Source organism: Pyrgilauda ruficollis, unplaced genomic scaffold (genome assembly GCF_017590135.1).
Source record: "Pyrgilauda ruficollis isolate IOZ18807 unplaced genomic scaffold, ASM1759013v1 scaffold2, whole genome shotgun sequence".
Classification (NCBI taxonomy): Eukaryota; Metazoa; Chordata; class Aves; order Passeriformes; family Passeridae; genus Pyrgilauda; species Pyrgilauda ruficollis.
Window position 1 is genome coordinate 1 of NW_024519206.1, and position 52,698 is coordinate 52,698.

Consider the following 52,698-nt stretch of genomic DNA (forward strand, 5'->3'; position numbering starts at 1 on the left):
GGGGAGGGAATGGGTGTTGTGGTCAGTTCATCACTCGTAGTTTCTCCTGCTGCTCAAGGAGAGTCATTCCCTGCTGCACCGTGGGGTGGCACAGGAGACAGTTCTCTGTGAACCTCTCCAACGTGAGCTCATCTCACGAGCAACAGCTCCCTGTGACCTGCTGCAATGTGAGTCCATCCCCTGGGGAACAGTCCTCCCCAGACTGCTGTGCTGTGGGTCACTCCTCCATGGGGTGCAGTCCTTCAAGGACAGGCTGCTCCAGCCTGGGAGCAGGGCCCCTCTCCACGGGTCTCCCACAGGATCACGGCCTCCTCCCAGGCATCCACGTGCTCCGGCCTGGGGCTCCTCCACGGGCTGTGGTGGATCCCTGCATCCCCATGGCCTCCATGGGCGGGAGGGAATGGGTGTTGTGGTCAGTCCATCACCCATGGCTTCTCCTGCTGCTCAAGGAGAGGAGTCATTCCCCTGCTGCACCGTGGGGTGGCACAGGAGACAGTTCTCTGTGAACCTCTCCAACGTGAGCTCATCTCACGAGCAACAGCTCCCTGTGACCTGCTGCAATGTGAGTCCATCCCCTGGGGAACAGTCCTCCCCAGACTGCTGTGCTGTGGGTCGCTCCTCCATGGGGTGCAGTCCTTCAAGGACAGGCTGCTCCAGCCTGGGAGCAGGGCCCCTCTCCACGGGTCTCCCACAGGATCACGGCCTCCTCCCAGGCATCCACGTGCTCCGGCCTGGGGCTCCTCCACGGGCTGTGGTGGATCCCTGCATCCCCATGGCCTCCATGGGCTGCAGGGGCACAGCTGCACCACGGCCTGAGGGGAATCTCGGCCCCAGCGCCTGGAGCACCTCCTGCCCCTCCTGCGCTGCCCGTGGTGTCTGCAGGGCTGTTCCTCTCACGTTCTCACTCTGCTCTTCTCTGGCCGTAGTTACAACTGTGCAACCACTTCTTGTTTATTTTCCTTCTTAAATCTGTTACCACAGAGGTGTTACCACCATTTCTAATTGGCCTGGCCTTGCCTAATGGCCATCTCACACCCATCTCTGGAGCCACCAGGGATTGGCTCTGCCAGACATGGTGAAAGATTCTGCCAGCTTCTCACAAAAGCCAACCCTGTAGCACACCCTGCTACAAAAAAACAGGCCATGCAAACCCAATACAGATGCATTTTAAGTATGTTTACAGGGAGACATCTCTCCATATGTAGAGAGCTATATCCTTTTCAAAGTAATTTTTTGGCTTTGATTAAGACTAAAATAATGAAATTATTAAGCTTTAATAATGAAGTATTTCCTTCACTTTTTTTTTTTTTTTTTTTTTTTTCTAAAAAAGGAAATTATGTTTTTACAGGCTGCTCATAAGCATGTTGCGTAAGCAGGCAAATCCTAAGCAACAGTCTGTGCAGAATGATTGGCTAGAGGGGGATAAAGAACAAAGTTTTAGTATTTAGATTTCATTTCTGCACCTTTCTTGCTCTGTAAGATATGCCTTTGCAAATCTTTAAACTATATTATGGTAGTTGCCTATAGATGCAAATAGAATAAAATTATCGGAAAATAAGGTTATTAACTTAATGGTTTCCTTATTTTTTTATCTTTTGTCTCGTACAATTGACCAGGGCTTCTGGTTCATTCTTACTGTGAAGTTGTCATGGTTTAACACTACCCGGCAAATAAGTGCCATGCAGTTCACTTGCTCACCCGCTTCGCCTACAGTGGGATGGGGAGGAGAATCGGCACTGGGGAGAAGGGAGAGGAAGCAAAAACTCATGGGCTGAGATAAGAATAGCTTAATAATTTCTTAAAGAAGTAAAATACAGCACTGTGAGAGTAGTAATGAGAGAGAGAGAGAGAAGGAAAGAGAGTGCATGTTCAGTTAAACCCAGGAGAAGCAAGTGATGCGCAGATTGATCACGACCAAGGGTAGTGCCCATCCCTGAACAGCAGTCAGTCCATTTTGGCCAGCTTCTCCCAGTTTCTACACTGGGCATGGATGTTCTGTGTTGTGGAATGTCCCTTTGGCCAGTTTGGTCAGCTGTCCCAGAGGTGTTCCCCCCCACTTCCCCAGATTCTTGTGTAGCTCCTCACATTCAGAGTGTGAGACACTGAAAAGTCCTTGGCTCAGTGCAAGCACTACTCAGCAACAAGCAAAACATCAGTTTTAAATAAATAAATAGCAATAAATAACAAATCAACATTATTCTCTTCTTGCATCCAAAACACTGTCCTGTACCAGGTACTAGGGAGAAAATCAATTATTACTTCAGACAAAACCGGGACAGAAGTTTAGATCAGAAAACAATTCCAGACTTGTGAAAGATTTTCACAGATTTGAATGGTCCTTGTACATCAGTGCTGGCAGAAGCTCACATGCAGTAGTAACTTATTTAAACTTTAAACAATATGGCAACCTAGTTGTGGTTTATTATTGATACAAATTTTAAATCTTACAGTTAACAGAGTCCTGCTTTTGTTTGCACATGTGTGGATAATACTAAGAGATGTCTGGGATGGAGGAGGCAGTCATAGTTATAGTTAAGAATGTCACATTTCTGATATTTGGATTAATAATGAAATATTTATTTTAATAAAATTGTACCTATTGAAAAAACCCTTGAGCAGTAGGTCATCACATTTATTTTCATAAGTGAATTCCCATCCCTTTTATACATCTGTACCAATAGTGTGACTTTAAATGCTTTGCTTTGAAGAGCATCAAATATGTACAGTTCCAGTTTCTTTGAACTACTATTTTTAATTGCTTGGTAAGGTAGTTTGCTGATTTTGTTTCCCCTCATTAAATGCTTCTCCATTATAAATGCTGTACATCTCCTAAAAACACTGTTAGTGCGTAAGAGATTTTGTGTAATTAGACTTGCCTTGCTACCTTAGTACAAAACTCCCTAATATCCTAATGCTGCAGTGCCTGGAACACTGCAGCGTGGCACGGCTGGAGTGACTCAGGGGAAGGCTGGGCTGTAAATTCAGAGCATGTGAGTTCCTCTGCAATCCCCATGTCCTTGCCTCTTCCCCGAGGTGAGCACAAGTGGAACGGGCCTGTTTTCATGGAAGGATAAGGCACCAGACTGTCAAAAAAAGCCCTATGAGCAGTCTCACAGGGACTGTGAGCTCAGACTCCTGCTTGTGGCAGTGTGTCTGTCCTCTAGCTTCAGCTCCTAGGCTGAAGGCACTCATGCTGTGCCTAAGACACAGGGCAAGGTGCTTCTGCCCCAAACCCCAAATTCTCTGCCTGTGCTGGTCTGACTTCCTGGCCCCAAACACGTGGGTTCACCATTTTGGGTTTGCTGCTGAAAGGAGCAATAGTGTTATTTACTTACTTATTATGGGTCTCAGCAATTTTTGGTGAAAAATTAAAACTGAGCATAACATCTGAACTTGTTGAAGCATTTCAGGTGGTTGTAGCAAATCCAGGTACAGTTGCTGTGCAGAAGGAGACCAAGAGACAATACAGCATAAGAAGAAAAAATAGGATTGCAAGATTTTCACAAAAGCAAATATTAATATTACCAAAAAAAAACCCCAAAAAGCTGAGAAGGGATGCTGTAAGGCTATTTAGTTTTGGTTTATCTAAATTACATATAACGTATATACATAGCATATGAACGTATTCTGAACCATTTAGTTTTTTATTCTAGAAAAATCCTGTACTTGTTGTGCAGCACTCTCAAATACTTGATTGGGGAAAAGAAATCTACAGTGTTCTTAAAAGAAATCAGACACAAAAAGTTGGACTTAAAGCTTCATGTTTTTCTATGGTTTTATGGTATAGTTGTATCTTACTAACATTGAAAATTATTTTTATTAAAACAGGAACAAACTACATAAGTAATTACGTGTTTTAGAATGTAAAGTTTTAGATTTAAAAATATAATTTGGAAGTAATTTAATCTAGAATTTAGTGCACAAACTGCCAAATCATATACTTTATTGAATGACCAAGTGTCAGATCTTTAAGAAGACAAATGGCACTTGGAATCTGTCTAATCTGTCTAATCTGTCTCAGAAGAATTGTTATATTCAAAATAAACAGGAGCACTTCTCAAACTAAAGCAGTCATTATTAATTTCAGCACACCAATTCTTCTCTGTACTCCTCCATCCACTACTGGGCATTTGGTTCAGGGAGGCCTTGGGAATCTCCCAGATACTTCTGCTTGTCATTTATGCAAGCACTGAGGTTCTCACTGAGTTGGAAGATTATTTGTTAAAAAGCATCTGCATTGCTGCAGGATTTAGGTCTTTTCCTTTCATTTCACTTCAAGGGTGCTATGAACTGACAGACCTAGAGATGCATATTGTCATAATGAATCCTTTCCATCTATTGTTTTGTGAATTTACAGGTGCAGTTTAAAGAATATTCAAGATTTAATTGCTGTTTTGCAGGGAGTTAGAATGCCTTTTTAATCACACATCATGATTTTTTTTAAAACATTCCTTTTAAATGCACATTTCTGCCTGCTGTTCCTTGTTGCAACACTTCTATTACAGATGCACATCCTCCTGTGGCGAGCACTTCTGTTCTTAGAAGGCTTGTGCTTTCCCTTTGTGGGTTTCAGACAGCAATTAAAAATTTGCAAAAAATTAGAAATTCCTCAGAAGTTTGTATCTGGCCAATCTCATTAGCCAAACCAAATTTCCAGACCAAAATAAAAAGTGAATTCCATCTCAGGAGGCAGAGATGACTCACTTGGTGGTAGAGTGGCCAAGTTTCTGTGCGGGAAACTGCAGTGCACTCAGCTACCTGTCCTTACCCTGTTTTGCCAGCTGCTCCTGCCTTAATGCAGCCACCAGCTGGTATGTCCTTAAGTCAATGAATATGGAGTTTCATGATTCCAGGGAGGGGCCTTTCTGTGAGGAAAGGTGCTTGAACATCACTCTCTAATTAAATTACTACTCATTTTTCCTTCTTAAATTTAAAAAAAGAAATAACCTTTCTCTTGTACTTTGTTTAAATACAGAATGCTGTAGTGAACCTAGCTCTCATTCATATTTGCTTATTTCCATCACCTGGTCCATCCAGCACAGTCACTTGCCAAGGAGAAAGGCATCAATTAAGGAGACAAACATGCATTAGGTTTTCTTAAAAAAAAAAAAATAAAATCTTTCCTGTATAAAGAAGCACAGTGCAGACTTCAGTGATTTAAACAGAGCCACAATACTCATGCTGAAATCACTGCTGACTTTTACACAAACTTTTAAGCTGAAATAGTGTGTTCATGCTGGCCAGATGCCAGGCACCCACCAAAGCCACTCACTCACTCTCTTCTGCAGCTGGACAGAGGAGAGAAAATTTAACAAATGGTTCATGAGTTGAGATAAGGACCAGGAGAGAGATGGCTCATCAAATACCATTGAGGGCAAAACCGGGCTCAACTTAGAGACATAAAGTGAATTTATTTCTAACAAAATCAGAGCAGGACAATGAGAAATAAAACAAGCCCTTATAAACACCTTCCTCCCTTCTCAGCTCTACCCCCTACCCCAGCAGTGCAAGGGGACAGGGAATGGGGAGGGAATGGGGGTTGTGGTCAGTCCATCACCCGTGGCTTCTCCTGCTGCTCAAGGGGAGTCATTCCCTGCTGCACCGTGGGGTGGCACAGGAGACAGTTCTCTGTGAACCTCTCCAACGTGAGCTCATCTCACGAGCAACAGCTCCCTGTGACCTGCTGCAATGTGAGTCCATCCCCTGGGGAACAGTCCTCCCCAGACTGCTGTGCTGTGGGTCACTCCTCCATGGGGTGCAGTCCTTCTAGGAAAGGCTGCTCCAGCCTGGGAGCAGGGCCCCTCTCCACGGGTCTCCCACAGGATCACGGCCTCCTCCCAGGCATCCACGTGCTCCGGCCTGGGGCTCCTCCACGGGCTGTGGTGGATCCCTGCATCCCCATGGCCTCCATGGGCTGCAGGGGCACAGCTGCACCACGGCCTGAGGGGAATCTCGGCCCCAGCGCCTGGAGCACCTCCTGTCCCTCCTGCGCTGCCCGTGGTGTCTGCAGGGCTGTTCCTCTCACGTTCTCACTCTGCTCTTCTCTGGCCATAGTTACAACTGTGCAACCACTTCTTGTTTATTGTCCTTCGTTAATCTGTTACCACAGAGGTGTTACCACCATTTCTAATCCGCCTGGCCTTGCCCAGCAGCACATCCATCTCTGGAGTCGCCTGGAATTGGCTCTGCTGGACATGTTGGAAGCTTCTGGCAGCTTCCCATGGCAGCCACCCTTTTAGCCAGCCCCCCACCCCAACAACCAAAAACCAGGCAATGCAAAACCAATACACCTGGTTTTGTACATTTTAAATATTTGTGCAGGATATACTGTACCTCTGTAAATGCAGATCCAACTAAAAGGCTAAAATAATTGTTGAAACCAGCATATAGCATGTTAAAACGCTTGTATTATTCTGCATTAGAGTAGTGCGGTGACCTGATGGGTCTGTAGTACTCTAAAAAATTTGTCTCTCTCTGAAATGTTCTGGGCATGAAACAGAGTCTCTTAGCCTGAGACGTGCTTTATAGTGAGAATAGCTACAGCCTCAGGTTGATGTGAGTGTGTGATTCACAGTGATGAAAGGAGTAAATTTACACTTTACTCTGGTGCTCTCCTGTGTTTTAGAGATGGCTGTGGAAGATGGTCCTGGCAGTAGCTCATCTCCATGAGGTACCTCTGTGCCAGCTGTTGGTACCTACTTCCCTGTCAGCAGAGCAGAGGAAATGGAGGGTGATTTGGGCAGTACCACTCAGAGGGGATTTGAGCTCCACCACTTGAGCCAACACAGTGTAGGCAGGGTCAAAACCATTCAGAGATTACTGTGGGATGTAAAGTTCAGTGAATGGCTTCATACCTCCAGTATGACTGTAAAAGACATATACACATAAATTGCGGAGGCTGCCCCTATCAGCCATACAAGCCTATATCCCTTTCTAACAATGTACATATTTATGAAGCTTCTTTCATGGGAAAAAGCTTTGTCTGATTGCTAAACTCAAGTGATTCATTGAGAATATCTAATGATACTACTGTGTGTCTTGTAACTCATGTTTTAAAAACACCCCTTGAGAGAAGAACCCTTTCTGTTCTTTCATCAGGCTGACTTTGATGGTGCTGCAGAAGATGTAAAAAAATTAAAAACAAGACCAACTGATGAAGAACTGAAGGAACTATATGGATTCTACAAACAGGCTACTGTTGGAGATATTAATATTGGTATTAATACATATACCTCACAATTACTCTCATATCTTGATAAAATCAATCTAATGTTATGTAAATCTGTATGATAACCAAAGCTATGCATTTATTTTGGCAGAATGTCCAGGAATGCTAGATTTGAAAGGCAAAGCCAAATGGGAGGCATGGAACCTGAAAAAAGGTGTTACACCAATTAAATTTACATCCTGTAGTCAAGTTTATAGGATGACAAATGAGGAAAGGTAATGACTCCTACTTTCCTTTGCAGGTTTATCAAAGGAGGATGCCATGAATGCCTATATCTCTAAAGCAAGAGCAATGGTAGAAAAATATGGGATCTAGACTATTCAAAATAATTTCCACTAATACTTAACTCTTCAGTAGCTAATGAACTAACTCTGTTGAGAAAAATGCAATACTAACTCCTTATTGTGAGGTCTGACACTAATATCTTTTAAGAATAAGCTGTTTGACTGTAAAGGGTATTTACATATATAACCTATTTTTAGCTTGTATATTAATCTAAATAAATTTGAATTGAATAAATGAAGCTTTCTGTGAGAATTATGGATTTTTCTTGGTATTAAATTATATTTAGCATTTTGACAGGAGCAGACAAACAGAGAAGCTCTAACAGTAAAATAACATAGACATAATTTTTTTGCAAACAAGGTTATGGAATAAAGTGAAGAGTTTGTACATGTGCAAGAGAAGGAAAAGATGAAACCTTTTTTAAGACCAAAGCCAATGTTTGTTTTCAAAACATCAGGAAAATTCCCCCTTATAAAGGATTACAGACGAGGAACAGAACAACTTTGAATGCAATGTAGAGAAAGAAGTGACTTATTACAAATTGCTGTGGACTAACCTTACACATTCTGCTAATTAAATCGAGGGAAATACTCATAGACCATTTTCTATGCTTCTTGTGATGTGTTTTATCAAGAAGCTTTCATTAGATGGTTTCAGCAGGTAAAGGTGATCTCCAGGAAGCTCATAAAAGGAAGTATCACCACTCGTTAATTCTTGCCAACCTAAAAAAGATATTCAAAGTGTCAGAGAAATGTCAACTATTGTGATCATTTTTTATAACTATTTAAAAGCTATAATTTAATAATTATTTTAAATCCCATATCAACTTTTTCGTTCATATATTGAAACTGCTCTGTTGATTTGTTTCCTTTAAGAAGGAGGTAGACTCCAGAAAATTCTAATTAATGGGTGCAATACAACAAGAAAATGTGTAAGTAAGAGGAAAGTAATAAGAGGAAAACCATTTAAACAAAATACCTTTTGCATCATATATTTTATCATCAGACCCACAAAAGTAGGTAATATCACAAGAGAAGGGGGTATTCATTTCTGTCTTCTCAAATCTGTGAACATAAAAGTAGTCATAGAACATTCCATAAGATATGTATATTTGAAATTTGCTTCCACATACAAAAAAGGTTTTTTGTTCTTCTCCAAAACTTAACAAATTTCAGGAGTTAGATTGTACAGAACATCAGGAAAAGAAAATGCTCTGGAAGTTTCTTAGCTCCTTACCCTACTGCAATTAGATATAACATTGTAAAGAAAGAATGACCCAATAGTTTGGGAAAAGAAAGAGCTTCATCCTGCAATAAAAATTCTTACCTACAATAAATAATGATGTTACCTACTTATATACAAGTTCTAACATTTCAGCATCTTTCAGTGTCAGATTCCTAAGACCAAAATGGGTCCCACATCCAAGAATGTCCTTGTTTTTGCCAAGGTAAGAAGCCTTAACCACTCAGCTACATGAACTGTCATGTAATGTCCAGTGGGGACCACAGTTCAGACACAGGAAGCTGGTTGCTGCCTGGGTGCCCAGAACACAGGGATTCTTTTTCTGGTTAGGCTAGAGGACCTTGTATCTGGAGGCTGAATGCACTGTTCCTGAAGCATGATGAGCAGAGGTTGTTAATCTCAGAAAACAATAAAAGACACGAGAATATTCTTTTAGTAGCTGCTGACTTTAGATCGTAGGTAGAACTGTAATTCTGCCATGACAGGTTCACTACTGCAGTAACAGTTGTGGTTGCTGCAGTACGCAGTGTTTCATCTAGGGCTTAAATACCAGAAAACAAATAGAAAAGCACACAAAGGAAAAAAACTATGTTTACTGTTTCTTATTCTTTTTATAACAGAAATGAGAACAAGTTACTAAGAAAGAAAAAAGAAAACTTAACATGGTCAGACAGAAATAAAAATATAAAATACAAATATAGAAGTAATACAAAGTTGTAAAACTTACGAAAATGTCTGAAAAAGTCTAGCGTCTTCTTTGAAAGTAAGCGCCGTATCTCTCCAAACGTCTTCATCATGTGGGAGCTCAAAATTTCCTCCTAGAATCTCCATAATTGCAAGAAGGTCATTGCTTCCATCAGGTAGGATTATGCTTTTGACGGCAAGATATGCTGCAGACTGTCAGTATCAAAGCAGATCAGATGTTGTATATAATATACTTTAAATAACTTTTTCATTAAAATTATTTTAGTAAAAACTACAATAATTTTCCGGCTCCAGAATACAATAGCTGATTCGTTTAACATTCACAGAGAACGCTTCACGGAAAGGATTAGTAGACTGTGCTTAGTGAAATTACAAACTATGAGTGAGCCAAGTACTCTGTACTTCTGAAACTTATACAAATAACTGTTAATATTATTTTGTTCAAGCTTGACTCTTACTATTGAAATACAACTAGTAAAATAATCTAAGAGAAAGAAAAACCTAGCACTGGACATAAACATGGCTAATGTAGGACTGAAGAAACCAACTGATTATGGAAATTTGTGGGAATAACAATTGCTTCCATTAATCACTAGCTGATAGTCAGGGCTGTTAAGAAGCCTTAGAAACTGAAGAACAGAAATAGCAAATGCTGACTGAGGACAGGACTGGAAAAATGCCACTTCACTACTGTTTTTCTGAGAAAGACTAGCAGAACCTCAGAAAAAAACTGATTAAAAATCGTACAAAGAATGAGGAGAGAGAAAAAAATGGGACAAATGTACTGAGGGCTGATGCAGCAGGTTTATGAAAGACTGGGTAAAGACAGTTACTTCACACATTACACAGTAAGGAGGACCGCTCAGAATGTTGGTTTGATTATTTTTGAGTGTTAAGCCAATGGCCATACTAAATAACACAATATTCAAAAAAGTTTAGTTTAAGGATTAGTTAGTTTAAGCATTAATTAGTTCCAGCATTAGTTTAAAGAGATTGTTCTCCCAAGGCTAAGGTTAGCAGCAGTGAATATTACATATTCTGCATCTACCTCAGAACACTTTTCACTCCATAGATTCTGAAGAAATGTTAAATTTTTTTAAATTAAAACTTGTCTGCATACCATACTGTAAAATATTATTCTTACTCTTAGTAGCTAATTTATGGTTCTGTTTCATAACGTTAATGATTCTGTAGCTTACATTTGGGGAATGTGCTGCTGACATGAAAAGATGGACTGGCTCCAGTCCGTACTTTTCTTTCAAATGAAGTGCAACGGCAAAACTCGTGTAAGTTCCAAAACTGCAGCAAAACAAGAAATTAAAGCAAAGTAAGTAAAAACATACATAAAAACTGGAAAATATAAACATTATTTTCAGTGCTAACTGGCTATCTTGAACAATTGCTGAAACAGTATATGACGTGCAGATTATAATGATATTAGTTTATTGACATGAATTCCTACACAGTCTAATTTTGCAAATGCGACCTTTTCATATTCTCTTTCTTTTAATAGTCTCCTTAATTTTCAATAAGAACAGTTATTTTGAATACTTGAGACTCAGCAATCTTTAAAATCTGTGTTTCATAAATGGTTCACCCCCTGCATTCACATACATCAAGCACTGGCACAAATATTAACAATAAATGCAATTATAATTGATTAGAAACACATGTTCAGATGTTGCACCTGAAGGTGTAAATAAATAACCAGAGTCTTTGAGTGCAACTGCATGTTTTAGGGTGACTTTACAGAAGATCCTTGCAGAAGCATATTTTTCCTATAGGTTTTGCAAATAAAAACAAGTAACTCTCTACTCCTAGTTCTCAGAAATAGAAGCTCCTTCACCAGGGTATCTAAAAATGTATATATTTTTACCTGTGACCAAAAAATGCAAATGGTTTTTCTTTCAATTCTTTTAACAAAACACTTGAAATTTCATTAACTACACTTGTCATGTCTTTTGCAAAAGGCTCCCCAAGACGAGTTTCTCTTCCAGGAAGCCTTATACAGAACACTGCAGAAGAGGTGAAGGAAGGAAGGGAAAAGAATTATAGTTATTCCAAATAGATACAGTAAAATAATTTTAATTGTTTTTTAATTATTCTGCAGAATATACATACTATTTTAATTAACCTTCTTACAGTTGATGTACAGGTTGTGCACTTGCTTGCTATTGCTGCTACTGTGATTTAATCCTGCAAGAGATTAGGTTTCCACCCTTCATTTAGTCTGAAATGTTGCTGCTCCAGCTGATCTGATTGATAAATGCCTTGGGTCAGAAATCACAAGATCCTGATTTCAGCTGAGATTTGAAAGCAACTTCATTGTTACAAGTTTTAGTAACAACCACAAATTCATTAACTTCAATAATAGTAAGTTTGAGGGCTGTGTAAAATACATCCTTTCACAGGCAGCATTAGTAAGTGAAACTATATTTGAGTTGTATAATCCCCATTTTCTTCTTTGTCAGCTCTTCAGCACTGCACATTGGAAAATGTGGAATCATAGTGCAAATTGGTGGATGTTTATAGTTACATTTATAGTTATTTATAGAGAAGAAAATTTACATGCTTTTACTATTTTCCTTTCAAGACTGAGGATTTTCTTCTCACTGTTTAGTAAGGAATGAATAGATCAGAAAAAAATGTTTATTTTTTTCAAATCTCCTTGACATCATGCATACTGTTAGTTATGTAGAAGTAATGGGTCAGACACAAAGAGATAGACTCTTCTAGAAGAGACAGACTAAACCACAACCTAATACCATAGGTACCAGTACAGAAAAGTTTGCATCTTCTATACTTTCTGCAGAAACCATCCCTGAAGGAACATGCTGTGCCCTGACTTTATTCGTCTGCATCTGCACTTGGTGCTAGGCCATTTCTTTAGTGACTTTCTTGGAAGTAGTTCCAGTGGACAAAACCTTTTTCTTTCTTCTTTTTTGTTTTTTCCCCTAATTTCAAGGAAAACTCAATGTTCAACTGCTTACCAGAAAGTATACTTCCATTTAGAGAACTGGTAAAACTGCAATGGCAATGCTCATGAATATGAAACTTTTTTCTTTATGGAAGGTTTTGAAAATGGCCTTGGTTCTTCTTAAATAGGTCAAGCATAGATCTTTTTAGTGCTGATGTATCTTGTGAGCAATGAGAATTGCTTCATCGTGTAACTAAACATCATTTTACTGTCATAAAATTCATAGATTAAATTTTAGTTTTGATACAAGAAGTACAAACACTGGATAAGAGATAGTCTGCAGCCTCTCAAAATTAAAAATAGTTTTCATATCTTCACTGTTAACCTTGCTGAAGACTGGCTTATCAACAATATTCAGTGTACTTCTGTTTCTGAATCATACCAGTAGTGTCTGAAGCAGTCAAGCATTAGTATATGTATGTATGTACTCTTGTGAAATATAGCTCTGAGGATATAATTTTTTCACCCAATCAAATATAATTTGATTCAAGGTGGTACAGAAAATGTACCCTAGTGGAAATGCTAGTTCCTAATGAATACTAGTTCCTTCCTTTCTGGAGAAGACACATTGGATAAAGATTGTGGTGCTCTCAATACTATTTATATTCCATTAAAAAAAATTGGCTAATGTGTATTTCAGAATTGCTTAAATTCTCCTGTAGCTACAAAATGACTAACCTTCAACTGAGTCGTTGAAGAGTCTGCCCCACTGAGCAAGTTGTGAGGTTCCACTTCCAGCCCATGGAAAGCAAATCAGTCTACAAACAGCATCTGGCTTTTTTTGTACGCAAGCAACCAGCTTTTCCATTTCTTAAAAAAAAAAAAAAAAAAAAAAACCAAACCAAAAAAAACAAACAAACAAACAAAAAAACCAAAAACAACAAAAAAACGCCCATCATTCTAGAACAAGACTCTTCAGATATAGGAAAATTAGAGTGAATTAAGTCTAAATTGAAACAACAGGGTGTAATAGTCTCTGTCATCAAAACTGCTTGGGTTACAACAACTACCTAGATATGAGATAACCTTCCTGCAACACTGTAAACCAGTTCTGCTTTTATAAATGATGGTAGAATAGTATTGGGCAATACCCTTAGTTAATATTTGCTCAGTCACTGACCACAACAAACATTACAAGCAGCAAAATAAATTGTTAAGGGATTTTAGGAAGATCATTTAAAAACATATGGTTTCAGGATATACACAAAAATAAAAGGTCCATCTGAAGAACCTAGAAAACATAAGGACCACCTAGTTCAATGTTCTCTCTATCACAGTGGTAAAATAGATGTCAAAGGCACAGTAGGATATCATTTCTTTATATATATAAAAGTCTATGAATTATTCTTCATGTATTTTTCCAGTCTCCCCTTGAACAGTTGGCATCCCTAACATCCTCTTGCAATGAGTTGCACAGCTCCACTGTCTGATGCATGAAGAATGAATCCCTGTTTTGGTTTTAGTGGCTCAGAGAGTAACCCAAGTCAAAGCTGTAACTGAGATGCAGACTCGTCACCAGCTGTGTCTGATCATGCTGCTGATGAGACAATCTGTCCCTTCCCAGCTTCTTGGAGCATAATGCTCTACCCAATCTTTTACTCAGCACTAGCAACTACATAGCTGTGTAGTAAGAGCACATTGTTTATCAAACTGTAAACTAATCCTGTAATTTAGTTTGCACCTACATCAGTCTCACCATCCTCCTGTTGAAAATGAAAGGAGCCTTTTATGACCTTTTCGGAAGCTTTCACACACTTCATCCAGCTGGACAGGTGCATGCTGATATCACATATACAGCCACAAAGTTTGGATGCAAATGACACATCTGTGCTAATCTAATGGAGTAATTTGCCTTTAAGGATTATTTTACAACTTTCCCTGAAATAAAGAACCTGCAGAGTCTGTCTTACTGGTTTGAAAGATACATTCGGCCAATCTAATTTTCATTCACAAAAAAAAAAGGCCACAAACAAGAAAGAACTATTACATGAATACATAATCTCCTTTGGAATGCAGTTGCAATTTATTTGAAATCTAAGCATATCTGGTTAGGGAAATGTCTCTTTTCTCTTTTTTTCCAAGACAGCAATTTTAAAAAATTTATTATTATTTCCAAACTGTCTTTATATTTTCATCTACTTCCACCTATTGGCCTTATACCTGAGATCTAACTTTGACCCTATTAAAACAAAAAGAGGATACATAAGAATTCTTCTGCAAAATCAAGATTTTCCTAGATTGTAAGCTTTCAAGAGAAACAAGCTTTTATTTTATTCCCTATAAATTTTAAGTCAGATGCATGATCTGATGAATTAATGGCAGAAAAATATACTTTAGAGTGTTCACAATCAAAAAGAATTTTTCTTTATTGAACTATCGGCAAAGAGATGGCTCAGTCAGTGAAAAAAAAGAAAACCCATTGAATTTTAAGAAAGTATTTCCTGGCTTTTTTTTCTCTTCACGTGTAGAATAAGCTGAAAATAAAATTCTAGTCTGACAGAGAGCTGTATAAAAGATTAAAAGAGATTTAAAGATTTAGAGATTTAAGATTTAAATCACAGAACAACTTAGGCTGAAGGGGACTTTTAGAGATCATGCAGTTCAAATTTTCTCTTGTTAGGTGTTGATTATCTCCAAGGATGGAGACTACAATCTCCCTTGGTAACCATGTTCCAGTGTTCAATCACGGCTCATAGTGAGGATACTTTTCAATCTATATGCTTGTTGTGCCTTATATCCACAAGTCTTCTTTTTGCTGAGTACAGCCAAGAATAACCCGGCTCTGCCCATCCTTCTATTAGGCAGGTGAAGACATCTTCATTTGGCACTCCCCTCTTAAGACAAAATCAATTGTCTCAGACTCTCCTGTACACCACCCACTCCAGTCACAATCACAGGGGACCATGCCACGCTCACTTCAGTATTTCAATATCCTTCTAAGACAACAGAATTCAAAATGGACCCAGATGTGGTATGCCAAAGAAATTTTGGATTATTTTTCAAACATGTTTTTGAAACAGGCTTTCAGGGCATTATGACCTTTTTATATGAGCTTTATTTATTGTCATGGCATCACCTTATAGTAGGTGGACAAGCGTTAATTGAAAAGCACAATTGAAAACACAAGCAACAACAAAACTGCTTTCACACTGACCAGCTGCAAGGACAAATGGACCAACAGCCCCACCCTGCAGGGAACAGAAAGCCAAAAGTAAAGAAACACCAAGTGCTTGCAGCACAGGGCTGCAAGATATTTCCCCAAGGAAAATATATCCCATAGCACACAATCTAAAAATCTGTGGAAGAAGCTTTTGTGAACTGCAGGAATGTGGTATTTGCCAGTAGGGCAGTCCAGGACCTAAGAGGCCTCTCAGATATCCAGGAACTTGCAAACCCTACATAGCAGACCTGTGTCATTTGTGCATACATGAGTTAACCCCTTGTCTGCAGATTCTGGAAGCCAAGGAAAAAGCAAACCCTTTCCCAGGTGGCAAGTAAATTCAAGTCTAAAAATCTCATAAAATTTAGATTTAAGATAGTCCATTCACCTCCCAGCAATAAGCACAGAAGTAAAATAGTGAGCTTGGGAGTCAAATTATCATACCTACCATCATTCATGGTAGGTATGGAGTCTGTTATCAAAGTTGCTGGATTGCTTACAGCTAGGCATGTATCTGAGACGCCTGGCTGGGCACTGACCACTCGGTATCTGCAATCCTGTAATAACAGAGCTGTCAGGCTGTAGGACAGTTAGGCAATGTAATCCCCTACTGATTTTATCTTCACAAGAGAAACACAGTTTGTGTAACTGATAGACACCAACGTCTCAGTGTTCTAAATATTGTAACACAGTTGAAATTTTTTATTTCTGCATCTGTATCAGTACCTTATGTATTACTGTATCACACACATTTGGCTACATTCATTATTCAAATAATTCTTTTAAAAAGTTTAAAAATGTTTTTCAGGGTAAGCATTTAAACTTTCTGGAAAATTACAGGTTTATGAAAAGAGGTGTCCAGTTAGAGAGAAAACACACCTGTTACATGCACTGTAATATTTATTACATGTTTTTGCAGATTTATATCCCTAAAAGTTTTCTTACTCAGCAAAAGCAGTGGGTGTGATCATCCATTTAAGAGACAGGAAAATGCATAAACCACAAGGAAAAAAAAAAAAAAAAAGTGGGAAGCCATATCTCAGTAGCTCCTGAGTTCAGAAAAATACTGATGTTTGCTTCTTGAAAAATAAAGACTTCAGGAAATCTTTTGCCTTTAAACCTAGATGCATGGGAAAAAAGGTATGGAGCATATCCATCTCATTAGTCATCTTTTTCCCAATAACATATCTCTCATAGCTACATTTTTAGCAGACTATATTTGAAATTGGTTCATGTCATTGCTAACATCTAAAAGCTGCTGATGAAAAAAAATTTGTGTCATTACCAAGTGAAATACTGTCCTCCAGAAAGCTGTTTACCCATCCCTTTACTTCGTCTTGAAAAAAAAAATCTAGGACATTATTACAGAGAAACTTACTTGTGGAACACTTGCATCTGATAAGCTCAAAGCATCCCTAATGCAAAATTATTGAAATAAATATTAAAGTCACACAACATGCATTCTCAACATGGACTTCACTACTTGGACCTTCCAGGGCGTTGAAACTGCCAAATATACAGATCGTGTGGATGCTTCAGAAACAAACACAAGGAGCAGTATAATCTCCCCTCCTTTCCTACTGCTGCTGCTGTCATCCTAGTTCTGCTATGGTACAACGACCCAACCTTTGCTCAGATGTTTGAGGAAATCATTCAATTGAGAGGAGGAACTCTAAAGCAGTCCATAGAGTTGAATTATGAAAGGTAAGATAGATAAAATTGGAGAGAAAGGCTGGCACACAGGGATGGCACTAGGCAAGTAGCTCAACAATCAAGAGGAAAGACATCAGTGTGGAAAGATAATTACCATCTCAAGGGAAAAAATGAGTTGGGAGATTGCAACCTCCTGTTTAGTATCTTTATTGATAATCTGGATGAGGGGATTGAGTGCACCCTCGGTAAATTCTCAGACAACACCATGTTGGGTGGGAGGTTGATGTGCTGGACATCAGGAAGGCTCTGCAGAGGGATCTGGACTGGGTGGATCAATGGTCCAAGGCCAATGGTATAAGATTCAAGAAGACCAAGTGCTGATTCTTGCTCTAGGGTCAAAATAACCCCATGCAGCACTACAGGCTTCAGGAAGAGGTCAGTATATAAAGTGGAGGGAATAAGGTGGAATGGGGGAACGTTTTAAGTGAGGGTGTTTGTCTTCCCAAGCAGTTGTTATATGACAGAGCTCTACTTTCCTTGGGATGGCTGAACACCTGGCCATGGGAAATAGCAAATTAATTCCTTGTTGATTTGCTTTTCTGTGTAGCTTTTGATTTCCCTACCCATGAGATTTCTAACTTCTACTCATCTGATCCTCTCCCTGCTCCCACTGGTAGGTGAGTGATTGAGAGGTTGTTGCATGGGGCTTGGCTGCTGGCTGGAGTTCAACCACAACAGTAGGTAATGGGAAGCCATTCTGGCAGCAAAGACAGAGAGTAACAAAGACAAACAGAAGCAACAAATGCTGCTGCAGATGCAAAGAGGAAAGAAGTCACAGAATCACTAGGTTGGAAGAGACCTTCAAGATCATTGAGTCCCACCCAGCCCTAACATCTTAACTAAACCATGGCTCCAAGTGCCACATCCAGTCTTTTTTTAAGCACATCCAGAGATAATGACTTCATCACCTCCCAGGCAAACCATTCCAACACTTTATCACCCTTTCTGTATAAAACTTTTTCCTAATATCCAACCTGTATGTCCCTTGGCGTGGCTTAAGACTGCATCCTGTGTTTCTGTCAGTTGTTGCTTAGAGAAAGAGACTGACCCCCACCTGACCACAACCACCTTTCAGGGAGGTGTACAGAGTGATAAGGTCACCTCTGAGTCTCCTCTTCTCCAGGCTAAACAACGCCACCTCCCTCAGTCGTTCCTCGTAGGGCTTGTGTACTACACTGGGCCTCACATGCCCTCCCTAGTACAAGTGGTATTTCACCATGGGGTGAAATGTTTGCTCCAGCATGTGAAGACTGCTCCAAATGCCACCCAATCACTCTGGCTACTGCTTACTCCTACTCCTGTGAAGCTGCAAGTCACATCCCACAGCATTTCTTCCACATAACATTTTATCAGGTGGCACAGAAACCCATCAGCCCAGACCTGCTCCACAGAATCACCCTTGCAGGTTCCTGTGCCACTGCCCACCCACAAAGCAGCTGGGCCACTTACCCTGGGTGAGGAGTCCCCTGGGCCAGCCAGGGCTTGCATCTGGTCTCAGTCCTGCTAAGGACACCACAGGACTTAAGAGCACAGCCCATGAGGGACAGCAGCTGTGAAGAGCCCCTGCCTCTAATGCAGCCCCAGCAGCCCCTTCTCCCCATGTCACAGATACTGAATTCTAAGGATCACTGAAGTCCAACTCCTGACCCTATGCAGGACATCCCAAGAATCACACCATGTGCCTGAGAGCATCTTCCAAATGCTTCTTGAATTCTAGCAGGCTTGGTGCTGTGACCAGGTTTCTGGGGAACCTGCTCCAGTGCTCAATCACTCTCTGGGGAGAAAACCTTTTCCTAATATCCAGCCTAAACCCCTCCTGACACAACCTCAGGCCATTCCCTTGTTTCCTGTCACTGTGCACTGCAGAGATCAGTGTCTGTCCCTCTGCTTCCCCTCATGACGAAGTGAGGTCTCCCCTCAGACTCCTCCAGGCTGAACAGACCAAGTGACCTCAGCCACTCCTTATGTGGCTTCCCCTCTAGACCCCTGACTACTTGCATAGCTCTCCTTTAGGAGCTCTCTAATAGTTTAATGCCTTTTTTGTATTGTAGCACCCAGAACTGCCCCCAACACTCGAGGTGAGGCCACCCCAGAGCAGAGCAGAGCAGGACAATCCCCTCCCTTGCCGGCTGGCGATGCTGGGCCTGATGGCCCCCAATACATGCCTGGCCCTCCTACCTGCCAGGGCACTGCTGATTTATAATGAATTTTCCATCAGCCAGGAACCCCAGGTCGATGGAAATGAGGTCTCCAGCCTCTCATTCCCCAGTCTGTACGTACGTCGAGAGTTACCCTCTCCCAGGCGCAGACCAGCACTTCCCCTTATAAAACTTCACACAGTGGCGACTGCCCAGCCCTCCTTTTGGCCCAGGTCTCTCTGCGGAACTCGTCTGCCCTGAGGGAGTCACCACCTCTATCCACTGCTCTTTTAACTCCACCGCCGCCTCCGGAGCGCAGGGGACGGCGAGGCCGCTCCCCTCCCGCCTCCGCGGCCGCCCCGCCCCGCGCCGCTTCCGGAGCCGCTGGGAAGTGGGACAGAAGCAAAGGCGGCGGCCGGGGAGGTGGGCAGGGCTTTGGGACCTGTGGTCCTTGCCGGCTTCGTTCCTCGGGGTTGCGCTGGGCAGAGCAGAGCGCTCGGCTCGGCTCGGCTCGGCTGGGCTGTCTCCTTACACCCAGGCCCCATCCGCCTTGGCTCTCCCGGGCTTTCCTCGATGTGGGCCCTCAGCCGCTATAAACTCTGCTGTTGTGTCGCGGGCCTTGCGCCCGGCCCGGCTCGGCTCGGGGAGCGCTGGCGTCGGGGCTCGGGCGGGGACCTTGGGAGGGTCTGCGGGGGCCTCGGAGGGGTCGCCAGCCGGGCTGTGGGGTGATTCCCCCTTCCCCGGATATCCTCTGGTCTGGGGCGGGTGTCCCAGGGCTGACCGGCTGCTGCTTGGGAGAGAAAGCGACAGTCTTCGAGCTGGTTAATCGCGACGTGCTGGGGAAAAGCATCAATAGCAGCCTGGTCTTCGTTTCCCCCTGCTGTGTGTGTGCCTCTCGTGGCTGCAAGCCAGCAAGAAACCCTCGGTCCGTGCTTTGTCGGGGAACGTTTCCTGATATCTGTCTTTTTCCGTGTAAATGGCAGGAGGCCGGAGCGAGGGAGAGAACAGTGTGGGGAGATTCGTCATTGAACGTGGGCTTCGTGAATAGTCTGGTTGTGCTGCAGATCTGCAACATGGAAAAGCAACTGCTTGAATCCTCAGAGGAGCGAACGTTTCAGTACCAAGATTCTCTGCCTTCCCTGCCAGTACCTCCTCTTGATGAATCTTTGAGTAAATATCTTGATGCAGGTAATGACTTAATGTTGTAATGGTAGCATGTCATGTGCTGTTGTAACCAGGCTAATCTGAAGATATTTCCTAAGTGATTGTAGACACAGCTTGTACTGTAATTGGGGCGTGGAATACAGACAAGCTTAGTGTGCCAAAGGATCTCTTTCAGGTTCGAAACTGGAAATTAAGTGCCCAGAGAAACTTGAGTAAAAGGTTTTTTTTATCCCTAATTACCTTTCTTCAAGGGAATTTGGCATTTGGTTAACTTTTTGGTTTGAGAGTGGATTTTTTTTTTCACTTTTTTTTTTTTTTTTTTTTTTACTTCTCAAAAAAAAAAGTAAAGCTTGTCTGGTGAAAGATACTTCACTTAAAAAGTTTGGTTTGCATAACTGCTTGTTTATAACTGTGTTTGCCGAGGATCTTTTTAAAAGAACTTAATATTGGTGAGAAAGAGCACTTATTAACTATACAGTAGTAGGCAAAAGCAGTGGTGAGCGTTTTCACATAATTTAGCTTGGTACTTCCTGCCTTGACATGTTGACTAATCTAAAGAACATCACAGAAAAGTTTTGAAAACAACATCCATGTACATATATCTAGTTTTGTTTATAAAGAAGAAATGGCTGCTTAATTCTTTATTATGTATTGGGAATGGCAAAAATGCATTATGAAGTATCTTGAGATTACTTTTTTCTATTTCTTCGATAATTTTCAGAACTCTGAGACATGGAGTTTTTTCTGGAACATCTACTTTGTATCTTACTATCTTGCAGGAATTACACTAACGCTAACAAAGTAAGACTTGGAGTTCTCTTCTTAACAGAAGCATACTACACCAATTTTTTCCTTTCCCAAAATAGAATTCCTGAAGTTTACTCTTGAGTTCCTATTTATTCTGAGTACTGGAAATGGCCTGCATTGGTATTCTTTACATAATTGTCTTTTGATGCAGAATGTTGAAGTGGTGGGTTGTGTGTGTATGTATGTCTAAAATAATGCACTGTCTTTTTGCTGTAATGCAGATTAACTAAGGTTGTGCTGCAAGAGTAGAACCTGCAATAACAAAATTGCTGTTTAGTTTTTTAAACCCATCTGTCTCTCCAGGTTAATAAATAACTCTCTCATGGAGTGAGAAAATCTGACAGTGAATTTGTTTGCTCTTGTTTACTGATTCTGATCTGTTTTCATAAATAACCTTATCATGTCCCTTTCTTTTTCATGCTGAAGTTAGTTGCTGCTTACTGTCCCATGTACAAAATCATTCTATAATTTTGGTCACTGTTGCTCTTCTTTAGTCTCACTGGTGGCAAAGTTAGCCCAGCATTTGCCAGTCTTCCCCTGTACAAATATATTAAAGTCAAAGGGTGCAGGGCACAGTTCTAGACATAGCTCTGTGAACTTCATTGCTTAAGCTTGTCATTTTAGTCTGTAAATGTGAGTGAAGGAAAGGAGATGCTTCAGAAGAACAATTCAGAACCTCCAAATGATTCTTCATAGAGGCTATAAATTAGTCCTGGGAAACCTTCTTCCATTGGTTGGAGGAGGACTCCAAGCACTTGACATTAATTAGAGTGCCTGCTGGTAAAGCACTTACCTGTTTAGAGCCAGCTAACTAGAAAAGCTGGACAAAGTATGTGTCAGAATATGCCTTATTTAAGGCTTTACAGTTGCTGCCTTTTAAGGAGTAACCCTGTTTTGAAAGTAAGCCTTGAGCAGAGAAGGTGGCCCTAGCCATGTTATTTAGCTTTCCAGCCCAGAGGTTGGGATTCAGAAGCACAGACTCAACATGAAAGTATGAAAACTCAAACTTCCAGCTTCCCAGAGGATTCCTTAACTATGCAACTGAAGGTGTCTTTCATGGGATACTTCTTGTTCATGGGCAGAGCTGTCCCCATGGCCCCCAGATCTGTCCCCCTGCCCCCTGTCTCCGGTGGGTGGCGCTGGGCTGGGAGGGACACAGTGTTGTCACTGTGTCCCCATTGCCATTGTGTCCCCATTGTCACCGTGTCCCTACTGCCAATCCCCTAATCAGAAAGAAGGACAAGATCTGTGGGCTGAAGAAATGCAAGTTTCACCGAACTCTGGTGAGAAAGAGGCCAAGTTCTGCTGCTTAACAGTGCTGCTTCTACAATGATATTTTTTAAGTGGAAAGAGATCCTGTGGTCATAGAATCATGTAGATTGGGAAGAGTTCATCTGGTCCAAATTTCTGCTCAAAGCTGGTCCAACTACAGCATGGTGCTCAGGCCCTGCTTAGCCAGGTTTTGCTTACTTACAAGGGTGGAGACTGTTTCCTTGTAACCTGTTCTGGTGTTTGTCACCCTCATGATTGTGGGAGGGGGAAGAAAAACAAACCAAAAAAACCAGCAATGACCAAAAAACCCCGAAAAACTTCACATTTTCCATGTGAAAAATTTTCTGTATTTCATCTTTATTCCATTTTCTCTTGTCCTAATTCTTTCCATCTCTGAGAGGAACTGTGCTTGATGTTCACCAGGACTTTCCATTCAGTTGAAGAGGGCAGCCAGGTCTTCCCTTTGCATTGTCTTCATAAGCTCAACAAACACAGTTCTCAGCCTCATCTCACTGTGCATTCCAGTCCCCTCACAATCTTAGTCACCCCTTATGGTTCAACTAAGTTAATGGCAGATCTTTTCCAGCCTAAATGATTCCATGAATTGAGACCAGAACCAAATAATTTTGCTTAGTTTTCATTTTCTATTTGAATATTACTCTGTAATGACTTTGTAATCTGAGTAACAGAGGGTTATCATCCTCCCTTTCAATAGTGTGTGATAATAAGGTCATTTTCTGGGAAACCTGAGTGTTGGACTACCCTCAGTCAGGGAAGGCTTTCAACTTCAGGATGAAAACCGTAATCTGCAAAAGGGTAAAGGTGAATGGCTCTGTTGCTGTTACTTCTTTTTTCATTTGTGTTCACAATTGATGGTGTGCAATTCAAGCTGCATCAAAATGAGTTCTAGATGTGTAGGCCTTATTTGAATGTCCACAGCTGATCATCTGTGGTGGAGGTGTAAGGGGAATGCTGGTACCTTTCCAGTTGCAATGGTGTTGTAGTGGAATTTTTGGAGGTCCAATGCGATTTAAACACAAGCATTGCACGGTAATACTTGAAAGTAGATGTTCTGTCCTGCTGCCTAAGGTTGTCAGAATGTGCTTAAAACCGCATTTTTAGGTAATATTTGGCCCTCACTCTCCATGTTTGTCCTGTGGAATAGAAAAAAAATATCACTAGGACTTGCATTATTGTTGTGGAATGCCATAAGGAGACCAGGATTTATCTGAAAATGGATCCTTATCTTTCACTTTAGGACAGGTAGTGCAAAATACTGAAATGCCTTATATAATTAGGATTAAAATGGAATTATGTTGAAGAGGAGTGAGGATGACTTGATAGAAGAGGATCAGCACTGAACAGATTGGACATGAAAAACTGTGGGTCCTGTTGAGATGTGCCATGGGTGCCAAGGGAGCTGGTCTTTGTCTTGGAAAGGCCACTTCTGATAATCTTTGAAAGATCATGATTGCTGGTGAAGGTTCCTGAGGAAGGGAAGAAAACAGATTTTACTGTTGTCTTCAGGAAGGATAAGGCTGATCAATCTTGCTTTAGTTCCTGGGAATCCCTGGCAAATAATCCTGGAAACCATTTCTGAGCATATGAAGGACAAGACGATGATTTGGAATGGGCAGCATGGTTTCTGAAGAGCAAATTTTGCTTGACCAACATGGTCGCCTTTTGTGATTAGGTGACTGTCTCAATGGATGAAGGAAGAAGAGTGGATATTGTATATATTGACTTTAGTAAGGCTTCTGGCATATCAATAGCTTTTAAAAAAATCTTCATAGAGAAACTAATAAAGTATGGACTAGGTAGAGGACAACCAGATGGGCTGGAAACTGTATCATCTGCTGGGCTCAAAGGTCTGTGATCAGCAACATAGCTGTAGGCCAGTGTCTGATGGTATGCACCAGGGGTCCAGTAATTTTTAATATGGTCATTGGTGGTGATGGGACATGCATGATGGGACAGACTGTACTCTGAGTTTGGGAGCTTCCAAAGCTGGAAGGAATAGCTAATACACCAGATGGTTATTATGCCATCAGAGGGAGCTTGATAGGCTGGAGGGGCAGGCTAACAGGAGCCTCATCAAGCTCAACAAACACAAGGAAATGCCAAGTCATTCACCCTGGAGAGAATAACTTGCCACAGCAGAACAAGCTGGGGCCTAGTGCCTGGATGCAGAAGAGCCCCGGGGTCTGGTAGACATGAAGTTGATCATGAACCAGCCTGTGGCTTTGCAGCAAGGCATGTCAGTAGTCTCCAGGGCTCCCTATAGAGAAGGAACATTGCCAGCAGGTACAGAAAATGATCCTTGCCCTTGGTTCAGTGCTGGGGAGGACACATCTGCAGTTCTGTGTCTGTTTCTGGGCTCCCTGTACAAGCCAAGATAGGGACATAGTGAAGTGAGCCCAGAGAGGGGCTGTGACAGTGATTCAGGTCTTGGATTATCTGACATAGGGGAAGAGACAGAGAAAGCTAGGATTGTTCAGATCTTTGCAATATGTGTGAATACTTGTTGTGGAGGAGTAAATAAGATGGAGCCAGACATCATAGTAGTATCTAGTGACAGAATAAGAGGTGATGGGCACAAACTGAAATACAAGAAATTCCTTTTAAACATAAGAAAACTCTTCTTGCAGCAGTGGTCAAGCAGTGAACAGGTGATTGTAGAGTCTTTGTCCTTGGAGATACTTAAAACCCAACACAGTCCTAAGCAACTTGCTGCAACTGACCCTACAGAGATGAAGTGTTGAACACGATGATCTCTAGATTTGTGAAGAAGAGACAAATAGTGGTTGCAGGCAAGCAGGTGTGATTGCAGCAAGATGGAGTTAAGATTTAATATTTAGGTTAACTAAGTATTTGAGACCTTGCCCTGCTGAAAATCACGGGTTGCTTGCAAAAGCAAAAGATAGATGAAAGATGATGCAGATACTTATTTAAATTTTTGTAATTGTGTATCTTTCTTTGTTTCTTAGCAGCTATAAGTCAATTACAGGGTTACTTGCTACTTGCGAGTAGCAAGGCAAACAAGAAATTAACTAATGATGGTGTCCAGTGGCCTCAAAAATTACTTGGGCCTCATTGTGTAGGCGTTGAATGACCAGAAACACACCTCACACACAACCCTCCATTATGTTTCCCACTGACTTCACAATCTAAGTATAAATAAAACAGAAAATACATACTACACGAGGTAAGTATAGAAAAAAAATGAGGTGTGCCTGTATGGAAAATGACATCAGCAGTGCCCATTACTGACCAGAGATTTCATGGTAAAAAGTCTTTAAGGGGTGTTTAGATTAAAATAATGGCTAGTTTTGCAGATGTTTTTGGAGGACTTCAGCCTGTAATGCACATTCAAAAGGATTCATTTAAATCCTTTTGGGTTTTAAAAACAGAAAAACTGTCTACCAGTAACTGCATTTGCTATCAATCAAAGGTGGGTATAACACAGGGACAGTGAATGAGAATTGATGCACAAGTGGCTTGCAGACCATGAATAGACTTGAAAATACAAGTAGCTTGTAGTTGGTGCAGCAGGGTGGCAAACATGTGTGCTCAATGTGTTAATTTGCAAACAAAGTTCCTGTAAATTTAATTACTTGGAAGAACTCCATAGTATTTGCAGATGTAAATATATTTGATTTAGTTATCTGTTAGGTATTTCAGGTTTTCAGCAATTACTTTAGTCTGCTATCATCTGTATTTATTTAAAAGTATGTATTTATGTTTTATTAGAACATACTGGTTTATTTACAGACTTTTGAGAGGTGTTTAAAAGGTGTTTTCCCTTCAAATACTTGTTTTAGAAAAATTATTTCTCATTCACTCCCTTGCCTGTGAATATCTGAATCTTGGAATAAATCTTAGTATTCAGTTGTCTTTAAAATAAAAACATGTTCTTTTTACAGTGAAGCCATTTCTTAATCAAGAAGAATATCAAAGAACCGAGGATATAGTTAAAAAATTTGAAAATGGCATTGGAAAAGAGTTGCATCAGAAATTACTGGAAAGAGCTAAAATGAGAAGGAATTGGGTGCGTATTTAGATATGTGAGAAATCATAATTCCGTGTAAGAAATCTTAATTCAATTTTTGGGAAGTTGGTTATTCAGGATGTAACTTAAAGAATGATTTCACTTTTTTAAATCTTCATCTTCCTTACATCGGCCACTTGACCTGTGGATATGAACTCATTCACTTATATATGTGTCATTTGTTTTTTTCAAAGCTGAGTGGCTAAGAGAGCTCACTAACTGAAATTTAAAGTTATTTACCAGCTTCTGGGTGCTGTATCTGTCCGTCTTTCTTTCTGTGATATCTGTCCCTTCTCACTCAACCCTGGGGAAAAAACAAAAACAACAACAACAAAAACAAAACCACAGAAAAACCAACCTTGGAATTTAGATTTTGGTTTCTGTCTTCCCAGAAGGAAACTATGTGGTAGCATTTTACAGTTGTCTTTCAACAGAGAAAGAGATACAAGGAAGGTCATTACCAAGTGGAATTCATGAGGGCTTCTTAAATCCTAAAAAGACACACTCCAGAGTGAGGATTTTCTGATGGTGGCAGAAAATGTGCATTATGAACTGTCTCTCTCAGATCCCTTCTCAACACAAGTTTGTTTTCCTTCTATTCTTCATGGAGTAGTCTGATATTTCAAGCTTGAAAGCAGAAGAGCTAAATGTATCATTATCTTCATCAGTTAGTTTTGAACCACTGTCCTGCCTTGTGTTATATAGGACCTACTATTCAGAGTATTAAAATAAAACAGTAAAAAGCAGGCAGTTGAACAGTCACATGATTATTAAAGAATTAATGAATAACAATAAGTTCTGATATTAAACATTTTTCTTTTCAGCTGGAGGACTGGTGGCTCAATGTGGCTTATCTTGATCTTCGCATCTCAACACAAATACACTGTAATATGGGAGGCCCTGGTCCCTATATTGAACACTGCTGGCCACCAAAAGAGGGCACTCAGATAGACAGAGCATGTATAAATATATGGCACACCCTGAAATACTGGGATCTACTACGAGCGTAAGACTTTAAAAAAAAATTACTGATCCTAAATATTGATGGTCTCTGTATCCTTTAATTGCATATGTGTGTTCATGTCCATTGGCATGCATTCTTTGCTATAATAGCCAGGTTTGTCTTACCTTGATTTAATTCCATCATTTTAATTTCTCTTGCTTAATGGTGCTGTGTTTTTTACTACAGAGAGAAGGTTGCCATAGAGAGATCTGGGAATGCTGTTCTGGACATGAACCAATTTCGAATGCTCTTCTGCACTTGCAAAATTCCTGGACTTACCAGAGACTCTCTTGGCAGTTATTTTAAAACTGGTAAACAAATAAAAATTGGGGATTAATGTAAGCAAATGATGTTTATTAATATGCTAAAGGAGTGGTCAGTTTAACCATAAAATTCTTTCTTTCTTGAGTGCTAAATCAGCTACTGGTTGTAGAGTGTTCATATAATGAAGCAAAGAAGGTGTCTCGTCTACGAATGCTCTTTTTGATCCAATATTTACTCCTTACCAAATTAGAGTAAAAGAAAGCTCTTCTTCAAATTGTGTATAACCAACTTGATGCCTATAATAAACATGCCAGCATTAAGAATTGATGAAAGACAAACTCTGTGTGTTAAGTATGTGTGGATTCAGCAAGGAACACTCATTTCAGCAGAGGAGGTTCCTGCCTGCAAGAGACACAAATAAATGAAATTTGCTGCTAGATAATGACAATGACTTGAAATAGTTTATAACAGTGAAAGTTACGTGTGATTTCTGTTGGCTTTTAAAATGTCTTCCAGTTTGCAGAATTGAACAAAAAGCAGTCTGTAGAACTTGATGAGTTTTTTCTGTATTTGTCACTTTATTCTCAAGGTTGGATTTTCATTTATTCCTGTTTTTCATTATAGAGGCTGAAGGTGAATGTCCATCTCACTTGATAGTCCTGTGTCGAGGTCGAGTATTTGCATTTGATGCTATGCATGAAGGCAGCATGCTGACTCCTCCAGAGATTTCCAGGTTTTCAAAATGCTTATTTTAAATGAGCTGTCTTATTTAAACTACATACAAAAGAGAATTTTTTCCCATTCCCTTGACCTCAAAGAGTTAGGTGTGAAGGAGACTACAGCTTCTCCTTTAGCTGAAAATTTCAGATTTAAGTAAATCCTTGTTCAGTGGATGGCATTTTCTTTCCTTGTACTATTGTGATACATCTGTAGAGCATCATTCAAAAGGGCTGAAAGAAGAGACTTCAGTAGGAAATACCATTTTTTATGGTTTCTTTACATGGAAATAGTAGGATTACAGCTATCATCATTCTTTCCAGGTACAATCTGTGTTGCTACTTAATCATTATCAAAGTTGAAGCACTCTGATATGTTGAACTCTCCTGTTACATACAGATGTAGTTTCAGAATAAGTCTCTTGTGACTTATTTGGTATCTATATGCATCTTCTTACTAAAAAAGGGTTGTTAATTTTGCCTGGGAATAACTTAATGCAATTGTCAAAGTGCTCTTATAGTGCACAGCAGAAGGCTTGTAATTAAAACTGGCAAAAAGTGTATGGCCAAATTCCTCAGGCAAGACAAACCTAATAAGAGAAGCTAAAAATCACTTTTTAAAAATAGCCTGGTAGATTAATACCTAATATTTTAACATATGCATTTCTAATTTTTGTAGTTGTACCTGTTAAGTCAAGCCAGTAACAAAGAAATGAACTTTCTTGTTCATTTCCAAATGCTTGGAATACAGACAAAATCCCCTGAATCTATTGTCTATAGGAAGGGAAGGTTGGGTTTGGTTGGGGGGAGCTTTTTTTGTTTGGCTTTATTTTTGTAAGGTCATCATGGGTGTCTTATATTTTTGATACTATGTAACTAGTGATCAGTAGTGATATTTAATAGGCAAGTGTGCTAGAACAAAGAACAAGCCAGATTAAGTGCCTGTAATTTGTGGAGTTTCTTTAACATGGAGAACAGCATGGAAAACTGAATTTGAGAACTAAAACTTACCCCTCTGTTAACTGTTCTTCTAAAGGAAGAGGTAGGAAGAGAATTGCTCTTGTATAGTTCAGAATCTACATTCAGGATGTACTGTAGCAAGTGTTCTGCTTTAAGGTTTATCTTGAGGGGAAGGTTTCCCTGTATGTGATGACCTTCTGTGGAATCTGTAAAGCTGCAGTATGGCAGATGTCTGCAGCTCTGAAAAGTCTCAGCCTGCACTGTTGAAGTCTTAAATCTAGTTTTAAATTAAGCATGTAGTAGTGTTTTAGCACTATAATTGTTTATGAGTGTTTGTACTGGGCTCGTAGATGCTGAGTGACTGAAACCTGAGCAGATCTTCAATTATCCTTAGAATCTGGGGGAGCTGATTCATGCTTCCTGAAAATTCACACTGGCTTGTGAATGTTGAGCCAAAATTCCAGCTTTGAAAAAAGAGAGAGAGAGAGGCAAGGTGACTTTTGCCTTCTCTCCATCTGTTGTTAACTTCAGTTTTTGAAATCTTCTTAAAGGCAACTTAAGTATATACAGAAGAAATGTTGCAGTGAACCAGATGGACCAGGACTGGCAGCCCTAACAAGCAACGAAAGGACCAAATGGGCAGAGGTAGGAATACTTCAGCAGCTTGTTCCTGGGAAAAGCATTGTGATCACTGGAAAAACAGTATTTCACTTAGCTTTGTCTTTTTATGCCTTCTAGTTACGGGAATATTTGATTCATCTTGATCCAAAGAACTTAAATCTTCTGGAAAAAATTCAGAGAAGTTTGTTTGTGGTTGGCCTTGATGATTGTAGTCCTCATGCAACTCCTGAGGACTATACCGAGGTAGCTAAGAATTTTTGATTCATATCTGATAATAGTTACGTAAAAATTTCTCCTGCATATATACAGAAGTAGCTCTTCTTGGTCTTTCAGAACAGTAAAGATGAAGCAGATAAATATGAAAAAAATGTGCTTTTTTGATCGATAGGAAAACTTAAATAGTTTTAATTGTTAGGCCATTGGAAGTGGAAATGGGTGAAATCTACTGTCATAACATTTTAGCCCTCTATCCTTCAGGGTCATTAACTTTTTATCACACTTCTAATTAATAAGTTGGCCCTATAATCATGTTTCATCTTGAACTGGGTGAAGATGTCATCTGTCAGGGAGGTCTTGCCATCTTAATGTAGACTAGGTTTAGCTTACAAAGACTGGCAGTGTTCTTGGTGTTTTTTAGACTTCACAGTATGTTTCTTCTGCTTTAGCTTACAAGGCTGGGGCTAGCAGGTGATCCGACTGTGCGCTGGGGAGATAAATCCTACAATAGCATATTCTTTTCCAATGGAACCTGTAGTGCATTCTGTGATGTAAGTTAAATTTTTTTTCCATCTTCTGAGTATTTATTTACTGAATTTTCCCCTTCAGAGTATTATTTTAAGTGCTTAATGTGTTACTCTTTAGTATAGCCTTGTTTATGTGGCACCTAGCCTGGTAAGTTTCCAAAAGCAGTCTGCTTTCTCATGTTCTTTGCTCTCTCATGGTGTTTACTATTACACCGTACTTGAATTAACAACTGGATCTGAAGTTGTAATATTATTTCTGAAGTCTTTAATTACCAGTTCCAAAGGAAAAAATACGATACGCAAGAAGGCTTTAAATTAACTCTTTGTTTGATGTGTCCATTTGAACAGCTGTGTTTTTTTAAACTATGTTATTTTAAACTCATTGCATGGCCAGAAGGGCTTATATTTTTCCTTAAATCTGCCTTTTCATGGCAGTAGTACATTGTACCTCCCTGTCCAGGTGCAGAGCAGTTAAAACAGTGGGTGGACTTAAAATACTTCTGTATTTATTGCAGAACTATAAAACAAGTCCAACACTGCGCAGTAAAGCTGTTAGTCAGCAGGAACAAGAGCAGGATAGGGAAAAGAGCAGAAGAGTTTGATCTTCTTGCTGTTATGCAAAGAAATGTAATATCTTCTCTTATCTGATTCTAGCATTCTCCTTTTGATGCCATGGCTTTAATTACCATGTTATCTTATGCTGAAAAGAAGATTATTGAAAATGAGGGAAAATGGAAGGTATCTATCTTTTATAAACTTCCAAGCTTATCAGTTAACGTGTCTTTTCTTATGGATAACATTTTCTGGTTTTGCATCTTTCTGTCTTCATCTTCCCAGGGATCAGATAATGTGAGGGATATTCCATGGCCAGAGGAACTTGTATTCACAGTGGATTCAAAAATTATGAATGAAATCGGACATACTAAAGAATTATATTACAAGAAGGTGAAATTTAAGAATTATATTACAAGAAGGTGAAATTTACTCCTGGTTCTCTCAGTTGTTAATGATACTATTTTTTTTTCATTCTATTTACATGTTTTTAGTTGGTCTTTTTTCATGCTGGAGAATGAATAATTTCCTGATTAATTGATTAATTTAACACCATGATTAAATTTATTACATTGTGATTTATGTTGAGTGTGTTTTATTTGCAGTGGATGAAGTTGTGATATTTCTTGACTTCTGTTGTTTTTCTCCTATGGTATGACAGGTGTCTGACTTGCAGCTGGTGTCTTATGCCTTCACATCCTTCGGCAAAGCATTGATTAGAAAGAGGAAACTTCATCCCGATACATTTGTGCAGCTTGCCCTTCAGCTTGCTTATTACAAATGCCATGGACGGTAAGAAAATACCAGCTTAGGAATAAAAGACTAGTTTATTGAGTAAGGGTATGCAGTGGCTTTGCAACACGAGTATGTAATTTGCCATGGGGATGTAAGAATGAATAACTAAGGTGTTTTTGCAATAACAGTTGCATAGAGCCATACTTGCTTCAGAAGAATTGCGTTCTTGTGCCCATAGGGATAGTACACATACATATTATGGAGTAGATGGTAGAGTACAGTCTGTGAAAACTTGAACTTGGGCCATACAAAGGAAACACTTGGGCAAACACGAAATGCACAGTGGGTCAGGATTCTCTAATGTCAAATAGTTGCTCAAATGTAGAACAGAGTTTTGTCTGTGACAGCCACCAGTAAAATGTTTAGTCTTCTAAGCCTGTAAAAGGCCTCACAAACTTCAGTGTCTCACTTTCTTTAGCAATATTGGGTGTGAAGGTTTGGGCAGAATAATAGAGTTGAAGATAGTGACCCTTCAAGTGCCTGCCTCTGCATTTTTGGATGTGACATTTAATTTTGTATTATCGATTAAAAGGTGTCATTCTTCTTGTTATTGGTGTTCCCAAATTTCTGTTTGCTAACTAGCACTCATTATGGCTTTTGTAAGTCATTACTGACTAGCAGAGTACTGCTTGCTTCAGAAGGAGGAGGGTTTCATCATAGGAGTGTGATGTTTTGTCACTGGTGAGATGTAGCTCATCATAACAAAGGCTGGTAGATCTTGGTTTGCTGAACATCAGGACATTAATTATCTGACTAAAGTAGCCTTGGTCTGTTGTAAACATGCAAGTATATTTCATGTAGGTTGTATATTAAGTGGTAGACCGTAGTAGAGGTGGAGTTGCTCCATGTAAAAGCTGGATGAATGTCAGTATGCAGCAGAGAAGATTTTGACCTTTCCCTCTAAATGTTTTGGAGCACACTGCTTATTTCAAATGTGTCTCTTAATTTATGAGGGTTTAGATGGTGTAGGTGGAAGTACATGGTGAAACTGAAGCTTGTGTAATGTCAGCTGTTTTTGCTAGAGGCTAGTAGATCTGTAGTCTGCAGAAAATATCCATGGCAATGCAGTCTTTTCATGGAATGAATATAGTACTGGTGCTTTTTTCAGTCATGTGTCCCATAAAAGCACACAGAGTTGCTTTGTGGCTCTTTTTCAGAAACATAACTTAAAGAAAATTAGTGGTACTGGTACTTGTAACTGAACTTGATGTGCGAGATCTATTAGCCCTTGAGACAGCAAATAGTTTTAAGTTAATGAGACACTCTTCCCTAATTTTTGTTCTTAGTCCGGGCTGCTGTTACGAAACTGCCATGACCAGGCGTTTCTATCATGGCCGCACAGAGACCATAAGACCTTGTACTGTGGAAGCAGTGGAATGGTGCAAGTCCATGCTGGATCCTTCTGACAGTGTAAATACTGAAATCCCACTTCAATTCAATTACTATTTAGAAGGCCTGTCATCTGAACCATTTCAAACTTGTTTTTATGTTGTCTCATTGATTGGTGCCTTTGCAGGGAGACAAATTTTAAATGTTGGGTTACTTGAATTCTGATTCTGGTCATTGTGACTGAGATGTGTGGGCTTGCTTGATTTTGTGTCTATTTACCTTTTGGTTTCAAGAATGTAACTGTCTCAAATTACGTTCACACTGATTAATTTAACAAAAAGTTAATGGGTTGGAGCCAAAGTATTGTGCTATGCAGTTGTTCTGTTGTTTAAATTTTCAAGTGAAATCAGGAAATGTTTATCTGATAGTTGCATCTGAGAGGAAGACTGAAAGATGTTTGTGTCCTAGCAGTAACAGGGGCGTATTCCAGAATTTGTCTCTGAGTAGCTGAGCTACAGACCTTTTCTTTTCCCAGCAGCTACCCTCTGGTGCTTGGCTGGCAAAGCAGGTCATGCCTTGCTTGCCAAGCAAGAGCTCTACTAAAGCTCTTTCTGTTGCCCTCACTGTACATTTCTCAGAGCCTGAGAAATTAAGCAAGGAGAAGGTTTTTGAGACAAACACATCTTTTGAAAAATCAAAGGTTCTATGTTATTAACGCATCTAAAAAACATAGAAGAAGACAGCTGTCAGAAAGCATGTGTGATTAATAATTTTGGCCTTAAAGAGCATGTTTTCCTGGTCTTCGCTGGCTTCTTTTGGCATGTGCAGCAGTTTTAAAATTCAGTTTTCTGGCCATCTTCCAAGTCTGCTTTCCTATTCCAAATATGGATTTCTATTATTTCCCTGCTCCTCAGTTACCTTCTAACCAATTATCAGGCTTCTGTGGTTACCACTACTACTAGTGTGTAACTTTTTGTGTACACTAACTGTAGCTTTTTTTTTATTATGTAATGTTAAATAGCATCTCCAAATATCTCCCTATTGTTGTCTTGTTTGTTTTTTTTTTTAAACACTAACACCTGGAGCTTAAAAAAACCTGTTCAATAGTATTGAAATTAATGTGCTTAAAAGTCTGTGTTTATGTAGTTTTTAATACCTTAAAGTCAGATGCTTTGAACTAATCCTTTTGTCTTAAATTTTCTTTTGCCCCTTGTCAGCTTGATACCTTGATTTTTATCCAAATCAAGTGACTTCTGTCCTTGTTTCACATTCTCTGCTGCAGCCTCTCGTGTGATAAATAAAAGGATAAAAAGTCCTTCTTAAGTAGTCCAAGAACTGTCAAGATCTAAGGTCTTGGAAGTCAAGATCTTGAGCATCTAAAACTGTTTCTCAGGATCTCCTTTACAAAAACCATGTTATTTGTATTCTCTCTGACTTTAATATATAAGTTTTAATATAAACTTGGAAAAACCGTAATGTTGGGCAGAATTGGCAATCAGAAGAGAAAATCTGGGAATGCACCTAGTAGGAGCTGGTGTCCTTCTGAATAAATATAGTATTGTAGAAGGTTTTTGGGTTTGATCACTCCCGTTCACGCTGGTTCCTTTCCATTGTTTCAGATTATTTGGGAAAGAGCGTGAGGTTTAGAATATTGTGCAGTTCAAAAGCGATCTGAGTAAGAGAACAGAGATACAGGAAACAAAGAAGCACATTTTTCTGAAAAGGGAATTTGGGTTTGAGAAAAAGGGTTTGAGAGAGGTTCTTATGTACCTTTCAAGTTCGTCCATTGTCTTCTATATAAAATTGTTAGGAACTATGAAAGGGAAAACCTGCTGGTCTGTGATTGCTGACTTGTTACTCATTTGGATTGATTTTTCTTTTTATTTTTTCTTTTTCTTTTAATCCTGCCCTACTTTACAGAATTATCAACGGCTACAACTGATGCATAAGGCATTTGCAAAGCACAATAAAATGAGGAAAGAATGTGAAAATGGAAAAGGTACTCTGGGATCAAAATTTTTGGTCTTTTTCATGTGGGTGAAAAGGGAATATCATTGTGTGCTAGTACATTTTCTTTGTCTCCTTATTTTCAACCTGAATAAAAAGTACCACTTAACATTTTATACTTTAATTTTGGGGAGAAGAGCTAAAACCTGTTCCTTGCACCCATCCTTGTACCCCAAAAATATGTTCACTTGGAATATTTATTCTGTTTTTCTGCCCAGCTAATCATTACTTTGGAATATTTTCCAGTGAAATATGTGCTTGGCTGAAAAGTGAAAAGGGTGGTCTTTAGGACACAGGAGAGATTAGGGTGAGATTCTAACCCAGCTGTGTTAGTGCTGTACACTATTCTGTGAATAAGAAAGAGTAGCTGGGAAATGGACCTGATGAACTTCATAGTCTCTCCAGCCTTCTTGGTGTGTTACCACAATTCAGAGCAGTCGTGGCCCTGAAAGCCTTTTTGCTGTGTTGACATAATTGCCCATGGGCCACTTCCACTGTGAGGAGCTCTTCCTCCTTGACTGAAGTGGGAGTTTTCTTGGGTTTTGTTTTCCACAGGGACTGTGCTGCATCTGTTACTGAAGTAATTTGCCTTTGAGCTCAGTGCTGCAAGTTGAAATTGTTGAAGACCTCTTAGATCAAATATGTGGGAAATATATTTGGATGCTACAATATGATCCTGTTGTTTATCTGTCCTTCAGCTGCTATTTGAGCTCCTAGCTATCCAGACCAGAAGAAGCAGAATAACTGGGGGAATGCTGCTGTTAATGATTCAGTATTTGCATTTTTTTGACAGGCTTTGATCGTCATCTTCTGGGTCTCCTGCTCATAGCACAGGAGCAAGGTCTGCCGGTGCCAGAACTATATGGGGATAAGGCCTTCACAGTCAGGTAATTCATATTCTTGTCCCATGGGAAGTTGTATCCCTTGATACCAAGGCCTTTGCTACACTGGCCTTATGTGTGCTGATGTCTTGATCTCTATGACAAAATAACTCTTTCATAAAAGTCACTTTGTTTTAAATTACTTTCAAAAGTGCTGCTTTTGTTTTGTGTTGTTTCACAGTGGAGGAGGTGGGAATTTTGTCCTTTCAACTAGTCTGACTGGCTACACTAGGTTTAGTGGATCTGCAGTCCCTATGGTACAACATGGCTATGGCTGTTTTTATTCAATTAGAGATGACAGGTAAGGATATAATTTTCTTTTGAATATGGCTCTGCATTTGTCACAGAGGAAAAGGCAGCTAACAGGTAGAATGAGGAAAGGAAAATACTGAAGAAATACAGCTGAATGTGTGAGAAGAGATTGAGAAGTGAGGTACATGAGAGTAGAGGCATTGGCATTCTGGGCAAACACATGTAGGAGGAAGAACGAGTGGTGGAGGGTGAGTACCAAGATACTGACAATAAGCAGAAATAATGAGTAGGGAAGGTGAAAGAAGGGAGCAACAAAAGGGCTTTAAAATAAGTTAACTTTAAAATAGGCTGTCATTTTAGGATCATTTTGTAACATGTAGAGATATTTTTTTGGCTGAGCTAGAGCAGATAAGAGACAGGTGAGTATACTGCCCATCATTCTTGGCAGTGACACACATCTTGAGAGGCTAAAACATCTGGCTTCACTTCTCCATTAATTTTGATTTGAAATTAATGTTGATTTTAAAAGATCGAACTTTGGCTTAACTGGTCTTATGGACAAAAATTACTGCTGTTTTATGAAATCTAAAACCATTTTGGTTAGAATGTGTAGAGATAAATTGCTGGTTTAGGTGTAATTCAAATGACTTCTTCCTAAAGCTAGGCAGGGGTTGTGTGCCCATTCAAATCAGTTTGAGAATACAAGTCATTAATACTTTGATCTGTGGCTCTCTTTAAATAAGTAGAACCTTTATTAGATATATCTTTTATTAGATAAATAGAAAAAAAGTACCTAAAACTGTAAACTAATTGAAGAAAAAGAAGAAATATCATTCACAGCATTTTCAAATATAAGCAGAAAAGTTGTGTCACTGTGTATGTAGTAACAGGTATTGAAATCAAAATATTTGATTTCAAGATCTGTCAACATTATTGCTTACTGAAGGCACTAAGGATCTGAGTCATCTTTTAGTGTTGAGACAGTGACAATTTTTACATCAGAATTTATGTCAATAATTTACTTCAGAATTTATGTCAATAATTCCACATTTCAGGACAGTTCAACTTTATCCTAGACCTTGACAATTAAGCACAGTGACTTCACTGTTTTCTGTATTGGTAGGATCGTTGCTACCTGTTCTTCTTGGAAATCCTGTCCAGAGACTGATGCAGAAGTGCTGTGCAGAACTCTGTTCCAGTGTTTCCATGATGTGCTGCAGCTAACACTTACAGCTCAGCTGTAAGCTTGATAATGATGTAAGAGGCTTTGCAAGCTCAAAAGTTGTAGGTAGTATTAAAAACGAAATGCTACTCAAGAGTACTGTTAAATTCAAGACATTTAATGATCTATGTGACATGTATCTATTATTGTGAGATTTACTGTGGGAACAGTACCCTTTTGAGAATAATGTAGCCATTTGCAACAGCAATGCAAGCAGTAGTACCTTATCTGTTTAGAACTATGCAATATTAAAATATGCCACAACAATGCAAACATACTTAGGGATGGGATGCTGTAGTGGAAAATTGATGGGAGACCTCTATTTATGACCTTAGTAGTCATGTGTAGAATAGTTTGTAGTCTACTGATAGTGTTTATCCCAGTTGAGCACTTAATTGTGTACTTAAAAGTAACCACACTATCCTCTTATGTGATTATGCTTCTTATTCAGAGTGGTTAATGAAACAGAATGCCTCCATCAGGTTATGTGGTATTTTATAAGTTACCTTTCATTTTTTGCTATCAGGATTATACCAAATAAATGTTGTATCCATGAACGGGGATGTTCCCACTACATTTGTCGTATGAGAGCACTACAGTTTGAAGTATTTTGAAAAAGAATCACTCAATAATAAAGACAGAAAGCAGCACAAGTTTCAAATTTTTCAGTTTTCGTTCTCTAGTGAACTGTGAATATCTGCTGCTTTACACTAATGCACAATAAAAGTAAGCACTGAATACAGTTTGATACAGTTCTCAGGATTTTAATACTTGATTTCTCTGAGCAACTTTGTATTTTACTGTTATAGAAATAAAATTTTCCAAAAATCAACCTTGTCCTAATTAATTTATGGTTGGACTGTTTAAAATAGTGTAGCAACATTGTGAGAGGAAGATGATCTTGGTGACAGGTGAATTTGACACAGAGATTCTAAAGTTCCCATTGTTTTTCCTCTAGCTTTTAAAGTTTCAGGGGGATCAAATAATATTATGCATTTTGCAGAAACAACTCAATTTTCAGCTAACATGGAACCACTCTCTTTGCCCTCTGGAAGCACTGTTGCACATTTTTTGTCCACAGTATTAAGAACACTTCCCCTTTTGGTTTCCTCCCTCAAGGCCTGACACCTCTCTGCAGTCCAGGGTGTATTACACTGTGTTTTGTTGCCTCAAAAAATGGTCTCCTCATTTCAGCCTTTGTTTTCCTTGCCTTTACTGTCCTACCTGTATGTCTTGTCTCAATTACATCTGACAACCATGCAGTGTTTAATAGTTTTGAGATTTTCCAAACTCACATAGAGAAAGAGTCCATTGCTGTTCTGCAATACTTATAATAGCCCAGCTTTTTTCTCAGAGCTTCTGAAATCTCATGGGCAGTGAACCCTGTTTCTGTGATGCTGTGATTTCTGTGAGATAGATTAGGATTTTGGATCGAGCTATGCATGATTATTTTTGTTCTTTATTTTAATAAGTTCTGTCTGATAGTTACAAACTTTCACCCTTCAACTGGGTTAGTAAACTTGGCTGCAGTTGTGATAAGGACAGTTTGCTTTAAACATTCATTCAAAACAGCCTGCTTTAAACATTCATTCAAAACAGCCTGAAGTGTGTAATTTTGCATTTGTTTGCATTTATTTTCCATACACCTACTCCTGCCTTTCTGAGGATTTCTGGGAACATAGAAATCCTGACAGAAATACAGAAAAAGCACAACTTTTTCAGTCAGTGAATCATTGAGAAAATGGCATTTAATCACCAGCATAACCAGAATTTCCTGTTCAGCTGACATAGTCTGAGCCTTGCCTAGAGAAACTGAAGCCAGAAGAGTATTCATGGAGAACAAATTTAAATTCTGTGAGTTGTTAGAGCTGCTTGTTATGTGCTTTGGAAGCATGGATTCTTGAATGTGGTATTAATTTCCTTGTTGTGTAAAGCATTTCATCTCCAGTGCCTCTGCCCTCAAAGCCTCCCTGTTTTTGTGCCCTTCTCCATGGGCACAGATGCTCTGTGCTGCAGAGCTGATCTCAGTGCCTGGAGCTCTCCACCCAGCCCTTAGCTTTCAGTTTGGCAAGTCAGTGAGGCTTTTTCACGACTGCTTTGTACTCTTTAATTTGTGCTGGTGGAAGAGGGTTGGGTTCTTAAAGCAAATGTACCTCATTATTAGTTATGGGTTTTTAGGAAACTGTTTATGGAATTGCACCAAACCCACATGTATTGAAACATCTTTATCAGTCTTTATCTAGAAGACTGAACCTGCTGTGTTGCTGCACTTCAGCAGCTGGCACTGCCCACTCTCATGCATTTCATGTCCCACTTTGAGCATTGACCAGAGAAGAGTAGGTGCCTTTTTCAGTCCAGAGCTGCTGCTGATTCTCTTGCTCTGCAGGCTTGCACTCTGAACCACAGCAGTCTTGTCTGCTTTTTGGATGGTGGAGAGGTGGTGAGCTATCATGATGCATGTGTGACTTTTACTGTCTTTATCTGACAGTTCATGACAGTCTGCACGATGGAAAAAACAACAGGTGAATTAAAAACTAGTACAGCAGCTGTTCTCACCTGTGGTGCCTGTAGTCTGTTATTTGTGATAGAACAATGGCAGAGGTGGTGCTTCTATGGCCTTGGAAGTGAAAAACTTTATCCTGATGTCTAGTTCAGGTTCCTGTTTGTACATCTGGGTTGAGGGAGAGGAGACAGTGCTCACTGTCTCAGTGCTCAGTGTTTTCATTTGCCCCAGAAATCAGGTCAAACAGACTTTTCCAGGGTCACAACCTGGCCCTTCTTTTCTGCTGCAAGCAGATCTTAGTTGATTAGTTTTAGAAATTGTCCTAAACAAATTGGCCTAGCTCATTTGACAAGTCATGCACTTTCTGGCTCACTTTTAGCAACATGACAAATTGCTCCAAGTTCAGTCCCACTCATTGCAACCCAAATCCCAAATAATTGCGACTTAATCTACCAGAGAGTTCCGTATAATCAAATAACATGCTGGATAATTTTCTATTTCAGTCTTAAGCACTAAGAAAGGATGTACTTGATATACACACTTAACACCCACTCAGGACCTCAGTTTATTGGTGTTTATGTTAATTTTTAAAAAGAATATTTCAATAATTTTTTAAGAAGCATTCTGTACCTTTAAAAAGCATTCTGTATGATGCTTGCAAACTTTGTCCAGATATAAGCTAATTTCTTTTTCCTGATTCAAAGTAACAACAATGCAAGTATTTTCCATGGCTGCTGAAGCAGTCGGTGTCTGGGAGCAGATAATTCATTACAAGAAAAACAATTTTATGGATATTTTTAGACATAATCCAATGGATAACTGCAGTAGAAGTATGTCTACATCCTGTTGAGAGCCTAGTCACAACATTTGTGGACATGCTGCTATTAAATATATCTAATTAGACTGAATTACAGCACTAAAGTAGAGACAGCACACATTTTAACAATGAGAGCTTATTTTCCATTGGTCTTTTGTAATCTGTCTCGAGGATAATGCCACGGGGCTGTCAGTGCTCTGGGATACACTGAACAAGCCCACATCACCTGCAAAGGCTTTTGGAGCTGCAGGGTAAACGTACATCCTACATTGTCAAAAGCAACCAGTGATTTGGAGTGATTTGGATAAAGAAATTATCTTTCACAGGGTATGTCTTCAGCATTTTTTGGAAATCAGGAGTTTTTCCAAACTCCTAAAGGAGAAATTCTAAATCCAGTGCTATTTACAACACCTAAAGGAGAACCACTGTTCATTCCTTAAAATGTAGAGACACATTTTCCTGGCTCATACAGCAGTTTAGCATCTAATCCCTATTCATTTTTTATCTTTGAAAATCTTCCTGTTTTGCACAGAAGAAAAATAGTAGGAGTTCTCAAAAATTATTAATATTTTAAGCTAGGTACTCAGTTGCAATTGACAACTAGAGGAAGTTCATGCCTTAATTTTCTTAATGCTCCCAAATAGTAAGATAATCTACTTTCAGCTAATTAATATCAACTGTAAGTCTTATAATAGCAGCAGTTGGTTTAGCCTTGGTCAGGAATTTTGCAAATCAAAACTCAATATGTACTCCATACAAAAACTCAGTAAAAACTCATTTTGTGGGAGCAGAAAATTAAAAATTATCCACTGGATATGTGAATATATCACTAGATATGTCTAGAAAACCAGTCAGTATGTGGGATTGAAGCTCCATTCTTTCTCATTTTCTGTCACCCTTGTCAGACTTGTGCACTGTGGAATCCCACTGCCTTCCCAGAAACTCCCCATAGTGTCTGTACCGCTCTGAATTGTTGCTCATGGATTGTACCAGGAGCTGGTTCATTAGAGAACTGTATGACAAATTCGGTGCTCATAAAGAAGGCATGAAATTAAGTTACTCTCTTTTAACTATGTCTTTTCATCACTGCCTTTTAATAAGAGTAGTTTATTTTTACCCTCTGGTGTGTGAAGATGGCATTTCTTGATAGGCAGTATTCCAGGAAGAACCTTACTTTTGAAAAAGTAGATTTCTACCTAGAGCTAAAAATAGATGCTTGAGACTTGTTTTCCTTCAAGTTTGCTTGATGTACTGAGAGTAAAAAATTTTGCTGAATTGCTATGGAAAGACATGTTTTAAATATTGCCAGAAACTGATGATCTGCAAAAAATTGTTTTGATTAATATAGTCTGCCAAAACCAGATATTCAGGTCACTGCTTAACAGTCATGTAACTCTTCTTACAAATACTCTCCAAGGCAGTTGGCATGAGATGATAATCAGCTGTAAACAATGTGGCTATGAAAAAACTTCAACATATTTCAGTGCATTAGAATGCACTCAACAAGGTTACTAATTTGGCAAAACTTTGTGAATAATTAGAGACAGTGTTATGAAATTTTTTCGTGGTTACCCTATCATGTAAAACAGAATATGTTTATTTTTTTTTAACACATATTCTTTTAAAAATAAACCTTTCTAACTGCTTATTTTAATGTGTGACAGAACACCTGTGGGCTTGTGAATCATCAGCCCTTACTGTAAATGTAAAAAACAGCTTGGAAGCAAACATGACTCAATCTCCAACTCAGTAAGAAGAAGGAAAAACCGAGAAGCTCTAAATATGGGAGCTAACCTCCAAAAACTTAACTCTACCCATGCAGTTAGTAAATCCTTTTTTCCACATCACTACTTCTACATAAGAAGTAGAATAAATGCTTAGACAATCTACAATAAGAAACACAACAGACTAAGTACCACAGAATAATTAAGGTTGGAAAAGACCTCTGAGGTCATTGAGTTCAACCGTGTAATCAGCATTGCTATTTTCACCACTAAACCATGCCTCAGTCTCACATCTGCATTTGTTTTGAACACTTTCAGGGTTGGTGACTCAACCACTTCCCTTAGAAGCCTGTTCCAATGATCAACCACAGTCTTAGTGAAGAAATGTTTCCTATTATCCAATCTAGTGGCCTTCTAGGATGGGGGGGGTTACATCAGTGGATGAGGAGAGGGATACAGATGTCATTTATTTGAACTTCTGAAGCCTTTGAGACATGCCCCCTTCCTCCCCCAAACATTCTTCTCTCTAAATTGGAAAGACATAGATTTGATGAGAGGATAAGTGTATAAGAAATTGATTGGATGGGCGCATCCAAGAGGGCAGTGGCCAAGGGCTCAGAGTCCTTTCGGAAATCGGAGACCAGTGATGCTCCTCAGGGGTCTGCATTTGTACCAGTGTCATTTAATATCTTCATTAATGACACAGTGTAATTGAGTGCACTCTCAACAAGTGCAGTGTTGCACCAAGCTGAGTGGTGCAGCTGACACACCTGAAGGACAGGATGCCATCCAGAGGGACCTGGACAAGCTTGAGAAGTGGCCCATGGGAATCTATTGAGGTTCAACAAGATCAAGTGCAAGGTGCTGCACCTGGGCTGGGGTCACCCCCAGTGTCAGCACAGGCTGGGGATGAAGGGATCGAGAGCAGCCCTGCCCAGAAGGACCTGGGGGTGCTGGTGGATGAGAGGCTGGACATGACCCAGCCATGTGCACTCACAGCCCAGAGAGCCAAACGTGCCCTGGGCTGCACCAAAAGCAGCGTGGCCAGCAGGGCAGGGAGATTTTGTCCCTCTGCTCTGCTCTGGGGAGAGAGACCCCACCTGGAACACGGCACCCAGCTCTGGGGTCCCAGCACAGGAAGGACATGGACCTGTTGGAGTGAGTCCAGAGCAGGGCCACCGAGATGGTCAGAGGGCTGGGGAGCCCCTCCTATGAGGAACGGTGGAGAGAATTGGGTTTGTGCAGCCTGGAAGGGATGGCTGAGGGGTGACCTAATTGCAGCTTTCCAGTACCTGAAGAAAACCTTAATGAAAGATGGAGAGGGACTTTTTACAAGAGCATGTAGTGACAGCATGAAGGGGAATGACTTCAAACTAAAGACAGGTAGGTTTAGATTAGATATTAGGAAAAGATTCTGTGAGGATGGTGAGGCACTGGAACAGATTGCCCAGAGAAGCTGTGGATGCCTCAGCCCTAGAGGTGAATCATTTAAGGTCAGGTTGGATGGGGCTTGGAGCAATTTGGTGGAATGAAAGGTGTCCCTGCCAATGGCAGAGGAGTTGGAACCAGATAATCTTTAAGGTCCCTTCCAATCCAAACCATTTTATAATTCCATGATTCTGATTCGTTACCTCTCCTGTGGCAACTGGAGGTCATTTTCCTCTTGTCCTCTTGTTTGTTACCTGGGAGGAAAGGCTGATTCCTACGTCACTAAAAATCCTTTCAGGATTTTCTTTTCAAACAGGTTCCCAGGCTCCTGCTTCTTTTCCTGGCTGAGAGGAAGGAATGAAAATCAGAGTAAGAAATTGCAGGGCATGGTCAGCTACACTGTCACGTTTTCACCCCTGTTACTGATGGTTTTTTTTACACTGTTACATTTTCACCCTCTCATATTTTCATCTTTGTTACTGATGTTTTCTTTACAGTGTTTTTTCATCTTAAGCCCACAGACAACTGCAAGGTGAAAGAAAGAGATGTAGAAGTGAGGTGCTCTGAAAGGGAGCAAGCTGAAAAAAAAAACCAAAAAACAAGAAAGGAAAACAGACTAGGGAACTCAGATGCAGGTTTGGGATAGGCATGAGGGAACCAGTACTTTTAAAATGCTTAGTATGCTTTGAATGGTACAAACTATTTGAGAACACAAATGAGTAACTCACATTTTCAAATTTCAGCTTCATATTTGCTGTGTCACCACTTTGTCATAATGATAGAACAAGGCAGACTTTGACTTGTTTGAGGACTATATTCTTAATCCATCACCAATGTCCCTATAAAGCAACACAGTTTAGTACAACATAAAAACCTAAAAATGCCTCAGAACCTACTTTTCTTGTGATTTACAGTTCCTTCTTATCTTTTTTCCCATGTCCAGCAGGCATCTTCATTTGAATCATTACTGTTACTGCAATAATTTGCACAATGTCTAAAAGCAGAGTAATCATCTGCTAGCCACGAATCAGCAGCAAAACATCCCAATCCCAGGAACAGCTACATTTTGGGCAATTAATGCCAATCTGGAACCTGTAGCCTGGTAATGAATGAAACCTTTGTAAATTGCTTTAGTTTATTTGAAAACTAAACAGGAAATATTTGCTACCTAGATTTATTCACCAGAGGCCATCTGAAAGTGCTTAATCTGGTCTAAATATTCTGCAGAATTGGATGCTTTGTCTTTTGTCAGTTGTACAGATGTTTCCCTCCAGCCTTCTGAATCTTACCTAGTATTCCTCCTCTGCTTCCATATATTCGCTCAGACTTGCAGTCCATGTTCTTAGGTTGTACCAAGAAAACACAATGGCATTTCATAAATCTCTTTTTTTTTTTAATATGTAGAACCATGACTTTAAACTTGCCAGGTCCCAAAACACAGCATTTCCCTACCTGGAATCTGAGATGACTATTTTTTTTTCTGTGACCACTTTAAACAGAGGAGAAACAGTGCTACAAAGAGAACAATCCCCCTTTTTGAGGCGTACAATTAAGCATTTTGTTAATATTTTTAATATTTGCAATATTTAGCATGAAATCACAATGCTGTCTACACATATAAGCAGATTGGACAAATAAAGTCAACAGCCTCCTTGGATGACTCATTCATACTAGTAATAACTGGATTGAACATTAAGATGAACTAGAAGGAAGTTATATATAAAATATATTTTTGTGACACAAATATTACTTGAATAAAAATTCAATAAATTATTAATTAATAAAACAACTTCAGTCTGCACATTACCTAATTAGGTTACATAAGAGAACTTAATCACTTCAGGTTACAATAGGATGACACATATAATATGGTTTTCATTGCATGTAATAATAAATGCAAACGTTTAATAAAGGTACAGGAACATAAACCTCCTTTTTGCAGCAGCACAAACACCACATTAGTTCATATTAAATGTAGCTTTACAAGGATTTTTCTTGTGGATTTAACACGTTTTTGACAACCAGAAGCTCAGTAAATAGTGCCATGGAAGCTGCCAATCAGGGACAATAACTTGGATGTATAACATGCATCTGCAAAGATTACTAAACAAGATACTTTCTCCTATTATAAAACTAGAAATAAATCTTCATTCTTTGTGAGTTACAAGTAGTGTGAGAGCTGTAACTGCTGTGAAGTGTTTCTGAGGGTTGCTGCAAAATCTGCGTGGTGTCTGAGAACACATATGTGAAATACTGTGCAGTGCTGGGAGATTTCTCAACACCACCTCTTCCTCATCTGGAAGATACTATTTTTAGGGGGAAAATGTCTTGTCAATTATATACTTTTGTTCTCATTAACAATTCAAAACAATTGGTCAGAGGGACCAAGTAATTAGTAACTTTAAAACACACCTTTGAAAACTGAAGTGTCTGAAGTAAATGTAAGACATTTGTCTTACTTAAATCCAGGAAGCAAAACTATAATATTAATTCTATCTTTCCTCCAGATTTGCCAAATATCAAAACTAAAATGTCACCTCCATGAAATAATCTTAAGTTTTTGTTGAGATTCAGCATGGTCTGAGAGACCTCACTTTCCTCCTGGGCTGCTCAAAGAAGTCTCATGGGACTTAGTTTCCAAGGAGGTGACCTATAATCCCTTCCCATGTAAACTAGAAAGAAGGGCCATCTGGATTGCCAGTGAAGGGGGTTAACAAATGAAGCTGATGTGATCCAGGTTGGCTCTGGGAACTTCTCAGGGAGAAAATGACCCTCACTGGAGGCCAGGAAAGCTTCACTCAGCTGCATGGGCTGGTAAGTGGTGGGGTTGTGCATGTATGAGACTGGCATGGCTGGGATAAATGACTGTGATGAGAGGATGACAATGGAGGGAGGTGACTGGTCTTGTATCACATTGCTCTGCTTCCTACTGCTTCAGGGGTCACAAACATGCCTATAAATGTGTCAGGTGAAAGTAAAATTTAATAGAAATTCAGAGAAGGATTCAAGTCATGCTGTGGATTGCTAATAAGATGCTGAATACTAACATTTCCCTAAAATACGCGATGAATTAAAAAGAATACTTGTTAGAATGTCAACTGGTAAGGGTAGGAATGGCAACAGAAAAAGGATATAAATATTTGAATTAGTTCTAGCTGTGCTAAAATATAAGCAGGAAGCACTGTGTGCATGAAGAGGTGCTGGTGAATGTCTCACTGCTGGGCAGGGCCGTGCAGGGCCAGAGTACAGAGAGAGGAGATGAGATGGGAGATGAGATGAGATGAGATGAGATGAGATGAGATGAGATGAGATGAGATGAGATGAGATGAGGGAGACAGACAGACATTATCTGTAATAGAAGATACCTGTGGATATGCTGTACCAGCATCTTCTTTTCTTTTCCAACATCTTTTCATCACAGAACTGGGAATTTTGAGGCTGTTTCTGCCTGAAGAGAGGGCAGGGGCTGGAAGTCTTTTCTGAAAAGGCACCATTTTCTTCGAGACATCAGGCAGAAGGAAGCAAGGTGTTGTTCACAACTCTACAGTCTTGGGCTAGAAAAAGTAGCTGAGCAAAAAATAAAAAAATTAGCAAATATAAATGAGATGTACATTAAGTCACTTACTTTTCATGGAACAATCCAGACACAGAAGTTGAGAATTTAAACCATATTTTGCATTTGGTGGTACTGAGTGTTGAGAGAATTGTTTCTTTCTTGTTGCTGAATATGATCTCTTGCAAGTTTAGTTCCTTAGACAGCTTGATAATTATAGCTTGATTTCCAGGAATCTGGTTGCTAACACAGGCATCCTAGACAACAGATATCAAAACATTTAGACAAAAACAGTAATTATTCTCTATTCAGGGTGTGTTATTTCAGTTGCATGACTAATTACATGGTTTTGGTTTTGTTCTATAATTAAATTAATTAACTTGCTACTTAGGCTATTCCCATATTAAAGTATTTTTGCTTCAAAATATTAATCAAACTATTTTAAGCATCACAACAAAACATTTTAGCTTCAGAGGAAAGGGCGTTTCCACAGAACTCTTGTAGGATGATGTCAATTTATGAGTTCTTACCCAGACACACAGGATGCCTTCACACATTTTGTTTAAAAATTACACCCTCTCAAGTGAGATTGTGTTTCTTTTTTAAACCATTAGTTATGGAAAACACAGGCAGGTATGAATACAGAGATATAAGCTTTTACATCAAGGTCACGATGCTGCTTTCTGAACCTTTTTGTGCTTTTCTGAGTGGATGGTGGTTTTTGTCCAGTCAGTATTGATCCCTTCTGTGCTTTCTCTGAGACAGCTCATCCACTGGCTTCTTTCTGTAACTGATCCTCAGCTCATGATGCCTGAAACAAAGCACATTATCGTGCTAAAAGTTGTTTGCTGCTATCCAGAGATGTGGTAATCACATATCCTCTGAACAGAGAGAGACATAGCTGTCCCAGGGTTTCCTTGGGAAGCTGTGAGAAGCTGTGAGAAAGCTCAGAGAAAGAACTAAAACAACTAAAACTGTTGTTTATAGATATGATTCTCCAGAGTGTTCTATTCATAGTTCACCAATAGTGTGAGAGGTTTTTACTTTGAGACCAATCAAGTCTCACCTTAGCAAGTCACATTATAAAAGACTCACTACTTTCATTAAACAGTTTCTGATTCACCTTCTGAAGACTGGAGTAATTTCTTCCCGTCCCTGACTCAGCAATGTCATCCTGGGATGTTGATGGGCTCAAGGTGGGGCCCTGCAAACCTCATGGAGTTCAGTGCAAGGCCAAGTGCAAGGTCCTGCACCTGCCCTGAGGGAATCCAGCATGGATAAGGCTGGGTAGAGAATGGGCTGAGAGCAGCTGAGAGAAGGACTTGGAGGTGGTGGCTGATAAGAAGCTTGGCATGGCCCAGCAATGTGCCCTTGCAGCTCTGGAAGCCAGCCACACCCTGGGCTGCGCCGAAAGCAGCGTGGCCAGCAGGGAGGGAGGGAACTCTGCCCCCTGCTCTGCCCTCGGCAGACCCCACCTGGAACCCTGCATCCAGCTCTGGGGGCCCCAGCATAAGGACATGGACCTGTTGCTTAAATCCAAAGGAGGCCAAAAACATGATCAGAGGGCTGGAACCTCTCTCTTTTGAGGAAAGACTGGTAAAATTGAGTGTGTTCAGCCAGTAGAAGAGAAGGTGGAAAGACCCTATAGGAGCCTTGCAGTACCTAAAGGGGGCTACAAGAAAGCTGGAGAGGGAGTATGGGATGGGCAGTAACAGTTTTAAAGTGAAACAGAGTAGATTTATGCATTAGGAAGAAAACTGAGGTGAGGCACTGGCACAGGCTGCCCAGAGAAGCTGTGGCTGGCCCATCTCTGGAAGTGTTCAAGGCCAGCTTGGAGGGGGCTCTGAGCAGCCTGGTCTAGTGGAAGGTGTCCCTGCCCATGGCAGGGGGGTTGGAAATTGATGATCTTTGAGGTCACTTCAAACCCAAAACTTTCTGTAATTCTATGAGTCTATCTTATTCTGTATGATAAGATAGATGATGAACAATTCTGAAGAAAAACCACAATTCCTGTCAAGAAGAAGAAAGATTGGGGAGAGGTGAGTATTTTTGCAAAGCTCAATTAAGTACTGAGTTTCAATAAGTCTTCTGTACATTTGGTGAAAACCTTAACATTACACTAACACTCATAAGTGGGGTGTGTAGGGGGTGGGGGTGAGTGTGTTTTAGCCACAGATTTTTTTTTCTCACTATTTTATTATGCTAAACTCTTATGCAAACATACAGAACTAAGTTAACTGAAGAGACCTGTCAGAAAGTCTCTTTAAAAGGCAATAATTATATAAAAACCACTAAATTAAAAGAGAATGAGAAAGTCAATGAGATGGACTTTCAGTGTAAGGAGGGAGCCAAGAAGAATAGGAAATGAAACTTAAAGGTATTTGTAGGCCTAAGAGAAATTGCTTGAGAAGTTCTGGAAGTAGCTTGGGGGATAATAAAAATAGTGACTGTAAACCCTGTCTGATTGACAAAACTTCAGGAGCCTGCGTCACTAAGATGCTGTGGATTTGAATAGGTACTTGCATGAAAGATTTTGAACTTTCACAATGAGGTAGGGAGGCACTGGGGCAGAGGGCTTGAGGAGGGTGTGGAGTCTCCATCTTTGGAAGCATTTCAAAGTCAACAGGACACAGCCCTGAGCACCCTGCCCTGGCCCCAGAGTGCACCCTGCCTTCCGCAGGGCTTGGATTAGACAGGTATCTCCAACCTGAGTAATTTAATAATCTTTAATAATCCTATGATTTGGAAAAGTAGTCTGAGATGCAGTCAGCTCCACAACTTCATTTTTGCCACAAGCTTAATTTTTACCTACACATTAATTTTACCTACAATCTTAATTTTTACCTACACAATACTTTATTTTTAATGTCATGCTTCTGGAAAAAAAATTGCTTCGAGTTCCTGTTATTCCTGTTCCTTTGAATTAGACTTGAACATTTTACTTATCATGAATTTTTCTTAATCTGAAGTTTAGCACTCTTCTAGGGAACTTTTTTTCCCTTGGAGTTTTTTCACTGAGAAAACACTTGAAAACTGGAAGTACCTTTGGGAGCAATTCAATCTAGTTAGGTCAATGGTACACAATATGATAAAAGCTATGGGAAAGCTATGACTTTGTATTAATATTCAATGATCCAAGAAATTAATACAAACTTTGTATAATTCAGTTTAAAAATCTTCACTGAACATTTTAAACTGCTGGAATATAAGTGTTTTAATATGTGTTTTAGAACTAAGAAATAAAATATTAAATTTTAATGTATGGGATGTTGTCCATGAATTTCTAGATAAACCTGATATCCTTATATTGGAACATGGTCTTACGAACTGGAAATGACAGCCATTCAAATCATCCTATAAAAAATGTATCATCTTTCTTGGTAGTCTGAGAGCTTTAGTATGTCTGAGGTGATACTAAAAAGTTAAAATCACACCAAAATGTAGAAGAAAATCAAGTTAAGATTCTTCATTTCAAAAAGCTGGACATCCCATTCACAAAAACAGTGAGCAGAGATTCATCAGAGGTTTGGTAAAGCCTGCAGGGAAAAGAGTCTAGTCTGCATTGGATGTAAACCTTCTGTGGAGGTACATGCTCAGCTCAGTGAGGAAGAGGAAAATTAGGCAAGAGGAGGACAAACGAATGCTTGACAGACAACAGGTTAGCTTTGTCTTGCTCAACATCAGCAGTCAGAGCTAGTCTAGTCCCAGCAAGCCTTTCTGTCATGCTCTGCCAGAAATGCCAATAGGAAAACATATTTCAAAGCTATGTGGGGGAGGTGAGAGGCTAAGTGTCTTGTTTAAACAAGCTCTGTAAATTTTATATTGCAGCACCCAGTTGGGAATCCCACCAAACATGTCTCTATCAGCAGTTCTCTGCCCTGCTGTCTCTGGGATTCACTTCACAGGTCACAGGTTGGGAGAAAGGTCCCTGAGTGTGCCAGTGAGCATAGCTTCACAAAGTAGTGAGAATTATCAGGAATTAGAACTACTGGACAAAGAGAAAGTCCAATTTGGCTGAAATTAGTGGCAATTATGTGTCCAAGTAGACATTAGGGATCATGAGATCTTTGACAATGAGAAGGTAGATTAGGTACTTCTGCTGTGACAGTATATTGTGAAAAATGTTCTCTGAACATTTTATCCATAGAGAAACTGTGATCATTGCTGAAAGTGTTTATGCAATGGTGAGAATTTGTTTTCATCCAGAGCATAAGCATAGGTGCATAGTAAGGTAGAGAAACAGAGCGGAGAATAAATCAACAGATGATCAGACTGGGGAATTTTGTAAACGGTTCACAGACATGCTTAGAGCAGACAGCAAGAAATGCAGGATTGGCTTTGCTTTGAACTGTCAGTGTGGTGTACAAGTTAGGTGTAGACAGCAGTCAGCATGTAGCAGCTGCTCTAGCAGAAGCCCCTGAGCTGTTTTTCTATTGCTTTCCTGGGTGTTTATAAGAGCACAAACCACAGGGATCCCCAAAACTGCTTGTGGATATTTAGGACTCGGCACACATTGAGCTCTCTGGTGCTTGAAGGACTAAAGCTTGTTTGGGGAGCCTGCTGCTGGTCAGTCCTGCCCATAACATCAT

The 52,698-nt window shown here is 39.8% G+C and overlaps 3 protein-coding genes across 7 annotated transcripts; 2 read left to right on the forward strand and 1 right to left on the reverse strand.

The window, feature by feature from the left end:
- Positions 1-6,109: 6,109 nt before the first annotated feature.
- ACBD7 (acyl-CoA binding domain containing 7) lies at positions 6,110-7,751 on the forward strand (the record flags this gene model as incomplete). Its single annotated transcript, XM_041466194.1, has 4 exons — positions 6,110-6,196; positions 7,071-7,216; positions 7,320-7,382; positions 7,470-7,751. Coding segments are annotated over 4 exons (370 nt in total), but the record flags the coding sequence as incomplete, so codon positions are not given.
- A 73-nt stretch (positions 7,752-7,824) lies between these two features.
- OLAH (oleoyl-ACP hydrolase) lies at positions 7,825-19,731 on the reverse strand. The gene is made up of 7 exons (XM_041466633.1): positions 19,591-19,731; positions 13,116-13,247; positions 11,337-11,475; positions 10,660-10,759; positions 9,483-9,652; positions 8,492-8,577; positions 7,825-8,235 (listed from the first exon to the last, which is right to left on the reverse strand). The coding sequence occupies exons 2-7, from the start codon at positions 13,243-13,245 to the stop codon at positions 8,105-8,107; spliced, it is 756 nt and encodes a 251-aa protein (XP_041322567.1). The 5' UTR covers positions 13,246-13,247; positions 19,591-19,731; the 3' UTR covers positions 7,825-8,104.
- Positions 19,732-19,773: 42 nt separating this feature from the next.
- On the forward strand, positions 19,774-38,916 carry CROT (carnitine O-octanoyltransferase). Of its 5 annotated transcripts, none has more exons than XM_041466631.1 (17): positions 19,774-19,871; positions 20,432-20,636; positions 26,615-26,739; positions 27,564-27,745; positions 27,929-28,053; positions 28,631-28,739; positions 30,234-30,327; positions 30,421-30,546; positions 30,969-31,070; positions 31,701-31,784; positions 31,884-31,991; positions 32,260-32,390; positions 33,680-33,803; positions 35,643-35,721; positions 36,523-36,616; positions 36,792-36,911; positions 37,986-38,916. In XM_041466631.1, exons 2-17 carry the CDS (start codon positions 20,522-20,524, stop codon positions 38,104-38,106), a joined length of 1,839 nt encoding a protein of 612 aa, XP_041322565.1. In that variant the 5' UTR covers positions 19,774-19,871; positions 20,432-20,521; the 3' UTR covers positions 38,107-38,916. The 5 variants fall into 5 exon arrangements, 2 of the variants coding, with proteins under 2 accessions (XP_041322565.1, XP_041322566.1); XM_041466632.1 differs by having other exon boundaries at positions 19,833-19,936; positions 20,430-20,636; XR_005955037.1 differs by lacking the exons at positions 33,680-33,803; positions 36,792-36,911; positions 37,986-38,916.
- The last annotated feature ends 13,782 nt before the right edge of the window (positions 38,917-52,698 follow it).

Bases quoted from the DNA above. Each gene is read 5' to 3' on its own strand.
- OLAH (XM_041466633.1), bottom strand. From the start codon at position 13,245: ATGGAAAAGCTGGTTGCTTGCGTACAAAAAAAGCCAGATGCTGTTTGT. The intron at 11,476-13,115 runs GTTAGTCATTTT...CCTCTTCTGCAG, and splicing joins CTTCAACGACTCAGTTGAAG to TGTTCTGTATAAGGCTTCCT. The intron at 10,760-11,336 runs GTAAAAATATAT...GTTTTGCTGCAG, and splicing joins TTTGCATTTTTTGGTCACAG to TTTTGGAACTTACACGAGTT.
- CROT (XM_041466631.1), top strand. From the start codon at position 20,522: ATGGAAAAGCAACTGCTTGAATCCTCAGAGGAGCGAACGTTTCAGTAC. The intron at 28,054-28,630 runs GTAAACAAATAA...TTTTCATTATAG, and splicing joins TGGCAGTTATTTTAAAACTG to AGGCTGAAGGTGAATGTCCA. The intron at 30,547-30,968 runs GTAGCTAAGAAT...CTTCTGCTTTAG, and splicing joins CTCCTGAGGACTATACCGAG to CTTACAAGGCTGGGGCTAGC.